The sequence below is a fragment of the Oncorhynchus mykiss genome, chromosome 12 (genome assembly GCF_013265735.2).
Source record: "Oncorhynchus mykiss isolate Arlee chromosome 12, USDA_OmykA_1.1, whole genome shotgun sequence".
NCBI lineage: Eukaryota > Metazoa > Chordata > Actinopteri > Salmoniformes > Salmonidae > Oncorhynchus > Oncorhynchus mykiss.
Window position 1 is genome coordinate 84688937 of NC_048576.1, and position 72089 is coordinate 84761025.

General features: G+C 41.0%; 3 gene segments (V, D, J or C); 2 read left to right on the forward strand and 1 right to left on the reverse strand.

Annotated features, from left to right (window-relative positions):
- Window positions 1-13571: 13571 nt before the first annotated feature.
- Window positions 13572-14355, forward strand: LOC110538710. The segment is given in 2 exon segments: window positions 13572-13734; window positions 13847-14355. Coding segments are annotated over 2 exon segments (372 nt in total).
- A 19815-nt stretch (window positions 14356-34170) lies between these two features.
- Window positions 34171-34704, forward strand: LOC118937763. The segment is given in 2 exon segments: window positions 34171-34286; window positions 34400-34704. Coding segments are annotated over 2 exon segments (345 nt in total).
- A 26845-nt stretch (window positions 34705-61549) lies between these two features.
- LOC118937828 lies at window positions 61550-62112 on the reverse strand. The segment is given in 2 exon segments: window positions 61550-61905; window positions 62010-62112. Coding segments are annotated over 2 exon segments (399 nt in total).
- Between the last annotated feature and the right edge of the window lie 9977 nt (window positions 62113-72089).

The window sequence follows — 72089 nt, forward strand, 5'->3', positions numbered from 1 at the left end:
GCAGGATGGTACTGTCTGCACACTGACTACACTCTGGACCCATATGGGAGATCATTTCACTGCTATGAATTTGGATGGTCATATTCTCATCTTCGTTTTCTCCATCCCAGTATTGGTTGCTATTCTACTATTGTGTCCTATGTTTCTGATTTCATACTGATTCCTACTGTGCTGTTTTTATCCATATTGATGAATGACAGCCATGTTTGTTTTTCTGACACGCCTGTCCATATAAATATACAATGTAGCACCCTTTAAAGGACGTCTATCCTTACATTAAAGATGTAACAATCATGGTTATCACGTTGTCCAGACATATAGCTTTGTTTACAGGAGGTATTGACTACCAAGTATTATATATACTCATATCAAATACTGCCTCATTCCACTCACTGTAGCAGAATTGAGAAACATTCTATATCGCCACCTACTGATATATAGCAATGTCAAGTGCTCCATTTGAGGTTATTTGATAGGCTACATGAAGGATTGATGAGACGTTTTATGTTTCCTCCATAAAGACGTTAAGACCATATTGTTCATAATCAATTGTTGGGAAACAATGAGTGTACAGAACACAACAGATGCTTCTTTTTGATATTAAGAGAAAAGGCATCAATGTCAAAGGTTTCACACAGCTGCCCTCACTACATTGTAAATTCCTGTCTAGACACAAGGGGGATGTATTTGTACGGGGATGTATCACAGTGCAGTATAACAGCCACAGTGATACACTTCCCCCTCTCTAACATAGATGCTGGGCTTAGAGTGCGTATTAGGGCAGAAACTAGGTGAAGAGCATAGTGTGTATTCCTCATACGTTTGGTTCACCATGCATGGTATATTCATAGGTAGTTATTTGTAATTCTGTTTTATCAACATATTTATTGTTTGTTAATTAAGGAGAAACGTTTGTCGATGAGAATTGGCAATACAGTTGGAATGAAGTGGGAAAGAGGTTTAGGCTTAAACATGATCTAGAATTGTATTTATTTATTTATTTTTTCCGCCTTCATTTAACCAGGTAGGCTAGTTGAGAACAAGTTCTCATTTGCAACTGCAACCTGGCCAAGATAAAGCAAAGCAGTTTGACACATACAAACAACACAGAGTTCCACATGGAATAAACAAACATACAATCAATAATATAGTAGGATAATCTATATACAGCATGTGCAAATTAGGTAGGATAAGAGAGGTAGGCAATAAATAGGCCATGGTGGCAAAGTAATTACAATATAGCAATTAAACACTGGAATGGTAGGATCTGCAGGGGATGAATGTGCAAGTTGAGATACTGCGGTGCAAAGGACCAAGATAAATAAATAAATAAATACAGTATAGGGATGAGGTAGATTGGATGGGCTATTTACAGATCAGGTGCGGGCAGCAATCAGTTGAAGAGCATGCATTTAGTTTTACTTGCATTTAAGAGCAGTTGGAGGCCACGGAAGGAGAGTTGTATGGCATTGAAGCTCATCTAGAGGTTAGTTAACACACACAGTGTCCAACGAATGGCCGGAGGTATACAGAATGGTGTCGTCTGCATAGAGGTGGAACAAAGAATCACCAGCAGCGAGAGCGACATCATTGATGTATACAGAGAAGAGAGTCGGCCCAAGAATGGAACCCTGTGGCACCCCCATAGAGACTGCCAGAGGTCCGGACAACAGGCCCTCCGATTTGACATACTGAACTCTATCAGAGAAGTAGCTGGTGAACCAAGCGAAGCAATCATTTGAGAAACGAAGACTGTTGAGTCTGCCATAAAGAATGTTGTGATTGACAGAGTCGAAGCCTTAGCCAGGTCGATGAACACGGCTGCACAGTAATGTCTCTTATCGATGGCGGTTATGATATCGTTTAGGACCTTGAGCGTGGCTGAGGTGCACCTATGACCAGCTCTGAAACCAGATTGTATAGCAGAGAAGGTGCGGTGAGATTCGAAATGGTCGGTAATCTGTGATCTTAGAAAGGCAAGGTAGAATAGATATAGGTCTGTAGCAGTTTGGGTCTATAGTGTCTCCCCCTCTGAAGAGGGGGACGACCGCGGCAGCTTTCCAATCTATGGGAATCTGAGATGATACGAAAGAGAGATTGAACAGGCTAGTAATAGGGGTTGCAACAATTTCAGCAGATCATTTAAGAAAGAGAGGTTCCAGATTGTCTAGCCCGGCTGATTTGTAGGGGTCCAGATTTTGCAGCTCTTTCAGAACATCAGCTATCTGGATTTGGGTGAAGGAGAAGTGGTGGAGGTTTGGGTGAGTTGCTATGGGGAGTGAAGGGCTGTTGACAGGGTAGGGGTAGCCAGGTGGAAAGCATGGCCAGCCGTAGAAAAATGCTTATCGAAATTCTCAATTATTGTGGACTTATCGGGTGTGACAGTGTTTCCTAGCCTCAGTGCAGTGGGCAGCTGGGAGGAGGTGCTCTTATTCTCCATGGACTTTACAGTGTCCCAGAACTTTTTTGAGTTTGTACTACAGGTGGGCAAATTTCTGTTTGAAAAAGCTAGCCTTAGCTTTCCTAACTGCCTGAGTATATTGGTTCATAACATCCTTGAAAAGTTGCATATCACGGGGGCTATTCGATGCTAATGCAGAACGCCACAGGATGTTTTTGTGCTGGTCAAGGGCAGACCGGTCTGGAGTGAACCAAGGGCTATATCTATTCCTGGTTCTAAATTTGAATGGAGCAAGCTTATTTAAGATGGTGAGGAAGGCACTTTTAAAGAATAACCAGGCATCAACTACTGACGGGATGAGGTCAATGAGGTCAATGTCATTCCAGGATACCCCTGCCAGGTAGATTAGAAAGGCCTGTTCGCTGAAGTGTTTTAGGGAGTGTTTGACAGTGATGAGGGGTGGTCGTTTGGTCGCAGACCCATTACGGATGCAGGCAATGAGGCAGTGATCGCTGAGATCTTGGTTGAAAACAGCAGAGGTGTATTTGGAGGGCGAGTTAGTTAGGATGATATCTATGATGTTGTCCGTGTTTAGGAATTTGGGGTTGTACCTGGTAGGTTCATAGATCATTTGTGTGAGATTGAGGGCATCAAGCTTAGATTGTAGGATGGCCTGGGTGTTAAGCATGTCCCAGTTTAGGTCACCTAGCAGCACGAGCTCAGAAGATAGATGGGGGGGCAATCAATTCACATATGGTGTCTAGGGCACAGCTGGGGGCAGAGGGTGGTCTATAGCAAGCAGCAACAGTGAGAGACTTGTTTCTGGAAAGGTGAAGTTTTAGAAGTAGAAGGTCGAATTGTTTTGGTACAGACCTGGATAGTAAGATAGAACTATGCAGGCTCTCTCTGCAGTAGATTGCAACACCGCCCCCTTTGGCAGTTCTATCTTATGATGATTATGATTTATTAAAGGTGATTGTTAATGAAAGGTCCAGACATATAGCTTTATTTACAGGAGGTCTTGACATTCTGAAACAAAACCCATGCCTGTTAAGTAGAACCAATGAATGTTGAACATGTACAGACTTAAGTAAATTTAAGGCCCAGTCTATCCTGTCTCAGGTGCCAGACACCAGACAGAGCACTCCATCTACAGTGGATTGTTGCTTTTCAAACAGTTATTATGCTGTGAAGTCATGCAACTGTACAGAAAGGATAACAATGCTAATGTTTTCAGCTACAGTTGTGGTCTGTAGCACCAGCAAGGACCAGGAGAACTTTACCTCATAAGAATCTGACTTTCTGGGCCTGAGAAATTGAAACTTCAATGTAATGTTTAAGAGGTAAAATGTAGTAACCAAATAGATTCTGACCAAATTGACTGAACATTTCATACATACTTAGAGTATGGAATAAACATATTTATAGTTACTTTTGTCATAATTATTATGCTTTAAGTCACACAGAAACATGATATTTTCCATCATTTTGGTCAGGCTAAACTATGTTTGATAATCCATTCTGTTCCACACAGGTCCTGTTCTCTAATTTTCACAGTGTTGTCTGTTTCTCTCACACACCCCACCCCTCTTTCTTCCCCTCTGTGACCCTCACAGCTGTGTGGCACCACGCTTGGTAAACTCCAGTCTCTCACCTGGGTGTTTCAGGGTCCCAGTTTAGCATCTCTGATGATTCAGATAGACAGTTAAAGTAGTTAAGTAGCCCAGGGACTGCAGTGTCCCTATTCACTTTCATGATCATTTGTTTCAGCTGAGGATAAAAAGCTTTTTTTGCATAAGCCAGCTGGTGGCTGAAATCAATAACATGTTTCAACCACATGGACACGATTAGAATTTTATTTGATTAAATGGTGAGATGGATCAAAGAATCAGACAATTTATTCACAATTTAATTTATATGAAAGACCTTGTTAACAGTTGTATTCATTATATTATTTAATATTTTCAGTCATTCACTGCTACTCACTGTCACACCCTGACCATAGTTTACTTTGTATATTTCTATGTTGTGGTTGGTCAGGGTGTGATCTGAGTGGGCATTCTATGTTACATGTCTAGTTTGTCCAGTTCTATGTTCGGCCTGATATGGTTCTCAATCAGAGGCAGGTGTTCGTCATTGTCTCTGATTGGGAACCATATTTAGGTAGCCTGGGTTTCACTGTGTGTTTGTGGGTGATTGTTCCTGTCCTTAGTGTTAGTTTGCACCAGTTTAGGCTGTTTCGGTTTTCATTACGTTTATTATTTTGCACTGTTTGTATTTAGATTCATGTTGCTATAGTCACAATAAACATGGATCGCAATCTACACGCCGCATTTTGGTCCGACTCTCCTTCTCACCAAGAAAATCGTTACAGAATCACCCACCACAAAAGGACCAAGCAGCGTGTCAACAGGCAGGAGCAGCGCGAGGAGATGCGCGATAAGGATTTCTGGACATGGGAGGAAATCCTCGACGGGAGAGGACCCTGGGCTAAACCAGGGGAGTGTAGCCGCCCAAAGGTGCAGCAGGAGAAGAGGCAACAGGAGCAGCCCAAAGAGGAGGTATGGACATGGGAGGACGAATTAGAAGGAAGAGGACCCTGGGCTCAGCCAGGAGAATATCGCCGCCCCAAAGAAGAACTGGAGGCGGCGAAAGCGGAGAGGCGCAGATATGAGGAGGCAGCACGACGTAGCGGATGGAAGCCTGAGAGGCAGCCCAAAAAATTTCTTGGGGGGGGGGGGCTAACAGGGAGTATGGCTACGCCAGGTAGGAGACCTGGGCAGACTCCCTGTGCTTACCAGGGGGCTAGAGAGACCGGACAGGCACCGTGTTATGCAGTGGTGCGCACGGTGTCTCCAGTGCGGGTGCATAGCCCGGTGCGGTATATTCCAGCTCCGCGTGTCGGCCGGGCTAGATTGAGCGTCGAGCCTAATGCCATGAAGCCGGCTCTACGCAGCTGGTCCCCAGTGCGTCTCCTTGGGCCGGCTTACATGGCACCAGCCTTGCGCTCGGTGTCTCCGGTTCGCCTGCATAGCCCAGTGCGGGCTATTCCACTTCGCCGCACTGGCAGGGCGACCGTGAGCATTCTACCAGGTAAGGTTGGGCAGGCTCGGTGCTCAAGAGCTCCAGTGCGCCTGCACGGTCCGGTTTTTCCAGTACCACCTCCACACCCCAGCCCTCCGGTAGCAGCTCCCCGCACCAGGCTTCCTGTGCGTGTCCTCGGCCCAGTACCACCAGTGCCAGTACCACGCATCAGGTCTACAGTGCGCCTCGCCTCGCCTGTCGGAGCCCTCCTCCTCTCCAGCGCTGTCGGAGTCTCCCGCCTGTTTAGCGCTGTCAGAGCTTTCCGCCTCTACAGCGCTGCCAGGTTCTCCCGCCTGTTCAGAGCTGCCAGTCTGCATAGAGCTGCCAGTCTGCATGGAGCTGCCAGTCTGCAAGGAGCTGCCAGTCTGCTTAGAGCTGCCAGTCTGCAAGGAGCTGCCAGTCTGCAAGGAGCTGCCAGTCTGCAAGGAGCCGCCAGAGCTGCCTGTCTGCAGGATGCCGCCAAAGCTGCCAGTCTGCAAGGAGCCGCCAGAGCTGCCAGTCTGCAAGGAGCCGCCAGAGCTGCCAGTTAGCATGGAGCAGCCAGGGCCGCCAGTCAGCATGGAGCAGCCAGGGCCGCCAGTCAGCATGGAGCAGCCAGGGCCGCCAGTCAGCATGGAGCAGCCAGGGCCGCCAGTCAGCATGGAGCAGCCAGTCAGCATGGAGCAGCCAGAGCAGCCAGTCAGCATGGAGCAGCCAGAGCTGCCAGTCAGCATGGAGCAGCCAGTCAGCATGGAGCAGCCAGAGCTGCCAGTCATCATGGAGCAGCCAGTCAGCATGGAGCTTCCAGATCTGCCAGTCGACCGGACTCTTCCAGATCTGCCAGTCGACCGGACTCTTCCAGATCTGCCAGTCGACCGGACTCTTCCAGATCTGCCAGTCGACCGGACTCTTCCAGATCTGCCAGTCGACCAGACTCTTCCAGATCTGCCAGTCGACCAGACTCTTCCAGATCTGCCAGTCGACCAGACTCTTCCAGATCTGCCAGTCGACCAGATCTGCCAGTCGACCAGATCTGCCAGTCGACCAGACTCTTCCAGATCTGCCAGTCGACCAGATCTGCCAGTCGACCAGATCTGCCAGTCGACCAGACTCTACCAGATCTGCCAGTCGACCAGACTCTTCCAGATCTGCCAGTCGACCAGACTCTTCCAGATCTGCCAGTCGACCAGACTCTTCCAGATCTGCCAGTCGACCAGACTCTTCCAGATCTGCCAGTCGACCAGACTCTTCCAGATCTGCCAGTCGACCAGACTCTTCCAGATCTGCCAGTCGACCAGACTCTTCCAGATCTGCCAGTCGACCAGACTCTTCCAGATCTGCCAGTCGACCAGACTCTTCCAGATCTGCCAGTCGACCAGACTCTTCCAGATCTGCCAGTCAGCCAGGATCTGCCAGATCTGCCAGTCAGCCAGGATCTGCCAGAACCGCCAGCCAGCCAGGATCTGCCGGATCCAACTACCTGCCTGAGCTTCCTCTCAGTGCTGAGCTTCCTCTCAGTGCTGAGCTACCCATCAGTCCCGAGCTACCTCTGTCCCGAGCTGTCCCTCTGTCCCGAGCGGTCATTAAGGGGGGTAACCTATCTAGGGACGCTAAGGAGGTGGACTAAAACGATTATGGAGTGGGGTCCACGTCCAGCGCCAGAGCCGCCACCGCGGACAGATGCCCACCCAGACCCTCCCCTATAGGTTCAGGTTTTGCGGCCGGAGTCCGCACCTTGGGGGGGGGGGGGGGTACTGTCACACCCTGACCATAGTTTACTTTGTATATTTCTATGTTGTGGTTGGTCAGGGTGTGATCTGAGTGGGCATTCTATGTTACATGTCTAGTTTGTCCAGTTCTATGTTCGGCCTGATATGGTTCTCAATCAGAGGCAGGTGTTCGTCATTGTCTCTGATTGGGAACCATATTTAGGTAGCCTGGGTTTCACTGTGTGTTTGTGGGTGATTGTTCCTGTCCTTAGTGTTAGTTTGCACCAGTTTAGGCTGTTTCGGTTTTCATTACGTTTATTATTTTGCACTGTTTGTATTTAGATTCATGTTGCTATAGTCACAATAAACATGGATCGCAATCTACACGCCGCATTTTGGTCCGACTCTCCTTCTCACCAAGAAAATCGTTACACTCACAAATACTTTTATTGACAGACCATATTCATGGTTTGTGTTTGTAATAAATATAACACACTTTTCAAGAATTGCATTGAAAAATGAGCCCTTATCTAAAGTAATAAATTGCTCTATATGGTTTCTCATATCTGTCCCGGGCACCTCCCCCCCTAAGTACTTTAGTATGTATTGATTCTAATTATTTGTAGGGAAGAGAGTTTAAGAATGTGTTTTTATCAGGTGTATCTATCAAAATGAGTGTTGGGCGTAGTAGTTCAAACCTACTCAAGCATGACTTCTAACCCAGGATGCACCTGCACTCTGATAAAGCCATTTCCCTGATATAGCATCTTGATTAACCCTAAAAAATGACCAACATATAATTGTAAAAATGCAGTAAATTTTTATCACTGCACCTCCATAAGAATATCATATTCATGTTGCTGTCCAAATCAATTTTGTATTTATCTCAACTCGCACATTATTTCCCCTTGATTCCAGCATAACATTTAGTTTGGTATAACAAGGGTTAATTTAAGCTGTCTACCTATCAGCCCTCGGATGACCCCACCTGCAGAGTGAATGGTTGTGTTCCCATGCTCAGACGTTGCATGCATCAACCAATGGTTGGGTGCCACGTCATTGATTGTGTCATAGAGATCCTATTAAATGACTAATTCCTAATTCTATGCAGATTGCTATAACATACAATGTGGTTAGCTGATAGGTAAAATACCTATCCAGGCGTGGTAAGATTTGGCAGGCTTCACCAAAGCACAGGCTATTGCGTCAGACCAAACAACGGCATTTATCTCCGACTGTGTTCAGGACATAACACGGCTTCTTGTGCCGTATAGCTTAATTACATAATATACACTGAGTGTACAAAACATTAAGAACACCACCCTAATTTTGAGTTGCACCCCTCCAATTGACCTCAGAACAGCCTCAATCCGTTGGGGCATGGACTCTACAAAGGTGTCTAAAGCATTCCACAGGGATGCTGGCCCATGTTGACTCCAACGCTTCCCACAGTTGTGTCAAGTTGTCTGGATGTCCTTTGGGTGGTGGAACATTCTAGATAAACATTGAAAACTGTTGAGTGTGGAAAATCCCTACAGTGTTGCAGTTCTTGACACAAACCGGTGCTCCTGGCACCTACTACCATACCCCGTTCAAAGGAACAAATATTTGTCTTGCACATTCACACGCTGAATGGCACACATACAAAATCCATGTCTCAATTTTCTCAAGGCTTAAAAATCCTTCTCTAAGGTGGCTCCTCCCCTTCATCTATACTGATTGAAGTGGATTTAACAGGTGATATCAATAAGGGATAATATTTTTTCCTGGATTCACCTGCTTAGTCTATGTCATGGAAAGAGCAGTACAGGCATAGTGAGGTGTTGAATCTCATTAAGCTGTGTTCATTCATGATGAACAAGGAGTCTCCTTGGCAAAATTATGTCCATTATCTACCATCTAATTGAACCCACAATTGAATGAAATCATGAAGGTTATCAATATTTAGAAAATCCTCATGTTCCCAACAGTTCCTCCAGTCCTTGAGTCAGTTATGTGTGTGGTGAGTAGGCCCTGGAGGTTTTTCTGACTGTGACTAGACCAGGAGAAACTCTGTTTTTTCCTGGTCAGGTCATGTGATCAAGGACAACACCTGACCCAACTGATGAGCCATAACTTGACCTCTGATCTTAGAGTCATCAGCCCCTCCTCCATGACATAATGTAAATCCAGATCCCTCAGAGTTCATATATACTTATGTTCTGCTGCTGACTTGTTGTCTTGTTGTATTGTGTGGAGCAGCTGAGTTCATATCTCCACCCTCAGTATGACTGCAAAACTCTACCTTCTGCTGCTCTCTCTCTGTCTGCCATGTGAGTTCTGCTTGGATATACTCCTTATCAACTGTTGTTAGTGGAATGACTGAAAATTGAAAATATTTTTTGTAAACTCTGTTCTGATTTCCTTAAATGTTCTGCGTTCTTCCTTTTTCTCCAACACATTTTTCCTATGTCTTTCTCTCTCTCCATCAGGTTTAAATGGTCAGAGTCTGGAGTCCATTCCCTCCAGTCCAGTCCTGAAAAAGCCTGGAGAAACTCTCAGTCTGTCCTGTAAGATATCTGGATATACCGTTTCCAGCCACCACACACACTGGATACGACAACCAGCAGGAAAATCTCTGGAGTGGATGGGTTATTCTGGATTAGGCCTAGGTTACCATGCTAAAACTTTTGAAGGACGTATGGAAACCACTAAAGATAACTCCAACAGCATGTTGACTCTGAAGCTGTCTGGTCTGAGAGCAGAGGACTCTGCAGCGTATTACTGTGCAAGAGAGACACAGTGATGTGAGTGAGTGGAGGATCTGTACAAAAACACCTCAGAGAATCTAACTGGCAGCAGAGTCAACAGAGGGCATTAGAGCATCAGTACAGCAGAGTAACATCCAATGAAAGTCTCAGCCACAACATGCCCCTGAGAGCCTTAACAACCAGCATATTGTCAACACAACTACATGTACATGAACACAATGTACACCAGAGGAGGCTGGTGGGGTGAGCTATTGGAAGACAGGCTCATTGTAATGGATGGAATGGAATCTATTTAAATGGAACGATGTCAAGCACATCAATCAAACATCAGTTTTAAGGTCTCTGTACTGGCTGCCTGTGAGTTTTAGAATTAATTGTACAATTATTCTATTGGTTTTTAAATCAATCCACAATTGTACACCACAATACATTACAGATATTATTTTAAGTTATGTACCCAATAGGTCCCTCAGGTCTTCTGGCACTGGCCTTTTAACTATCCAAAGCCTAGGACCAAGAGGCATAGAGAGGTAGCCTTTAGTTACTATGCCCAAAGCCTGGAATAGCCTGCCAGAGAACCTGAGGGGATCCGAAACTGTGGACATATTTTAAAGGGATCTTAAAACACACCTTTTTAGCATTGCTTTTCCTTAGGGTTATTTTTAGTCATTCAATTTTATTATTAGTATTTATTTTTTTCCTGTGAGGCAAATTGCATTGCATTCCATGTCTAAAATGTGCTGTATAAATAAAGCTTGATTTGATTTGATCATGTGGAAACCACATGTTTTACTCTGTTCCATTTACTCCATTCCATGAGATTTTCCTGACCTTGTGACCTTAGCAGGAAAACATTTATAGACTCAAACAAGGGGCTCAGAGTTATTTCTGCCCAGATCATGTTATCAGAGAATACTAACCCTGTATCATAGAGATGTATAGAGATTTCTACTTGAAAATAACCTGTTTTAGCATTGACATTTCCATTAAGGGATTCCACCATTTGAACTTCTTCAGGATCAGTGGGTCCCCTGTGGGACGTTTGAGCTAATGTAGGCTAATTTGATTAGCATGAGGTTGTAAGTAACAAGAAAATTCTTATTAATCTAACTGTACTGTCCAATTTACAGTAACTATTACAGTAAAATAATACCATGCTATTGTTTGAGGAGAGTGCACAATTTTGAACATGAAAAGTTATTAATAAACAAATTAGGCACATTTGGGCAATCGATACAACATTTTGAGTGGAAATGCAATGATTCATTGATCAGTCTAAAACTTTGCACATGCACTGTTGCCATCTAGTGGCCAAAATCTAAATTGCACCTTGGCTGGAACAATGCATTATGGCCTTTCTCTTGCATTTCAAAGATGATGGTACAAAAAAGTGCAAAAACACAGTTGGTTTTTTCTTTGTATTATCTTCTACCAGATCTAATGTGTTATATTCTCCTACATTCCTTTCACATTTCCACAAACTTCAAAGTGTTTCCTTTCAAATGGTACCAATTATATGCACATCTTTGCTTCAGGGCCTAAGCTACAGGCAGTTAGATGTGGGTACGTCATTTTAGGCAAACATTTTAAAAGGGGCGGATCCTTAAATGTAGTAAACTGGTTGAGGTTGGGAGCAATCAGCCAATGATCAGAGCATTGACTTCTTCTTCAAATTGGGCTGTATGGTTTGTAAATGGCTTTAAGCTATATCATTTCCATCTAGTGGCTACAGTAAATGAATGAAACATAGGACTTGATTCAAGATTTCAGCACTGCAGATGGTGCAGTTGGTAAGAAATATCCACTTAACACTTTTTTTCAAACACAAAAGAAGAAGAAAATGGACAACTTTAAAATGGAACTCTCACAAAACAAAAACACGCTACACCAGTCATAATTTTTTTAAATGAAGATACAAATGCGGTAATTACAAACAACAACTCGATTAATAAAAATAAAAGCCTTCTCAGACTCAGCAATCCTGAAGAAATTATCGGCAGACAAAAAAATATCACTAAAAACAAAGATCACCAAAAAATAAATATTAGATACTGTTAAAACATCCGTGTGAAGAAAAGCACCAGAAATTAATGGCTTTCCACTAAATTTCTACTCAACATTTTGTGACAAAGTAGCACCCATATTTGCACAAATATCAACATACATGTATGTGTACTTCCTAGTTCCATGTATAAAACAGTCATCAAAGTCTATGAAATATGCTTACATACACCGACATGAAAGGTATATATTAAAACATGTTTTCCCTGAATACATATCTTATAACTGCTGTTTCAGTACCCCTCTCCTTCATCTCTCTACGTCAATGAACACCACCCTTTGGTTCTTTCCCTACGTAAACAGGGTCTGTCTGTTTGTCATTAGAGGCCCTCTGAGTCCTGGAGAGTAGAGAAGAGCAGCTCCCACCAGTTAAACTTCAACACAAACCATGTGCCCAGCATCTCTGATGCTGCTGGCAGCTGCCTCCTGTGAGTGTGTGTGGGGGGACAGACACAATAATGAAATCTGGATCAGACTTCAATTGAATTGAAAAATCATGTCTGCAGTTGTATTATTATTCCTTATGTCCTTTCAACAGGTGTACAGAGTTATGAACTCAGCCAGTCTCTGACTGTCCAGCCAGGCAACCACTGACCATCTCCTGTAAGGTCTCATATTAAGTTACTAGCTGGTATACAACAGACTGCAGAGAAAATACTGCAGTGGATTGGACAGTAGTAGTTAGTAGTGGTGGAAGCACACAAAGACAGTCTGAAAAACAAGCCCAGCATCACCAGAGACACTTCCAGCAACACATTATTTTAACAGGACAGAGTCTGCAGACTGAAGAAACAGCTGTGTATTATTGTGTTTGATGACCACAGTGATACAAACCAGCACCAGACAGTTACTACAACTCAATCAATCTGCAATCTGAGTATATCTACAACTCAAGCCACCCATGATCTAATGACTCTGCAGTACTTATTACATGACATGTGAAAACACAGGTTAAGCACATGATATGAAACAATAAAACACAAAGCATCAATCTCCACTACATTATTGTAACCTTGTAAACCGTCACAGTGGAAAAAAGTTTATTAACTGTGATTGTCAGCATACACATAATCACTCATGTCATCAAAGTGTATTAAATAAACATATATTTAAAAATAAAAACATCTGAATACATTTCTGATTACTGGTGTTTTAGTGTTTCCCTGTCCGGTGTCCCTATTTACCCCTCTCCTCCACTCTCTATAGAATTAGGAATTAGAATACTAGAATGGACATGAACCTTCTTATGATGGGATGAAGGTCAATCATTTTGGTCAGGGAGTATGTCAACCATCGTTTGCCAGTGCTGTGATAAGATATTGTGTAAAAAAATGAATTTGAAGAATGTATCTGTACAGTATGTTAGCTAGCTAGCCAGACAGTTTTAGAGGATTCCATGATTTTTTTCTAATTAAACTATTCTCTAATTATATGCTTGCTCAATGTATAGCTCCAACCGTCACCATAATATAATATATAATAACAAGTTCCAAACTGTGGACCTTCCTATTAAGACTATATGATATGAGCTTCAGTATGCTCACCTCTACAGTACAACCCCTCCCTCCATCCATCTCTCTACGTCAATGCAAACCCACCCTCTTGTTCTTTCCCTACTTAAACAGTGTCTGTATGTCTGTCCTTAGAGGTCCTCTGATTCCTGGAGTGTAAAGAAGAGCAGCTCCCACCAGTTCAGCTTCAATGCAAACCATGTTCCCTGCATCTCTACTGCTGCTGGCAGCTGTATCCTGTGAGTCTCTCTGCTCATACAAATAGAGATGTATTACAACTCTGAAATGATCTAATCTAATTTCTGATTAAAACTGACAATGCTGTGTATTAATGTGTGTTTCTCATTACAGGTGTCTACTGTGATATTGAACTCATCCAGTCTGGTCCAGTGGTTATAGAACCAGGAGTGTCTTTCAGCATCTCCTGCAAATTCTCTGGGTTTTCTATATCTTCTTACTGTCTTCGCTGGATACGACAAGCTGAAGGCAAAGCTTTGGAGTATGTTGGTTATACATGCAGTAGTAGTACTTACACTGTAGACTCACTAAAGAGCAAGATCACTTCTAGATATGACAGTTCCAGCAGTACAGTGTTTCTACAAGGGAACAACTTCCAGACTGAAGACACAGCTGTGTATTATTGTGCCCGTGAGACACAGTGGCACAAACCATGACCAGGCTCTACAAAAACCCTTCCTTCATTGTAGCTTATAATAGACTTGTTAATTTAAACAGAACAGAGATGTTTCTCAATTTCACATTTGTAAACGATTTCATACCCAGTACTGGCGGTGCTGGAAATGTATATCTGAGTTGTTTGCCAATTATACTCCTGATATGAATTGAATGGTATTCTAATTGATGTCGATCAAACATTCAATGAACTCATTCATGATCCAGTACTTAATAGTTTTAATCATTCATTTAATAAAAGTGGCCTCAACAATACTGAACAATAGGGTCTAAGCTATGTATTATCAAAAAGAAACTAATAGAACAAATAATATGTTTGAAATACACTGCTCAAAAAAATAAAGGGAACACTTAGACAACACAATGTAACTCCAAGTCAATCACACTTCTGTGAAATCAAACTGTCCACTTAGGAAGCAACACTGATTGACAATAAATGTCACATGCTGTTGTGCAAATGGAATAGACAACAGGTGGAAATTATAGGCAATTAGCAAGACACCCCCAATAAAGGAATGGTTCTGCAGGTGGTGACCATTTGGTGACCACTTATGGTGGAACTGAGTGCTAGAAAAACAATAATTTTTCTGATCTGTTTTTGTTTAGCCCCTGCTTTTGGTTTGCTTCCTGTCTTTAATTTTGGTGTGGGTTTTTATTTTGTTTGCCTCTTCTTGGGCAAATTACTTTGGCACTCATGGTGAGTGTCTTTTAGGTTCCAGTTGTTGTTGCTAGTCAACTTTGAGTGGACACCCCCATGAGTGTCTTTTAAGAACCCCTCGTGAAACCCCACTGTTTCATTTTGGGGTTTGGACTGTTAGTTTCCCCTTCTATTTGAGTGACAATTTTGGGATTCCTGCTGGGGAATGTAACATTTTTAATATTTATAGCTTCTACAGTTAAACATATTTTTCCCACTGATATTCCCATCAATTTCAATTTCCCAATCATTTTCCTTTCTCTCCCTCTACCTCCTTATATAAAACCTCTGTGTCTGAGAGTCCTAGTATGTCCCTCTGAATCCTGGAGAGTAGAGGAGAACAGCTCACAACAGTTCAACTTCAATACAAACCATGTTCCCTGCATCTATGCTGCTGCAGCTGCTGGCAGCTGTCTCCTGTGAATCTGGGTTTGGGTGAAAAACATAACAAACTTAGAATTTCATTATTTATTTTCATAGGTGTGACCAGCACTGAACTCACACTCTTTACAAACATTTTTTAAAACCTTTATTTAACTAGGCAAGCTAGGTAAGAACACATTCTTATTTACAATGACGGCCTACACCAGCCAAACCCTCCCCTAACGACGCTGGGCCAATTGTGCACTGCGCTATGGGACTCCCGATCACGGCCGGTTGTGATACAGCCCGGGATTGAACCTAGGTCTGTAGTGACACCTTTAGCACTGTGATGCAATGCCTTAGACTGCTGTGTCATTCAGGATCCCAAATAATGGAGATTGATGGTTCAGATCTATTACTGTGTTCACCTCCACAGTTAAACAAACCAGCACCAGACCTGTACTAAGACTCACTCCTGACTAGTCTGATCAGTATAACCTGTCTTGCTGTGACCAGTCATTCTTCTCCCTCCTCAGGTGTCCACTGTCAGGTCGTGCTCACACAAGCTGAACAGTCAGTCCAGGGGAGCCCCGGGGGTTCCCTCAAACTCACATATGTACTGGATCCGACAAGCATCTGGAAAAGGACTTAATTTATTATCATTCTGACACTTACAAAAGGAATGCACAGGAAGTACAGGGTTGATTCACTGCATCGAAGGACCACACTCATTTATTTCTACACATGAGCCAGTTGAAGCCAGAGGACTCTGCAGTGTATAAACGGGGCTAGAGACTCGCTATGGTTAAACAAATGAGACTAGCTGTACAAAAACCATCTGGTAGAGAAAGGAAGGATGTGCACAAACACACAGACACACATATGGTATGACCAGTAGACCATGACAAGTGGATAAATGAGGAACAATTCTAATGATGTATCAAATAATAACACAATGATACACCTGTTAAATACATGGTGCTAGTGTTGTTGATGCACCAACAGGGGGTACTCTCTCTCCATATGATTAAAATAAATACCTGGTGAAGGCTGCAATTTAAATATATTACAAGAAAAAAAGTATAATATGGATGTTGATTGAAAATACTTTAGTTTGTCAAAACGAAAGAAGTGTCTTAAATATGTATCATCCACCACAACTATTAAATAATGCGTTAAACGTAGTGTTTCATATTTACCCCACCCTCCCATTCAAAAAGATAACATAAAGAGGGTCTCTGGGTTTACAGATTGCAAAGGTTGTGTCCAGTATTAGTGTATTGTGTAACATGATGTCCTATGAGTGTTATCTGATGAAGATCATCAAAGGTTAGGGATTAATTTTATCTATATTTCTGCTTTTTGTGAAAACTCTCTTTTGCTGGAAAATGGCTGTGTGTGTTTCTGTGACTTGACTATGACCTAACATAATCATAATCGTAAATCATTTTTGAAATCGGACACCATGGGTAGATTAACAAGACAAGATCTAACAAGATCTTTCATTTGCTGTATTGGACTTGTTAATGTGTGAAAGTTACATATTTACAAAAAATATTTTTGAATTTATATTAATAATATATAATATAGTAATATTTTGATTCCAAAACATCCGTTGATTTTCCCAGAAATACTCATAATAAACATTGATAAAATATGCAAGTGTTATTCACAGAATTAAAGATAGACTGATCCTCTATGCAACCGCTGTGCCAGATTTCAAAAAAACTTTACGGAAAAAGCATTATCTGAGAACGGCGCTCAGTACCTGCTAATAAACAATTAGTCAATTCCGCCATCTTGGAGTCAACATTAGTTAGAAAAAACACTCGAAATATTCACTTACCTTTGATAATCTTCATCAGAAGGCACTCCCAGGAATCCCAGTTCGACAATAAATTACTGATTTGTTCCATAAAGTTCCATAAAGCCCATCATTAAGCCACCTGTTGTTAGCGTGTTCAGTCCAGTAATCAATCTTCATGGAGGCGCGACCATTTCCTCCATGACAAAAACTTCCGTTACAAGTCGTAGAAACAAGTCAAAACATGTCTGCAATCAATCGTGATGTTTTTAACATATGACATCAATAAGGTTCCAACCGGAGAATTTCATTGTCAGAAAAAAAGCCCTGGAACGAGAGGATACTCTCTCGGGAGCGCGCTTCATGAGACTGAGGCGCTCTGCCAGACCCCTCACCAAAAGGGGTCTCGTGAGCCCCTCCTTTACATTATAATCTTACAACTAGGATGTGAAGACGGTGACATCTAGTGGAAGCCCTGGGAAGTGCATGCACATCCAGAACTATCAGGGATTTAAATCGGCTCTGTTTTGAAATTCGACTTCTCACTTCCTGTTTGGATTTCTTCTCGGGTTCTTGCTTGCCATATGAGTTCTGTTATACTCACAGACCTGTTTTATTTGTTTTATTTTTACTTTTATTTAACTAGGCAAGTCAGTTAAGAACAATTTCTTATTTTCAATGATGGCCTAGGAACAGTGGGTTAACTGCCTGTTCAAGGGCAGAACGACAGATTTGTACCTTGTCAGCTCGGGGGTTTGAACTTGCAACCTTCCGGTTACTAGTCCAACGCTCTAACCACTAGGCTAAAGCGTCATCATTCAAACAGTTTTATAAACTTCAGAGTGTTTTCTATCCAATACTAATAATAATATGCATATATTAGCATGTGGGACAGAGTAGGAGGCGGTTCAGTTTGGACACGCAATTCATCAAAAAGTGACATATGCTGCCACTTAACCTAACAGGTTAATAAATAAATGATTTAAGAAAATTGATGTATGGATGACTCATAGTGAAGACTGGGTTCGTGCAGATAACCAACAATTTACGACGTTTGGAATGAGACTAATGTGAGGTAAAGAAGAATTCATTAATCAGAAGACTCTTGATCAGATATGAAAATATCTGAAATGTTATATTAGGAAAATTATAACTTTGTAATCTGAATATTTTCCTTGGTCCCCCGACTTCCTAGTTAACCTTTTTGGGATAGGGGGCAGCATTTTCACCTTTGGATGAATAGCGTGCCCGGAGTGAACTGCCTCCTACTCTGTCCCAGATGCTAATATATGCATATTATTATTAGTATTGGATAGAAAACTGAAGTTTCTAAAACTGTTTGAATGATGTCTGTGAGTATAACAGAACTCATATGGCAGGCGAAAACCTGAGAAAAATCCAACCAGGAAGTGGGACATCTGAGGTTTTTAGTTTTTCAAGTCAGCCCCCATTGAAGATACAGGGTGGTATTGGTTATGTTTCACTTCCCAAGGCTTCCACTAGATGTCAACAGTCGTTAGAAACTGTTTTGAAGATTCTACTCTAAAGGAGGGGCTCATAAGGGCTCTTTGAGTGAGTGGTCTGGCACAGCCTCGATCTGGCGCGCTCACGTGAAAGTTAGCTAACGTTCCACTTCATTTGTACAGACAAAGAAATTGTCCGGTTGGAACATTAATGAAGTTTTATGTTAAAAACATCCTAAAGATTTATTCCATACTTAGTTTGGCATGTTTCTACGGGCTGTAACGGAACTTTTTAAACTTTTCTTCCAACGTCCGGCGCGACCTGAACACGCTTTTGAATTTGTTTACCAAAAGCCCTAACGAAAGTAGATATTTGGACATAACTGATGGACATTAATGAACAAATCAAAACATTTATGGTGGAACTGGGATTCCTGGGAGTGTATGGGAACTGGGTTTCCTTCGTCAAAGGTAAGTGAATATTTAAAATGCTATTTCTGAGTAATTTTGACTACCCAATATGGCGGGTATCTTTTTGGCTGCTTTGTTGTCTAACGGCTGTACTCAGATTATTGCATGGTTTGCTTTCTCCGTAAAGTGTTTTTGAAATCTGACACAGCGGTTGCATTAAGGAGAAGTTCTAGTTCCATGTAAAATAGTCGTATCTTTATCAATGTTTACTATGAGTATTTCTGTAAATTGATGTGGCTCTCTGCAATATCACCACATGTTTTAGAACTACTGAACATAACGCGCCAATGTAAACTCAGATTTTTTAAATATAAATATGAACTCTATCAAACAAAACATACATGTATTGTGTACCATGAAGACCTATGAGTGTCATCTGATGAAGATCATCAAAGGTTAGTGATTAATTTTATCTCTATTTCTGCTTTTTGTGACTTCTGTCTTTGGCTGGAAAAAATGGCTGTGTTTTTCTGTGGCTTGGTGGTGACCTAACATAATAGTTTGTGGTGCTTTTTATTGTAAATCCCTTTTGAAATCAGACACTGTGGCTGAATTAACGAGAATTGTATCGTTAAAATGGTGTAAAATACCTGTGTGCTTGAGGAATTTTAATTATGAGATTTTTGTTGTTTTGAATTTGGCGCCCTGCACTTTCACTGGCTGTTGCGGGGGGGAGCTCCATTACCCCAGTCCTAGACAGGTTAATGATAGTAAAGACATGACAAGTGTCTTCAGAAAGTATTCAGACCACTTGACTTTTTCTCACATTTTGTTACTTTACAGCCTTATTCTAAAATGTATAAAATAAAATAGAATCCTCAGCAATCTACACACAATACTACATAATGACGAAGCAAAAACAGGTTTAGACATTTTTCTAATATATTAAAACAAAATAACAGAAATAACTCATATAAATAGGCATTCAGACCCATTGCTACGAGATTCTAAATTTATGTCAGGTTATCCTATTTCCATTAATCATCCGTACAATGTTTCTAAGACTTGATTGGAGTCCATCTGTGATTCATTCAATTGATTTGAAATGATTTGGAAAGGCACAGTTGACAGTACATGTCAGAGCAAAAATCAAGTGATGAGGTCATAAGAATTGTCCGTAGAGCTCCGAGACAGGATTGTGTCGAGGCACAGATCTGGGGAAGGGTACCAAAAAATGCATGCAAAATTGAAGGTCCCCAAGAACACAGTGGCCATCAAGACTCTCCTAGAGCTGGTCGCCCGTCCAAACTGAGCAATCAGGGGAGAAGGGCCTTGATCAGGGAGGTAACCAAGATACCCAATGATCACTCTGACAGAGCTCTAGAGTTCCTCTGTAGAGATAGGAGAACCTTCCAGAAGGACAACCATCTCTGCAGCACTCCACCAATCAGGCCTTTATGATTGAGCGGCCAGACGGAAGCCACTCCTCAGTAAAAGGCACATGACAGCCTGAATGGAGTTTGCCAAAAGACACCTAAAGACCCTCAGACTATGATAAACAAGATTCTCTGGTCTGATGAAACCAAGATGGAACTCTTTGGCCTGAATGCCATGCATCAAGTCTAGAGGAAACCTGGCACCATCCTTTTGGTGAAGCATGGAGGTGGCAGCATCATGCTGTGAGGGTGTTTTTCAGCGGCAGAGACTGGGAGACCAGTCAGGATCGAGGCAAAGATGAACGGAGCAAAGTTTTGAGAGATTCTTGATGAAAACCTGCTCCAGAGTGCTCATGACCTCAGACTGGGGTGTCGGTTCAACTTCCAAAAGGACAACGACCCTAAGCACACAGCCAAGACAATGCAGGAGTGGCTTCGGGACAAGTCTCTGAATGTCCTTGGGTGGCCCAGCCAGAGCCTGGACTTGATCCCGATCGAGTCCAGCAATGCTCCCCGACCAACCTGACAGAGCTTGAGGATCAGCAGAGATTAATGTGAGAAACTCCCCAAATACAGGTGTGCCAAGCTTGTAGCATCATACCCAAGAAGACTCAAGACTGTAATTGTTGCCAAAGGTGCTTGAAACAAAGTACTGCGTAAAGGGTCTGTATACTTATGGAAATGTGATATTTGCAAACATTTCTAAAAATATGTTTTTACTTTGGCATTATGAGGTATTGTGTGTAGATTGATGAGTAAAATGAAACAAATTAATCATTTTTAGAATAAGGCTGCAACATAACAAAATGTGGAAAAAAGTAAGGGGTCTGAATACTTTCAAATCAAATCAAATCAAATCAAATCAAATTTTATTTGTCACATACACATGGTTAGCAGATGTTAATGCGAGTGTAGCGAAATGCTTGTGCTTCTAGTTCCGACAATGCAGTAATAACAAGTAATCTAACTAACAATTCCAAAACTACTGTCTTGTACACAGTGTAAGGGGATAAAGAATATGTACATAAGGATATATGAATGAGTGATGGTACAGAGCAGCATAGGCAAGATACAGTAGATGGTATCGGGTACAGTATGTACAAATGAGATGAGTATGTAAACAAAGTGGCATAGTATAGTATAAAGTGGCTAGTGATACATGTATTACATAAGGATACCGTCGATGATATAGAGTACAGTATATACGTATGCATATGAGATGAATAATGTAGGGTAAGTAACATTTATATAAGGTAGCATTGTTTAAAGTGGCTAGTGATATATTTACATCATTTCCCATCAATTCCCATTATTAAAGTGGCTGGAGTTGAGTCAGTGTCAGTGTGTTGGCAGCAGCCACTCAGTGTTAGTGGTGGCTGTTTAACAGTCTGATGGCCTTGAGATAGAAGCTGTTTTTCAGTCTCTCGGTCCCAGCTTTGATGCACCTGTACTGACCTCGCCTTCTGGATGATAGCGGGGTGAACAGGCAGTGGCTCGGGTGGTTGATGTCCTTGATGATCTTTATGGCCTTCCTGTGACATCGGGTGGTGTAGGTGTCCTGGAGGGCAGGTAGTTTGCCCCCGGTGATGCGTTGTGCAGACCTCACTACCCTCTGGAGAGCCTTACGGTTGAGGGCGGTGCAGTTGCCATACCAGGCGGTGATACAGCCCGCCAGGATGCTCTCGATTGTGCATCTGTAGAAGTTTGTGAGTGCTTTTGGTGACAAGCCGAATTTCTTCAGCCTCCTGAGGTTGAAGAGGCGCTGCTGCGCCTTCTTCACGATGCTGTCTGTGTGAGTGGACCAATTCAGTTTGTCTGTGATGTGTATGCCGAGGAACTTAAAACTTGCTACCCTCTCCACTACTGTTCCATCGATGTGGATAGGGGGGTGTTCCATCTGCTGTTTCCTGAAGTCCACAATCATCTCCTTAGTTTTGTTGACGTTGAGTGTGAGGTTGTTTTCCTGACACCACACTCCGAGGGCCCTCACCTCCTCCCTGTAGGCCGTCTCATCGTTGTTGGTAATCAAGCCTACCACTGTTGTGTCGTCCGCAAACTTGATGATTGAGTTGGAGGCGTGCGTGGCCACGCAGTCGTGGGTGAACAGGGAGTACAGGAGAGGGCTCAGAACGCAACCTTGTGGGGCCCCAGTGTTGAGGATCAGCGGGGAGGAGATGTTGTTGCCTACCCTCACCACCTGGGGGCGGCCCGTCAGGAAGTCCAGTACCCAGTTGCACAGGGCGGGGTCGAGACCCAGGGTCTCGAGCTTGATGACGAGCTTGGAGGGTACTATGGTGTTGAATGCCGAGCTGTAGTCGATGAACAGCATTCTCACATAGGTATTCTTCTTGTCCAGATGGGTTAGGGCAGTGTGCAGTGTGGTTGAGATTGCATCGTTTGTGGACCTATTTGGGCGGTAAGCAAATTGGAGTGGTTCTAGGGTGTCAGGTAGGGTGGAGGTGATATGGTCCTTGACTAGTCTCTCAAAGCACTTCATGATGACGGATGTGAGTGCTACGGGGCGGTAGTCATTTAGCTCAGTTACCTTAGCTTTCTTGGGAACAGGAACAATGGTGGCCCTCTTGAAGCATGTGGGAACAGCAGACTGGTATAGGGATTGATTGAATATGTCCGTAAACACACCGGCCAGCTGGTCTGCGCATGCTCTGAGGGCGCGGCTGGGGATGCCATCTGGGCCTGCAGCCTTGCGAGGGTTAACACGTTTAAATGTCTTACTCACCTCGGCTGCAGTGAAGGAGAGACCGCATGTTTTCGTTGCAGGCCGTGTCAGTGGCACTGTATTGTCCTCAAAGCGGGCAAAAAAGTTATTTAGTCTGCCTGGGAGCAAGACATCCTGGTCCGTGACTGGGCTGGATTTCTTCCTGTAGTCCGTGATTGACTGTAGACCCTGCCACATGCCTCTTGTGTCTGAGCCGTTGAATTGAGATTCTACTTTGTCTCTGTACTGGCGCTTAGCTTGTTTGATAGCCATGCGGAGGGAATAGCTGCACTGTTTGTATTCGGTCATGTTACCAGACACCTTGCCCTGATTAAAAGCAGTGGTTCGCGCTTTCAGTTTCACACGAATGCTGCCATCAATCCACGGTTTCTGGTTAGGGAATGTTTTAATCGTTGCTATGGGAACGACATCTTCAACGCACGTTCTAATGAACTCGCACACCGAATCAGCGTATTCGTCAATGTTGTTATCTGACGCAATACGAAACATCTCCCAGTCCACGTGATGGAAGCAGTCTTGGAGTGTGGAGTCAGCTTGGTCGGACCAGCGTTGGACAGACCTCAGCGTGGGAGCCTCTTGTTTTAGTTTCTGTCTGTAGGCAGGGATCAACAAAATGGAGTCGTGGTCAGCTTTTCCGAAAGGGGGGCGGGGCAGGGCCTTATATGCGTCGCGGAAGTTAGAGTAACAATGGTCCAATGTCTTTCCTCCCCTGGTTGCGCAATCGATATGCTGATAAAATTTGGGGAGTCTTGTTTTCAGATTAGCCTTGTTAAAATATCCAGCTACAATGAATGCAGCCTCCGGATAAATTGTTTCCAGTTTGCAGAGAGTTAAATAAAGTTCGTTCAGAGCCATCGATGTGTCTGCTTGGGGGGGGATATATACGGCTGTGATTATAATCGAAGAGAATTCTCTTGGTAGATAATGCGGTCTACATTTGATTGTGAGGAATTCTAAATCAGGTGAACAGAAGGATTTGAGTTCCTGTATGTTTCTTTCATCGCACCATGTCACGTTGGCCATGAGGCATACGCCCCCGCCCCTCTTCCTACCAGAAAGATGTTTGTTTCTGTCTGCGCGATGTGTGGAGAAACCCGTTGGCTGCACCGCTTCGGATAGCGTCTCTCCAGTGAGCCACGTTTCAGTGAAGCAAAGGACGTTACAGTCTCTGATGTCCCTCTGGAATGCTACCCTTGCTCGGATTTCATCAACCTTGTTGTCAAGAGACTGGACATTGGCAAGAAGAATGCTAGGGAGTGGTGCGCGCTGTGCCCGTCTCCGGAGTCTGACCAGAAGACCGCCTCGTTTCCCTCTCTTTCGGAGTCGTTTTTTTGGGTCGCTGCATAGGATCCACTCCATTGTCCTGTTTGTAAGGCAGAACACAGGATCCGCGTCGCGAAAAACATATTCTTGGTCGTACTGATGGTGAGTTGATGCTGATCTTATATTCAGTAGTTCTTCTCGACTGTATGTAATGAAACCTAAGATGACCTGGGGTACTAATGTAAGAAATAACACGTAAAAAAACAAAAACAAAAAACAAAAAACTGCATAGTTTCCTAGGAACGCGAAGCGAGGCGGCCATCTCTGTCGGCGCCTTTCTGAAGGTGCTGTATATGTCCTCTCCCTGTCCAAATTCCACCTAGCCCCTCTTCTACCTAGCTCCTCTTCCTTTCTCTCCCTCCTCCATATATAAAACCTCTCTGAGAGTCCTAGTATGTCCCTCTGAGTCCTGGAGAGTAGAGAAAATCAGCTCCCACCAGTTCAGCTTCAACACAAATCATGTTCCCTGCATCTCTGCTGCTGCTGGCAGCTGTCTTATGTGAGTCTCTTCCTCAACAGTATAAACTAAAATGAACATTAACAGCTTCAATATACACATCTCCATGTTCACAGTGATACTAATGAATGGTTTTCATGTTTTCTTCTCCAAACAGGTGTTCATTCTGATGTTCTAACTCAGCCAGGTTCTATGGTTGTTAAGCCAGTGTCACTCACCCTCTCCTGTAGGATTTCAATAACAAGATTTTGTCTTCACTGGACAGGCTGAAGGAAAAGCATTGGAATGGATGGGATACAAATGCAGTAGTGGGGGCACTGAAACCAAAGACTACCTAAAGAGCTGTCGTGGAAATTTCCTCTATTTACCAAATCATGAGCGCAGACCACACACAAGTCAGAGTTAGTTATCAAAGTCCAGCTTTAATTATATGAGCTCTATCACAACCCTGTGACTCTCAGATCAATTCAGTGTCTATCAATGAATTCTCTGACCCCCCTCTACATTGCAACTGAGATCCTTTAATAGCAAAGATCCACCCCCCCTAGACGACATGACAAACCACAAGTCTTAGGAACTTACACAAAGAAAATACTTTACTTCAGAGAGGAGTATCCCCTAGCCAGACAGAGTTGGCTATAAATTATCGTTCAGTTTGGTCTCCTAAACAAAGCTCTTATTTCGTCCTTGGTACAAAATGGTACCAAGACATTACCCCCACCCTATGATATATATCAAATTGTCATTTAGATACAACCAATTCTAAATACAACCAATCCTGGACAAACTCACGGAGAGGAGAGTGAGGCTATAGGTCAACAAAAGAGGGAGCATAGAATGATTCCAGACACTGCCATCCTCCTCTCCCCGATGGGAAAAGTAGGGAGTGACCGGCACACAGACACAGTGGAGCAAAATATATGTTTACACATGATGACACCTTGACCTCTCCCCTCTCTGCGGCCCAAACAACTTAGTCCTGACAGAGAACAGATAACTGCCAATGGCCACCACTATAGTACAACAAAATACATTCTTATGAGAAATAACTCATAAGCATATGATGAATATAAAACATCTTACCTATTTTACCAATCAATTCTGATTATTCCCCAACATTCCCCTCTCAAGGGACTCAGTCATTTCTGAAGAATCAGAATAGTAACATGGCACCTTACTAACAGTAGTTGCAGAGTATATAATACAATTAAAAAATCCACAATCAAAATGTAAAGATAATAAAGAATCAAATCCCTTCAATGTAATTATTCACCCTTCAGAAACTGAGTTTACAATGTTTATATCATAATACAGACTTGCACCTGTTTAAACATATAGAATAATACATTTGTTGAGTAAAAATGAAAATAACAAAACATATAAATGCTCCCAAAATTACAAGAGAACCCCTGTCTAAACACAGGCATCATTACAACCTATTGGACAGTCATCCCTCTAAATCCTCATGCTTAGAATTGGGTTCCCCACTATCAGAGATATAGTCAGGAATAGGGAATAGGTCATTGAAATCATTCATATTCCAAATCATAAGTAACAACCCAACTATTTATCAAACCAATATTTAGAATAGCATTCCTCAGTGATTCAAATTTGTCTTATCACTCAAAGTAAAAACCTCAATTTAACACACATCAATATTAGCAGATTTACTTACATTCAGTATAATTATCCCATAATTCTACTATTAACTTTTTTAATCATGATTATTATACAGATCAGTATCTCAATGCATTCTTAATCTAAATTACTACAATTTACATGGTGTAGACCTCTTCAATCAACCTGATACCACAAAAGTATAAACAATTTAATGGCACAGTTGACCAACCCCCCTCCCCCCCTCTCAGGCACTGCGATCTTCTGGCGTCTCTTTCGTTTTTCCTCAGATAGCTTTACAGTTCAAAGTGGACGGCCCATGATAATGTCCCAATTTCAATGTCTCATCTTTACCACTCATGTCTTGTCCATTCGTCAACCAATATACCAGCATCATAAGAAAATGTTAGAACAGATCTTTCTCCATGATCACTCCAAGTGGACTCTTACAGTATGAGAGCTTAGATCTGATACTGTACACCAATTTCTGGCTTCTTGGTTCTTTTCTCTCGGTAGAAGTGGTTTGGAAAGCCTCCTTCAACGCCTTTGTCACTCTTCTTCAGCCAGTTAGAGGGGGTTTTGAGGTACACACACCATTCGGTCCAATTATCTCTTCCATGCATTAAGATACCGTCTGATGTCACTTTTCATGATACCCTCGAAAGAACAGATCAGAACAACAGTTTAGTTCAGTTCATTAAACTACATGATACATTATTACTTTTACCAATTATTCTTAACACACATATCTAAACATATTTCACAGAGAATATCAAAACATTCTATTGAAACTATTCTTTCAAATTGGTTTATACTCCCCATTTCACTGTCAACTCCATCGTAGAGCCAAGGATCAAGAAGTTAGACCTATACCCCTCGGGAATAGAACAAAACAAACACAACAAATACAATACACTCAACAATACAATACACTCCTTCACATATCACTTAAGTTGTATAACTTCAATTCAAACCCTCAAAAAACGGAATCCTCCCCCATGTTTTACACACATCTCTCCATAAGAGAGTAATGTAAAACAAAACTGAAAAGAAATGTAAAACAAAATTTCAGCTAACCTAATCAAATTACAATCACTAAACTGAAAAAAACTCCAAAAAGAAAAATGATTTATTAACCCCCATGGTCATAGGAAAATAGACTTAATAAAGCAGCATATCCTTAGTTAAAAGCAATGCCCTTCACAGTGGTCCAAACTACAAATATGGCTAAGAAACATAATAACCAATTACACAAATTATTTTGAAAGCAGTATTACAAATGACCATACATTTCATTATCCAAATGGCTTTCCAATGCGGGTGATCAAGCCACAACGGAAAGTCATCAGAAGGTCATAGGTCATACAAAACCCTTCAAAGCAGTGTTTTTCACTATATAAAACAATTTGCAAACAATAATCAACTAGTTCCAACATTTTTGTATTTCCATGTTCCCAGAACATTCCTTTATCAAAAGGATTTGCGTGTGTAAATCAAAAAAAACTTCAAGGCCCCCTCCAATGTGGTAGTTTATGGCCTCAATTTCACTCACTCTCCCCAAGAGTATAGTCCCTTGAAACATTCCAGAGAGAGACAGTAAAATATCAATTTTCCCAGAGAAAACACAAAAACACTTAGTATTCATTACACTACATCGATTCAGAAACTCAAACGTGAAACTATAAACCAAACCTAATGATAATTCCACTGTATCTCAAATCATTAATCATAAGTTTTAATCACCATCAATGTATATGTATGATACAATGTTTAATTACGTTAAATCAACTCCTAAAAAAACCTTTAATCAGCAACCTAATAATTTCAACCTGTTGATATAAATTTAGTAAAAACCAATCCTGATTTTTTTTTTTAAACAAATCTAAAATCTTTCAAAAGTTGGCGCTGTCTCATCATCGTAAAAATAAAAATAAACGTATTTTTTCCCCCCACTGATATCCACAAAGCTTTCATTCCACAAAGGTCAATACTGTTCAGCACATCCATTAATGATCTTCCTTTAGTCTGTACAGGGTCTGAAGTTCCAATGTATGCAGATGATACAGTGATAAATTCATGCAAATAACAAACTACACAAGAACTCACTACTATAATGATTCAGATGACAAAATTGCTCAGAGACTCATGTTTACATCTCAATAAAATAAAACACAGTCTGCATGTTCCTCAAAAAACAACTACTGATGTAAAAAGCTCCTGGTGGTATCTGATTTTAAGTGCCAAGGCATCATACTTGATTCCAACCTTTCTTTTAAAAAGCAAATAATAAAGGAACTCAAATACCAAATTCAACCTAGCTAATTTCCCAAAACATATGAAATTGTTTTGACTATTGCAGTAACAACACTATAATTAAAATCTATGATACTCCCCCACTTAACATATTAGTTTACTAGTTTGGCCCAATCTTGCTTTTCAACATTCATACCCATTCAGTCTTCTGCCAACAGGCTCTCATACTACTCAATCCAGCAATCACCTTTAATGACCTGACATTGTTCCACATAATGGAAACATACTATAATGTTAGACTACATGAACTTTCCTGCTCAAATTAACTGGTGTTACTTAAACAATCAAACCAAGAATCAATAACCATCAGAATCTATTCTTACGATGTTTTATGATTCAGAAATCCAGTCTCCCAATTCTCATAGCCTAATACAGTAAATATAAACGCCACAAATCTATGATGCCCACCTAGCGAATCAGCTGCTAGAAATACAGACAAAAATGTACCTGAACAACGATTAAAACAATTCGAGTAAGGTTATTGTATATTCAAACTAATAACGCAAATGTACGTTATTCTACAACAATCTACCTGCCTCCAGCAACTTACCCTGACAATTAGTAGCCAACATAGCAACCAACAGAGCAAAACCAGCTTCACAGTTAACACCTCCAGCAATACAGTGTTTCTACAAGGGAAGAACTTTCAGACTGAAGACACAGCTGTTTATTAATATGCCCGAGACTCAGTGATACAAAACATTACCAGTTTTCTACTGAAAGTTGACTAGAAACAACAACTAGAACCTAAAAGACACCCACCATGAGCGCCCACTAAATTTGCCCAAGAAGAAAACCCATACCAAAATTAAAGATAGGAACCACATCTTTCAAGACAACAAGAGCACTGGCCAAGCCACTCATAAATATCACCTGGGCCAGCACAGGTTAAACACCTTCCCACCTTCCCCATGAGATGGGAAACCAGCACAGGTATAACACATACTGACTAACAAGGTGACATGAATTGGTGCACCCTACGTGCTAACGTGCTAAAACTCCTACCTCAAAACATAAATTGAGAAACCACAACCTGAAACAGGCCCTACCTATCTATCATTACATATCACAGAATAAAATCGCATACAGATAACAGAATACAGTCTCTATTATATAGCTTAATAAAATTGTTATTCCCCAAAATTAATATTGAGGGATTCAGATGGTCTCATTCTGATATACAGTGCCTTGCGAAAGTATTCGGCCCCCTTGAACTTTGCGACCTTTTGCCACATTTCAGGCTTCAAACATAAAGATATAAAACTGTATTTTTTTGTGAAGAATCAACAACAAGTGAGACACAATCATGAAGTGGAACGACATTTATTGGATATTTCAAACTTTTTTAACAAATCAAAAACTGAAAAATTGGGCGTGCAAAATTATTCAGCCCCTTTACTTTCAGTGCAGCAAACTCTCTCCAGAAGTTCAGTGAGGATCTCTGAATGATCCAATGTTGACCTAAATGACTAATGATGATAAATACAATCCACCTGTGTGTAATCAAGTCTCCGTATAAATGCACCTGCACTGTGATAGTCTCAGAGGTCCGTCAAAAGCGTAGAGAGCATCATGAAGAACAAGGAACACACCAGGCAGGTCCGAGATACTGTTGTGAAGAAGTTTAAAGCCGGATTTGGATACAAAAAGATTTCCCAAGCTTTAAACATCCCAAGGAGCACTGTGCAAGCGATAATATTGAAATGGAAGGAGTATCAGACCACTGCAAATCTACCAAGACCTGGCCGTCCCTCTAAACTTTCAGCTCATACAAGGAGAAGACTGATCAGAGATGCAGCCAAGAGGCCCATGATCACTCTGGATGAACTGCAGAGATCTACAGCTGAGGTGGGAGACTATGTCCATAGGACAACAATCAGTCGTAAATTGCACAAATCTGGCCTTTATGGAAGAGTGGCAAGAAGAAAGCCATTTCTTAAATATATCCATAAAAAGTGTTGTTTAAAGTTTGCCACAAGCCACCTGGGAGACACACCAAACATGTGGAAGAAGGTGCTCTGGTCAGATGAAACCAAAATTGAACTTTTTGGCAAAAATGCAAAATGTTATGTTTGGCGTAAAAGCAACACAGCTCATCACCCTGAACACAACATCCCCACTGTCAAACATGGTGGTGGCAGCATCATGGTTTGGGCCTGCTTTTCTTCAGCAGGGACAGGGAAGATGGTTAAAATTGATGGGAAGATGGATGGAGCCAAATACAGGACCATTCTGGAAGAAAACCTGATGGAGTCTGCAAAAGACCTGAGACTGGGACGGAGATTTGTCTTCCAACAAGACAATGATCCAAAACATAAAGCAAAATCTACAATGGAATGGTTCAAAAATAAACATATCCAGGTGTTAGAATGGCCAAGTCAAAGTCCAAACCTGAATCCAATCGAGAATCTGTGGAAAGAACTGAAAACTGCTGTTGACAAATGCTCTCCATCCAACCTCACTGAGCTCGAGCTGTTTTGCAAGGAGGAATGGGAAAAAATGTCAGTCTCTCGATGTGCAAAACTGATAGAGACATACCCCAAGCGACTTACAGCTGTAATCGCAGCAAAAGGTGGCGCTACAAAGTATTAACTTAAGGGGGCTGAATAATTTTGCACGCCCAATTTTTCAGTTTTTGATTTGTTAAAAAAGTTTGAAATATCCAATAAATGTCATTCCACTTCATGATTGTGTCCCACTTGTTGTTGATTCTTCACAAAAAAATACAGTTTTATATCTTTATGTTTGAAGCCTGAAATGTGGCAAAAGGTCGCAAAGTTCACGGGGGCCGAATACTTTCGCAAGGCATTGTACTTTGATGACACAGAAACAGGTTGTAGAAATACTCAAGTCATTATGTTATAAGTAATTTTAAGTTGTTCCTGGGTCAATGTTGTTAAATTCCATTACAGAGCATCTCAAGATGACCTCATACCAGGTAAAATGTAGGGATATATCAAAGCCTCCTGTGATTGTCCCTTCCAGTGAAGAGGAAGGAGCTCATGTAAATCTCTCCAGTCCTTTATCTTGATTAATGTCTGTGTTGGAGGCTGTTTCTGCAGAGGACTGTCTCAACTACCTTTAGAGGACTTAACAAATCACCATGTTTCCTACCACAGGAGTATTCTTACTGACAGTCCATTGTCGTGTCTTTGGCTATGCCGGATTAAGTGATATGACATGCTATTCTATAAAATCCTTTTTCTGTAATTAATATTACCTGATTGAGCTAATCATGTAAATGTAATTAACTAGAAAGTCGGGGCACCACAAAATAATATTTATAGAGCTGTTATCTTCCGAATAAACTCTTAAAGACCTAGTAATATTTTACATCAATAGCAGTCAATATTAATCGTCACCTTATTTCAGTCTCATCTGAAAGTTGTAAATTCTTCACAAACCCTGGCTAACAAGTTGAATCAGCAATATAAAATTGGGTTTAATTATTTATTTACTAAATACCTAACTAATCACACAGAATTACATATACACAGAATTAATCATACATTGATTACAAATTATGTCATAAAGGAAATGTCCCTAGCGGACGGAACAGATATGACAGCTGGTTACACAAAGAAAGGGGGTTTGGGTTGAGTGAAAGAGCGGGAAGACTTGAGGAACAAAGGGAGAAGCTGTGTCTCTATCGGGCCGTAGGCAGCTACTCTATCGTAAATACAGAATCTTACGCATTCTAAATTACTGCCCATTTGGAAAAGGAAAATGCAATAACTATTTACTCTGAGCTGCGCTTCGGTAGGTTGGTGGTAGATGGAAGGCCGTGTTGCCCAACAGAGTCCTTTGTTCTTTGAAGATTTTTCCTTGGTGGTGAACGGGAAATGTTGCAGTGTCGTTGTTGTGTGGTAGATGGGATACTCTGTCCGTCCTTTCCTAGCCCACGTTTACAGCAGCTGTTGCTAACTCAACGGCTAGGATGTCTCACTTCTTTAGTGAGTAAGAGTTCAAGGTTTAAACCATTCACAACCAAAGCTCACGCTGAGGTTGGCTTAGTTCTGTAGTTGAAATGTTAGTCCATTTCAACGTATGGACCGTCGTCCTATCGTCCTCGGAAGAGGAGGTAATATTTTCATTAAGGGCTTATATAGTGGAGGGAGAAGGGTGTGTTTCATAGTTTATAACCCATGTCTCTTCACAGGGGTGGGCCACTGATTGAGCAGAGCCCTATCCTTATGAAAACCCAAATCTCTCATTTGGAAGCTAAAATTACATTTAATCTTTTCACAAATGATTGTATATTTAATCAATTGAATTGCACAACAATTCCATGTGAATCAAATAACTATAATGTGTAGACTTTCCCAGATACAGTTTATGTCATCCTGTCATCCGTCATAATGTCTCAGATGACAACCGAACTGGCATCATATTCATTAAGTACCAACGCATATTTTCAACTGGTTCTATTACCGAAATATAGTTCCTTTCCCTCCACTTGTTTGATGTTCCCAGACTCTCTATGTTTAACAAAGGCTATTCAAGAGTCCCTCTGTAGAGTCAAGCGAGAGGGAAGGGAGAAAGGTATTTATGGGGGGGGGGGGTCATAAACCTTACCCACAGGCCAACGTCATGACACTATCTAACAGGTGAGGATAATAACAATGTTTATCAAATTAATGTCAATCAGGTTTTATTTACTTCAACATGATCTCTACTTTCTATTTCCACAGGTGTCCATGGTCAGACAATGACTGAGTCTGGACCAATGGTTAAAAAACCTGGAGAATCCCACAAACTGACCTGTACAGCCTCTGGGTTCACATTCAGTAGATACCATACGGCTTGGATGGAATTTGGACTTGTTGCCTTTATACACACTGGTGGTTCGAGTCCATTCTATTCTCAGTCAGTCCAGGGTAGATTCACCATCTCTAGAGATGACTCCAGCAGTAAGCTGTACCTACAGATGAACAGCCTGAAGAGTGAGGACACAGCAGTGTTTTACTGGGCCCAGTATATTGAGAGAGAGTGGTGAGAGAGCTGTTCAAAAAAAGACTTCCCCATTCAGCACAAGCAGCATCACTACCCTCAGATTGTTGTTTAATGACAATGTTCACAAGCACATCCATGGAAATACGTTTTAAAGGCCGGCATACTGAACAATGATTTAACAATGATCAAAATGTCAATCCATTTTTTCAACATATTAGGATTACCAACAATGCAATAAACTATCCATGTCATTTGTGTCCCATAATTGAGACCTTTTCTAACCCCCACCATTTTTCACTAACATTGGCAGTTATTTTCTCCCTGTTTCACTATCTTATGCAAATATCACTTGTCACTAGTCTTCTCTCACTCTCTCCACCTCTATATAAACAGTCTCTCATTGTGTGTTCCACGGAACATCCCTCTGAGTCCTGGAGAGTAGAGAAGTGCATCTCCCACAAGTTCAGCTTCAACACAAACCATGTTCTCTGCATCTCTGCTGCTGCTGGCAGCTGCCTCCTGTGAGTCTTTGAATCTGGGGGAAATAATACATTAATGAAAACGTAATTAGACTGATGTGATTTGACACTATTTGGAGCTTGTAATTATCTCTTCCTTACTTCTCTTCCCACAGGTGTACACTGTGAAGAACTCACTCAGCCAGCATCTATGACTGTCCAGCCAGGTCAACCACTGACCATCTCCTGTAAGGTCTCATATTCTGTTACTAGCTATTGGACAGCTTGGATCCGACAACCTGCAGGGAAAGGACTGGAGTGGATTGGGCAAATATGTACTGGAAACACAATCTACAAGGATTCACTGAAAAACAAGTTCAGCCTCACTTTAGACTCCTCTAACAAGATAGTGACTTTAACAGGACAGAACCTGCAGACTGAAGACACAGCTGTGTATTATTGTGCCCGAGACTCACAGTGATACAAACCAGGGACAGACATGCACAAACACTCACTCATTCCTTAAACAGTTGGAGTTACATGTATCAATCAGGAGGTGTGATATTTAAAAAAAACAAGTATTTATTTATTTCACCTTTATTTAACCAGGTAGAACAGTTCTCATTTACAACTGCGACTTGGCCAAGATAAAGCAAAGCAGTGTGACACAAACAACAACACAGATATTACACTTCTTAACAAGTAAAATCCCACCCATGGAATGATTAATTTAGTTTATACTACATGGTTATCTTTGAAAGAGTGTTAGAGATAATATCTATGCTCAATATACAGTATAGCTCCAACCTTCTCCATAATATAATATATAATCACAAGCTCCAACCTCACAAGTTACAAACTGTGGACCCTCTAATTAAGATGACATGATAAGAGCTCCAGTATAACGGCCTCTACAGTATAACCCCTCTCCCCTTTCCCCTCCATCAATGAAAACCAACCCTCTGGTCCAATGCTAATTTCAACTATCCCCTCTCTTCCTTTCACCTCCTCTACCTCTCCCTATAAAACAACTCTGTATTAGTATGTCCCTCTGAGTCCTGGAGAGTAGAGAAGAGCAAAACCCACCAGTTCACCTTCAACACAAACCATGTTCCCTCCATCTCTATTGCTGTAGCTAGCCTCCAATACGGACCAGCCAGGTCAACTACTGACCAGCTCATATAAGGTTTCATACGCTGTTACTAGCTCTAGTACAAATTGGATTTGCCAGCCTGTAGGGAAAACACTGGAGTGGATTGGATGTACTGTATCAATAATGAAGCATAACTTATAAATATGAACAACAGCATCACTGGTGCCACTTCCAGCAACACATTGTTTTTAAAAGGACAGACTCTGCAGACTGAGGACACAGCTGTGTATTATTGTGCTCGCCTCCACAGTGATACAAACCACCAAAATTCCCCCACCCCTTAAACAGTAGGAGTTTTATGTATCTCCCAGGAGGGGGCAATATTAACCTTCTTAACTTCTTATGGCTGGGGGGCAGTATTGAGTAGCTTGGATGAATAAGTTATCCAAAGTAAATGGCCTGTTCCTCCGTCTCAGTTGCTAATATATGCATATTATTATTAGTATTAGATAGAAAACTCAAAAGTTTCTAAAACTGTTTGAATGATGTCTGTGACTATAACATAACTCATATGTCAAGCAGAATCCTGAGGAGAAATCAAAACAGGAAGTGAGAAATCTGAGCTTTGTATGTATTCACTGCAGTCCCCAATGAAATCTACTTGAGATATTAATGATGTTGCACTGCCTAGGGGTTCCACTAGATGTCACCCATCTATAGAAATTTGAATGAGACCTCTGCTGTGTTGTGGGAGTGAATGAGAGCAGAATCATTCCTGTGTCTGGCAGTCAGACATTTTCTGATGACACGCATTTTTCATGGCATCCACTTGCGTTCCATTGCTCATGAAGACACAAAAGAATACTCTGGTTGGGACTTTATTGAAGCTATATGTTAAAAACATCCTAATGATTGATTCTGTACTTAGTTTGAAACGTTTCTTCGACCTGAAATATAACTTTTTGAAGTTTGTCCGACGTAACGCTGGCCAGAATGAGCGTTTGAATATGTATACCAAACGGGCTAACAAAAGAAGGTATTTGGACATAAATAACGGACTTTATCGAACAAAACAAACATTTATTGTGGACCTGGGATTCCTGGAGAGCTTTCTGATGTAGATCATCAAAGGTAAGGGAATATTTATCATGGTCTTTTCTTGTCAATTACTTCCGGCGCCGACAGAGATGGCCACCTCGCTTCACGTTCCTAGGAAACTATGCAGTATTTTGTTTTTTACGTGTTATTTCTTACATTGGTACCCCAGGTAATCTTAGGTTTCATTACATACAGTCGGGAAAAACTACTGAATATAATAGCAACGTCAACTCACCATCATTACGACCAGGAATATGACTTTCGCGAAGCGGATCCTGTGTTCTGCCTTCCACCCAGGACAACGGAACGGATCCCAGCCGGCGACCCAAAACAACGACGTCCTAAAAGAGGCAAAAGAAGCGGTCTTCTGGTCAAGCTCCGGAGACGGGCACATCGAGCACCACTCCCTAGCATACTACTCGCCAATGCCCAGTCTCTTGACAACAAGGTTGATGAAATCCGAGCAAGAGTAGCATTCCAGAGAGACATCAGAGACTGTAACGTTCTTTGGTTCACAGAAACATGGCTCACTCGAGAGACGCTAACGGAGTCGGTGCAGCCAGCTGGTTTCATCACGCATCGCGCCGACAGAAACAACCATCTTTCTGGTAAGAAGAGGGGCGGGGGGATATGCCTTATGATTAACGAGACGTGGTGTGATCATAACAACATACAGGAACTCAAGTCCTTCTGTTCACCTGACTTAGAATTCCTCACAATCAAATGTCGACCGCATTATCTACCAAGGGAATTCTCTTCGATTATAATTACAGCCGTATATATTCCCCCCCAAGCAGACACATCGATGGCCCTGAACGAACTTTATTTGACTCTTTGCAAACTGGAAACCACATATCCTGAGGCTGCATTCATTGTAGCTGGGGATTTTAACAAGGCTAATCTGAAAACAAGACTCCCTAAATTGTATCAGCATATCGATTGCGCAACCAGGGCTGGTAAAACCCTGGATCATTGTTATTCTAACTTCCGCGACGCATATAAGGCCCTCCCCCGCCCTCCTTTCGGAAAAGCTGACCACGACTCCATTTTGTTGCTCCCTGCCTACAGACAGAAACTAAAACAAGAAGCTACCGCGCTCAGGTCTGTTCAACGCTGGTCCGACCAATCTGATTCCACGCTTCAAGACTGCTTCGATCACGTGGATTGGGATATGTTCCACATTGCATCCAACAACAACATTGACGAATATGCTGATTCGGTGACCGAGTTCATTAGAAAGTGCATTGACGATGTCGTTCCCATAGCAGCGATTAAAACATTCCCAAACCAGAAACCGTGGATTGATAGCAGCATTCGTGTGAAACTGAAAGCGCGAACCACTGCTTTTAACCAGGGCAAGGTGACCGGAAAAATGACCGAATACAAACAGTGTAGCTATTCCCTCCGCAAGGCAATCAAACAAGCTAAGCGTCAGTATAGAGACAAAGTAGAGTCGCAATTCAACGGCTCAGACACAAGAGGTATGTGGCAGGGTCTACAGTCAATCACGGATTACAAAAAGAAAACCAGCCCCGTCACGGACCAGGATTTCTTGCTCCCAGATAGACTAAATAACTTTTTTGCCCGCTTTGAGGACAATACAGTGCCACTGACACGGCCCGCAACCAAAACCTGCGGACTCTCCTTCACTGCAGCCGACGTGAGTAAAACATTTAAACGTGTTAACCCTCGCAAGGCTGCAGGCCCAGACGGCATCCCCAGCCGTGTCCACAGAGCATGCGCAGACCAGCTGGCTGGTGTGTTTACGGACATATTCAATCAATCCTTATCCCAGTCTGCTGTTCCCACATGCTTCAAGAGGGCCACCATTGTCCCTGTTCCCAAGAAAGCTAAGGTAACTGAGCTAAATGACTACTGCCCCGTAGCACTCACTTCCGTCATCATGAAGTGCTTTGAGAGACTAGTCAAGGACCATATAACCTCCACCCTACCTGACAGCCTAGACCTACTCCAATTTGCTTACCGCCCAAATAGGTCCACAGACGACGCAATTGCAAACACACACTGCACACTGCCCTAACCCATCTGGACAAGAGAAATACCTACGTGAGAATAATGTTAATCGACTACAGCTCAGCATTTAACACCATAGTACCCTCCAAACTCGTCATCAAGCACGAGACCCTGGGTCTCGACCCCGCCCTGTGCCACTGGGTACTGGATTTCCTGACGGCCCACCCCTAGGTGGTGAGGGTAGGTAACAACATCTCCACCCCGCTGATCCTCAACACCGGGGCCCCACAAGGGTGCATTCTGAGCCCTCTCCTGTACTCCCTGTTCACCCACGACTGCGTGGCCACGCACGCCTCCAACTCAATCATCAAGTTTGCGGACGGGACTACAGTGGTAGGCTTGATTAACACCAACGACGAGACGGCCTACAGGGAGGAGGTGAGGGCCCTCGGAGTGTGGTGTCAGGAAAATAACTTCACACTCAACGTCAACAAAACAAAGGAGGTGATTGTGGACTTCATGAAACAGCAGAGGGAGCACGCCCCTATCGACATCGATGGGACAGTAGTGGAGAGGGTAGTAAGTTTTAAGTTCCTCGGTGTACACATCACGGACAAACTGAATTGGTCCACCCACACAGACAGCGTCGTGAAGAAGGCGCAGCAGCGCCTCTTCAACCTCAGGAGGCTGAAGAAATTTGGCTTGTCACCAAAAGCATAAACTTCTACAGATGCACAATCGAGAACATCCTGTCGGGCTGTATCACCGCCTGGTACGGAAACTGCTCCGCCCGCAACCGTAAGGCTCTCCAGAGGGTAGTGAGGTCTGCACAACGCATCACTGGGGCAAACTACATGCCCTCCAGGACACCTACATCACCCGATGTCACAGGAAAGATCATCAAGGACAAAAACCACCCGAGCCACTGCCTGTTCACCCAGCTATCATCCAGAAGGAGAGATCAGTACAGGTGCATCAAAGCAGGGACCGAGAGACTGAAAAACAGCTTCTATCTCAAGGCCATCAGACTGTTAAACAGCCTCCACTAACATTGAGTGGCTGCTGCCAACACACTGACTCAACTCCAGCCACTTTAATAATGGGAAATGATGGAAATATATGTAACATTTAACAATGCTACTTAATATAATGTTTACATACCCTACATTACTAATCTCATATGTATATGTATATACTGTACTTTATGTCATCTACTGCATCTTTATGTAATACATGTATCACTAGCCACTTTAACTATGCCACTTTGTTTACATACCCTACATTACTCATCTCATATGTATATGCTGTACTCGATACCATCTACTGCATCTTGCCTATACCGTTCTGTACCATCACTCATTCATATATCTTTATGTACATATTCTTTTCTTTATACTTGTATAAAGGTATAAGGTAGTAATTTTGGATTGTTAGATTAGATTACTCGTTGGCTATTACTGCATTGTCGAAACTAGAAGCACAAGCATTTCGCTACACTCGCATTAACATCTGCTAACCATGTGTATGTGACAAATACATTTGATTTGATTTGATTTATGTTGATGTCAACATGGCGGCTATTGTGACTATTTTTTCTGAGTGCCGTCTCAGATTATTGCATGGCTGGCTTATTCCGTAACGTTTTTTTGAAATCAGACACAGAGGTTGCATTTAAAGAACTTATGAACGAGAATAGTGTGTTTTTTTACTATTAAATTGTGGCATTGTAACAGCTTTCTTCTGGTGAAGGAGAGGAAGACCAAAGCACAGCGTGGTAAGTGTCCATAATGCTTTTAATAAAGACAAATGAACACCCGAACAAAAACAGTAAACGATAACGTGAAATCTACAAAAACCGAAACGACAAACACACACACGGAAACAAACACCCACAAACCAAAAGTGAAACCCAGGCTACCTAAGTATGATTCTCAATCAGAGACAACTAACGACATCTGCCTCTGATTGAGAACCATACTAGGCCGAAACAGAAACCAAACATAGAAAAACAAACACAGACTGCCCACCCCAACTCACGTCCTGACCATACTAAATAAAGACAAAACAAAGGAAATAAAGGTCAGAACGTGACAGGCATGGGTTGTTCAATGACAGACTTGTATTTGTTTAAAATCACTTGATGGTTTCATTTCAGAGAGACAAATAATCATTATTTTATGCAAAAATTCTATAAAATCCAGTGTAACCAGCTCAGTGGTAGTCCAGACCCAGCACAAGCCAGTGTAACTGACTCTCCCGGTCTGTTCACCACTGGCTCAGAGGAGGTGAGTGACTGCCCCTGGACAGCTGAAAAACAGACAGAGAGTTTAGATGTCTATCACCCACCAGCCAATTAGCACAGCTCCTCTCCTGTTTCCTACACTGGAAAGATATAACTCACCTGAGATGAGAGCCAGGAGGAACATACATTATAGAACTCTTATTGTGGGATGGATCTAAAATTCTGTAAAAGTAGAAGCACAGACTGGGAGTGGTCGTCGTGACTGAGGGAGATGGTCTGTGGAGGGCAGTTATATCAGACTATTGAAATGGGAGGAGACCTTGGATCTATGTGAATAGAAACACATTTGCGTCTCTATGGTGTTAAATGTTTCTCACCGTAGATCTAGTGGTCTAAAATACTACGTATATTGGTACTGTTGAGAAAAGTTTTGGTGAAGACTCAAGGTGTTCATGTAATAGTGACAAAGCCACTTATTGTGACGGTGTATCAATAAGAAGTTTTGGGGCCTTGAAACGCGCTATATACTGTGCATTCGGAAAGTATTCAGACCCCTTGACTTTTTCCACAATTTGTTACGTTACAGCCTTATTCTAAAATGTATTAAATTATTGTTTTCACTCAACAATCTATATACAGTACCCCATAATGACAAAGCAAAAACAGATATTTATCAAATTTAAAAACATAAATACCTTCCTTCATTATCTCCCCTCCCTGTCCTTTATTCTGCTCGATGAATTTCAGATTTTACATATAGGATGTTCAGACTAGTTGTGTTTTATAGTTTCTACAATGCTGAACAACACAAAAACAAGAACATTTCCCTATGTGGAACAATACAAGTTCTATTGAATTAGATATATCTCTTACTGCTAAACCCTCTTGTGAATCTATGGGGAGTTCCCATAAGGACCTATAATTTATCCATTACTGTTTTTAGTTTTAGTATATTTCTGTTTGCTGATCACATTAAAACTTCTTATGGCTGCAGGGGCAGTATTGAGTAGCTTGGATGAAAGGTGCCCAGAGTAAACTGCCTGCTCCTCAGTCCCAGTTGCTAATATATGCATATGATTAGATTTGGATAGGAAACACTCTGAAGTTTCTAAAACTGTTTGGATGATTTCTGTGAGTATAACAGAACTCATATGGCAGTCAAAAACCTGAGAAGAACTCCAAACAGGAAGTGGGAAATCTGAGGTTGGTCCATTTTCAACCCAGCCCCTATTGAATACACAGTGGGATATTGGTAATGTTGCACTTCCTAAGGCTTCCACTAGATGTCAACCGTCTTTAGAAACTTGTTTGAGGATTCTACTGTGAAGTGGGACCGAATGAGAAGGGAATGAGTAAGGTCTGCCATGAGCTGACCATGCTCTGACCATGCGCGTTCACATGAAAGGGATCTCTGTTCCATCGCACTTCTGAAGACAATGGAATTATCCGGTTGGAACATTATTGACGTTTTATGTTAAAAACATCCTAAAGATTGATATACATACATCGTTTGACATGTTTCTACAGACAGGAATGGAACTTTTTGACATTTTATCTGCAACTAGGGAACGCGTTTCATGACTTTTGGATTTGTTTACCAATCGTGCTAACAAAAGTAGCTCTTTGGACATAAATGATGGACATTATCGAACTAAATTAAACATTAAATGTGGAACTGGGATTCCTGGGAGTGCATTCTGATGAAGATCATCAAAGGTAAGTTAATATTTATAATGCTATTTATGACTTCTGTTGACTACCCGATATGGCGGATATCTTTTTGGCTGCTTTGTTGTTTGAAAACTGTACTCAGATTATTGCATGGTTTGCTTTTTGCGTAAAGTTATTTTGAAATCTGACACAGCGGTTGCATTAAGGAAAAGTGTATCTATATTTCCATGTCTAACAACTGTATTTTCATCGACATTTATAATGAGTATTTCTGTAAAATGATGTTGCTCTCTGCAATATCACCGGATGTTTTTGAAACAAGTGAACGTAATGCGCCAATGTATACTGAGATTTTTTTATATAAATATGCACTCGAACAAAACATGTATGTATTGTGTAACATGAAGTCCTATGAGTGTCATCTGATGAAGATCAACAAAGGTTAGTGATTAATTTTATCTCTATTTGTGCTTTTTGTGACTCCTCTCTTTGGCTGGAAAAATGGCTGAATTTTTCTGTGATTTGGTGGTGACCTAACATAATCGTTTGTGGTGCTTTCGCTGTAAAGCCTGTTTGAAAACGGACACTTTGGTGGGATTAACAACAAGATTACCTTTAAAATGGTATAAGATACATGTATGTTTGAGGAATTTTAATTATGAGATTTCTGTTGTTTGAATATGGCGCTCTGCACTTTCACTGGCTGTTGTCATATCGATCCCGGTAACGGGATTGCAGCCCTAAGAAGTTTAATTTAATTCTGTCCGATAAAAATACTCAAAATGTAATTGCTAATATGAACTAAATTCTGTAAAATTGACTTTGAGTTCATGTAATTTATGTGCTTTTCACTGTTGTAATGTATGTGGATTATTTTGTGGGGATAATACTGATATCAGTGTTTTTTCCATTACTTTTGAGTCCTTCTGCTCTCTCATAAAGGATGTGTCTGAACAACAGTGTCACGCCCTGACCTTAGAGAGCCTTTTTATTCTCTATTTGGTTAGGTCGGGGTGTGACTTGGGTGGGCAAATCTGTTTCTATTTATTTGTTGGCCTAGTATGGTTCCCAATCAGAGGCAGGGTTTTATCGTTGTCTCTGATTAGGGATCATACTTAGGCAGCCCTTTTTCCCACCTTCAGTTGTGGGATCTTGATTTTGTTAGTTGCTGTATAGCCTGCAGAACTTTGCGTTCATTTATATTTTGTTGTTTTTTTGGTGTTCATCAAAATAAAGAAAGATGTACACTTACAACGCTGCACCTTGGTCTCATTCAATGACGGACGCAACAGAAAATCCCACCACAAATGGACCAAGCAGCGTGGTCAGGAGGAGAGGACACAACGGAAACCCGAGAGGCAGCCGATGATGTGGGTGTCGGTGCTGAGGGGTTAGTCCGAGACAGAGGAGGAATTCTTGGACCGTTTGCAGGAGGAGTGGTTGGCAGTGAAGAGGGACGAAAGAGTTTGAAGAGGTTGGAGTCTGGAGCAAGACAGTTGCTTTGAGGAGCGTGTGACCCTTCAGGCACCTTGCTTTGCGGTTACACGTACTGTGTCTCCGGTACGCATCCACAGCCTGGTGCCATCTGTTCCAGCTCCACACATTTGCCGTGCTAGAGTTGGCTTTCGCCAGGACGGATTGTGTCGGCTCAGCGCTCCTGGTCTCCGGTGCGTCTCTTCGGCCCAGGATATCCTGCGCCGGCTCTGCGCACTGTGTCTCCGATGTGCCTTCACAGCCCAGTGCGTCCTGTGCCAGCTCCCCGCAGTTGCCGGGCTAGGGTGAGCATCCAGCCAGGACGGTTTGTGCCTGCTCTGCGCTCCAGACCTCAGGTGCGTCTCCACGGCCCAGTATATCCTGTGCCAGCTCCACACACCCAGTCTCCTGTGCGTCTACCAAGCCTGGTAAGCCCTGTGCCAGCTCCACACACCAGGCCTCCAGTCCGTCTCCCCAGCCCGGTGCGTCCTGTGCCAGCTCTACGCACCCGGCCTCCAGTGATGATCCATGGCCTAAGCCTCCAGTGGTGATCCATGGTACAAAGCCTCCAGTGATGATCCATGGAACAAAGCCTCCAATGATGATCCATGGCACGAAGTCTCCAGTGATGATGATTTGCCCGGAGCCTCCAGTGATGAACCATGGCCCGAAGCCTCCAGTGATGATCCATGGCACGAAGCCTCCAGTGATGATCCATGTCCCGACGCCTCCAGTGATGATCCATGGCCCGGAGCCTGCAGTGATGATCCGCGGTCCGGAGTCTCAAGCGACGGTCTGCAGTCCGGAGAGTCCAGGGGAGTTCCCAGTCCGGAGCCACCTGCGAGGGTCCCCAGTCCGGAGCCTCCAGCGACGGTCCCCAGTCCGGAGCCTCCAGTGACGGTCCCCAGTCCGGAGCCTCCAGCGACGGTCCCCAGTCGGGAGCCTCCAGCGACGATCGGTGGTTCGGTACCTCCAGCAGTGATCTACGGTCCGGAGTCTGCAACAACGATCTACGGTCTGGAGTCCCCGGCGACGATCCCCGCACCAGAGGTGGCACCGAAGTGGGGGGAGCCTCAAGCGGAGCGGGGTCTGCATCCCGCACCGGAGCGGGGTCTGCATCCCGCACTGGAGCCTCCACCGAGATGAGATGCCCACCCGGACCCTTCCCCTTATAGGTTCAAGTTTGCGGCCGGAGTCCGCACCTTTGGGGGGGGGGGGGGGGGGGGGTACTGTATACTACGTATACTGGTACTGTTGAGAAAAGTTTTGGTGTAGACTCAAGGTGTACATGTAATAGTGACATAGCCACTTATTGTGCCAGTGTATCAATAATACGTTTTATTTTATGGAGCAGTTCTTTGATTGATATTATTATATTACATTAAATCAATGAGGGCCATATGTGGCAATAGTGTTTGATTCACATGGGTATTCAGTTTTTGTAAAGGTTGGGGTGCTAAGCTGACACATGGAATTGTTTTAAGACCTTCATACTATGGATAATTTAGCTATTTGATTTGGAATTCTAGGACCCCTTTAGGTATTAAAATCAACAACTTGGAGTCCACCTGTGGTAAATTCAATTGATCGTACATGATTTGGAAAGAGTGTGCAAAGCTGTCATCAAGGCAAAGGGTGGTTATTTGAAGAATCTGAAATATAAAATATATTTAGATTTGTTTAACACTTTTCTGGTTTCTACACGATTCAATGTGTTATTTCACAGATTTGGTGCCTTCACTATTATGTAGAAAATAGTAAAAATAAAGAAAAATCCTTGAATGAGTAGGTGTTCTAAAAACTTTTGACCGGTAGTGTATGTTGCACAGGAGGTTGGTGGCACCTTAATTGGGGAGGACAGGCTCATGGTAACGGCTGGAGCGGAATTAGTGGAATGGCATCAAGTACATCAAACACATGGTTTGCATGTGTTTGATGCCATTCCATTCGATCCGTTACAGCCAATTATTATGAGCCATCCTCCCCTCAGCAGACTCCACTGGTATGTTGTAATCATTTGATCATAGGATGTTTGATATTTAGATTTATATTCAGACTCAGATCGCCCCCTACTGGTATATACTTCTAACTTCAACTGTACAAGGAAGGTTGAGTTTTAGTACAGGCCCAGTTCTGGTTTGTATTACTGTGGAAGCGATCACAATAATACACAGCTGTGTCTTCAATAATAAACTAAAGTTTAAAAAGATATTACGAGGGTAGGGGGCAGCATTGGGAATTTTCGATGAAAAGCGTGCTCACATTAACTGCCTGCTACTCAGCCATAAAAGCTAGAATATATAATTATTATATTTGGATAGAAAACACTCTGAAGTTTCTAAAACTGTTTGAATGATGTCTGTGAGTCTAACAGAACTCATATGGCAGGCAAAAACCTGAGAAAAAAATCCAACCAGGAAGTGGGAAATCTGAGGTTTGTAGTTTTTCAACTCTTGGCCTATCGAATACACAGTGTCTATAGGGTCAAATTGCACTTCCTAAGGCTTCCACTAGATGTCAACAGTCTTTAGAACCTTGTTTGATGCTTCTACTGTGAAGTGAGGGCTAATGAGAGGGGAATGAGGCAGAGGTCTGCCAGAGAGCCATGAGCTCAGTCTCGCACGTTCACGTGAGAGCGAGCTCTGTTCCATTGCAATTCTACAGACACAGGAATTCTCCGGTTGGAACATTATTGAAGATTTATGTTAAAAACATCCGAAAGATTGATTCTATACTTCGTTTGACATGTTTCTATAGACTGTGTTATAACTTTTTGGACTTCTCGTCCGCTGGACCTGCACACGCGTAGTGAGTTTCGATTGTGTACCGAACGCCGAACAACAAGGAGGAATTTGGACATAAATGATGGACATTATCGAACAAAACTAAAATTTATTGTGGAACTGGGGTTTCCTGGGAGTGCATTCTGATGAAGTTCATTAAAGGTAAGTGAATATTTATAATGCTGTTTCTGACTTCTGTTGACTCCAACATGGCGGATATCTCTTTGGGTGGATTTGGCGTCTGAGCGCCGTACTCAGATTATTGCATGGTTTGCTTTTTCCGTAAATAAATCTGACACAGCGGTTGCATTAAGGAGAAGTGCATCTAAAATTCCATGCATAACAGTTGTATCTTTTATCAAACATAACGCGCCAATGTAAACTCAGACTTTTGGATATAAATATTAACTTTACCAAACAGAAGATACATGTATTATGTAACATGAAGTCCTATAAATGTCATCTGATGAAGATCAAAGGTTAGTGATTAATTTTATCTCTTTCTGCTTTTTGTGACTCCTCTCTTTGGCTGGAAAAATGGCGGTGATTTTTTGTGACTTGGCGCTAACCTAACATAATCGTTTGGGTTGCTTTCGTCCTAAATCCTTTTTGAAATCGGACACTGGGGCTGGATTTACAACAAGATTACCTTAAAATTGTGTAAAGAACATGTATGTTTGAGGAATTTTAATTATGGGATTTCTGTTGTTTTGAATTTGGCGCCCTGCAGTTTCACTGGCTGTTGACGAGGTGGGACGCTACCGTCCCACATACCCTAGTGAGTTAAAAAAATTACAAAAGAATATTACATAATGATAACGAGGCTATATAGAGGGGGTACCGGTACCGAGTCAATGTGCAGGGTTACAGGTTAATCAAGGTAATTTGTACTTGTAAGTAGGGGTAAAGTGACTATGGATAGATAATAAGCAGTGTGTAGCAACAGTGTAAAAACAAAGGGGTAATAAGTCCGGGTGCGCATTTGATTCATCTTTCAGCAGTCTTAGGGGTAGAAGCTGTTAAGGCTGCAATCCCGTTAACGGGATCGATAACAGCCAGTTAAAGCACCAATTTCAAAACATCAAAAATCTCATAATTAAAATTCCTCAAAAAATACATGTATCTCATACCATTTTAAAGCTAAGCTTGTTGTTAATCCCACCACAGTGTCCGATTTCAAATATGCTTTACAGCAAAAGCACCACAAACGATTATTTTAGATCACCTCATAGCCATTTGTTTTTTCCAGCCGAAGAGAGGGGTTTCAAAAAGCGCAAATATAGATAAAATTAATCACTAACCTTTGATGATCTTCATCAGATGACACTAATAGGGCTTCATGTAACACAATGCATGTATGTTTTATTTGATAAAGTTAATATTTATCAAAATATGAGTTTACATTGGCGTGTTACATTCACTAGTTCAGTTTCAAAAACATCCAGTGATTTTGCATAGCCACATCATTCAACAGAAATACTCATCATAAATGTAGTTGATAATACAAGTTATGCACATGGAATTATAGATATACCTCTCCTTAAACAATTAAAGCTAATTTTCCAAAATTTCTGAAAATGGATATATAGCGTTTAGAAATTAAACTCTTCAAATATGCTTTTAGATAACAGATGAACATCATTAATGTAAACTAAAATAGTTAATGGACCAATGAGATATCCTTGAGAACCCCTAAAATTAAATTTTCATTTTCTGATTTAGAGATGTTCAGTGATGACAATAACAATGGAAGTGATAATAATAATGATAATAATAATAGTAATATACTGTAAAGAAATGAATGTTTTCTTCAAACAATCTGAAGTCAACCTGTCAGGCCTATTATAATCAGTAGTAACACAGTAGTAAATGTCATGATGAACTCTTAGCATGATGTGTCTCTGTTCCTCAGTCTAGTCAGTGTGTCTTTCATCCACTCTGCAGTAAGAGTTGACAAAATTGACTAAATGTTGCATTTCATTTTGACCCGTTCATAACGCAGGTCAACCCAGATTATAATAGTCTTATACTTTTTTTTTACCAACTCTATATGCAAAGGAGCCTAACCCACCACCCCTCTCTGTATAAAAAGTGGACTGTGTCTCAGAGTCAGTTGAAGTAGAGAAGAGCTGACAGCTGCCTCCAATCTCAAGATTTGGGAGAAGGAATGGGTTGATGCTCAATATCTTTTATTTTAAATTTTGTAATTTTTTATTTCACCTTTATTTAATACACCTTAGCCAAATACATTTAAACTCAGTTTTTCACAATTCCTGACATTTAATCCTCGTAAAAAGTCCCTGTCTTAGGTCAGTTAGGATCACCACTTTATTTTAAGAATATGAAATGTCAGAATAATAGTTGAAAGAATGATTTCTTTACTTCATCACATTTCCAGTCGGTTAGAAGTTTACATACACACAATTAGTATTTGGTAGCATTGCATTTAAATCGTTTAATTTGGGTCAAAGGTTTCAGATAGCCTTCCACAAGCTTCCCACAATAAGTTGGGTGAATTTTGGCCCATTCCTCCTGACAGAGCTGCTGTAACGGAGTTAGTTCTGATTTCTTTTGATTTTCCCATGATGTCAAGCAAATAGGCACAATATTTGAAGGTAGGCCTTGAAATACATCCACAGGTACACCTCCAAATGACTCAAATGATGTAAATTAGCCTATCAGAAGCTTTTAAAGCCATGACATCATTTGTGATACAGTGAATTATAAGTGAAATAATCTGTCTGTAAACAATTGTTGGAAAAATTACTTGTGTCATGCACAAAGTAGATGTCCTAACCGACTTGCCAAAACTATAGTTTGTTAACAATAAATTTGTGGAGTGGTTGAAAAACTAGTTTTAATGACTCCAACCTACGGTGGGGCAAAAAAGTATTTAGTCAGCCACCAATTGTGCAAGTTCTCCAACTTAAAAAGATGAGAGAGGCCTGTAATTTTCATCATAGGTACACTTCAACTATGACAGACAAAATGAGAAAAAAAAATCCAGAAAATCACATTGTAGGATTTTTAATACATTTATTTACATAAGCAGTGTGTAGCAACAGTGTAAACAACTGATCCGTGTAAATGAAATAATGAATTGGGCCATGTATCGTGAGATTTTGAGTGAAAACCTCATTCCATCAGCAAGGGCATTGAAGATGAAACGTGGCTGGGTCTTTCAGCATGACAATGATCCCAAACACACCGCCCAGGCAACGAAGGAGTGGCTTCGTAAGAAGCATTTCAAGGTCCTGGAGTGGCCTAGCCAGTCTCCAGATCTCAACCCCATAGAAAATCTTTGGAGGGAGTTGAAAGTCTGTGTTGCCCAGCAACTGCCCCAAAACATCACTGCTCTAGAGGAGATCTGCATGGAGGAATGGGCCAAAATACCAGCAACAGTGTGTGAAAACCTTGTGAAGACTTACAGAAAACGTTTGACCTCTGTCATTGCCAACAAAGGGTATATAACAAAGTATTGAGATAAACTTTTGTTATTGACCAAATACTTATTTTACAACATAATTTGCAAATAAATTCATTAAAAATCCTACAATGTGATTTTCTGGATTTTTTTTCTTGTACCTATGATGAAAATTACAGGCCTCTCATCTTTTTAAGTGGGAGTACTTGCACAATTGGTGGCTGACTAAATACTTTTTTGCCCCACTGTAAGTGTATGTAAACTTCCGACTTCAACTGTATGTAAACTTCCGACGTCTTACTCTCCTGGATGGATACGACAAGCTGAAGGCAAAGCATTGGAGCATAGATAATAAACAGCGAGTAGCAGCAGAGGGGGAGTGGAGGAGATGCAGAGTGGAAGAGATGAGTGAAGCACTGACTAGACTGAAGAACAGAGACACACCATAACTTCTGACAGTTCATTATGAAATATACTATTGCTTTACTACTGATGATTATAGGGTTGAAAGGGGAACATTTTAAGACTGGATGTACTTTTACAGATTGTTATGTGAGATTTCGAATCCAGGGATGTTACTTTGTCTCCACAGGAATTTATGGTCAGACAGCGACTCAGTCTGAATCTGTAGATAAAAAACTGACTTTTACATACACTGGGTTTAGTGGCCATGATTGGTATGCTTGGATCAGACAGGCACCTGGGAAAGGACTGGAGTGCAACGCAACTATTGGGAGTGGTAGCACTTACTACCCCCAGTCTGTTCAGGGTCGGTTCACAATCTCCAGAGACAACAGCAAGTAGTAGGTGTATCTCCAGATGAACAGCATAAAGACTGAAGACTCTCCTGTTTATTATTGTGCCAGAGACACAGGAGGCTGCAGTGCTGTACAAAACCTGGTCGACACTGATCTTGGTATAAAAGTATCTTGGGGACACAGATTATTAAACCTAGTCCTGGACTAAAAAGCATGCTCAATGGAGAACAAAAAGAGACGTGATCGTGGCTCAATGGTTAAAAATGTAAATAAGGCCTAGATGTTTTGCCCATATCGTGCAGCCCTACGTAGCAGTGTGGAAATTATCTCAGATGAGTACAGGAAATTCATAATTTGAAATTGCAGGAAATAATTTTGGGTTGAAGTTGAATTGAACAGTATAAAACAATCGGAATGGAGAAAGATGCATTAATATCAGTTAAAATGTATGTGTTGCACACCTAGGGTTACACACTATTCATAAAGCAGACCTAGAACTACTATTATTCAAAAACATAAAATACTATAAAAAAACACTGATATTTTGGCCATATCAACCAGCCCTAGTAAAACATCGAAATGTTTATCCTCTTATACCAACCCCCTCACCTCTATGCTAAGAAGGTCATCTATTTATGTAAAGAGCAGTGTCCATCTGTCCTTCACTCAGTTGGTAGACAAGTGCAGCTTGCACCAGTTTAACTACAACTCAAAACCATGTTCCCTACATCTCTGCTGCTGCTGGCAGCTGCATCCTGTGAGTCTCTCTCCATTTGGGGGGATATAAATAGACAAATAAAAAAAACAATTATTATTATTTCAAAAGCCCAACTAACTGGTTAATGCTGAGTAATTTGGACAATCGTTCATTGTTTTCTTTTTCACAGGTGTGCACTGTGGTGTTGAGCTCACCCAGCAAGGCCCAATGGCCATAGAGCATGAACAGTCTTTGGACCTGTAAGGTCTGAGTATTCTTTGATTAATGATAACTACGCAACAACTTGGATCCAACAGCCAGCAGGGAAAGCACCAGAAGGGATTGCTCATATTTGGGGTGGTTAAATTATTAGATTAAACTATTTAGTGAAAAACAAGTTCAGCATTTCCAAAGCCACTTCTAGAACCATAGTGATTTTAACAGGTCAAAGTCTGCAGACTGATGACACAGCTATGCATTACTTTGCTCTCTACCCTCCACAGTGACACAAACCAGGGTCAGCCCCTTTTGAACAATAACATAGATGTTAGTGTAACAGCTTAGACCACGTCAACAGATAATAGTATCCTCTAAAACAGGAGAAATGACATGACTGGAAATAAGTTGTCTGGTTTGTGGACAACTTCCCTTAGAATTTATTAAAAACATTCTCAAAATAGCTTTTGTAATTTTCTTTTGGTAACAAAAATAATCACTCACATATAAACCATCCATCACAAACACGTAAAAATAAATTTGGACCTTATTCCTATTTAACCAATTTACACCATCACTCATTCATTCATTACCCAGTGCAAGACCATTCACATGCACACTGGCCTATCCCCACAGCTTAAAACGTTTCATTTAACTAGCATACATGGCTAGAAACACAGTGCAATATATTCACTAACCCTCCCTGAGTAACAATGAGCAGCCATCTGTCACAACAACTTCGTAAAACCACTAACAGACCATTAGTAGTATATTTTCCTTACAAATAACAATAACGCGCATAAATGTATACATAATACCGACCTATAAAACAGGAGAAATGAGACTGGAAATAAGATGTCTGGTTTGTGCACAGTTTTGCTCAGAACAAGGAAGTAGTGCCAAGGTCAAAGTACATTACCAACCAGAGCGCCCAGATATCGCAGTCTCCCGCTTGCGGTAACTCTTGGTATGAACGACATCCAATATAACGTCTGGAGGACATATGTTCTTAAACAGAATATTTATTTAGAAAAATAAGGCATACATTTTGTGTGCGTCACATTTGCTGGCAAACATACTTATACTAATACCACAGTATTGGCACAGAATTAGTAGTGATATTCAATCATTATATTATTTAGTAGCATGCTCCCCTTTTCATTTGTTTGTTTCCATTGGTTTATTCTGAGTGCAGGATGACTAATCATCCCTGCCCCAAGGCCACTAGAGGGCAAGCTAGGTTAACTGGAGGGTCATATGGCATGAAGTACGGTATATTTGCATAATTGGTACCAGAACATGTGGTGTTTATTAGGCATCATCATTATGAATCCAGTATTTCCAGAATTGACATACTAAGGGAGAACTTGGCCAAAATACCCTATACTAATAATATCTAACCCATATGATAAACATTGAAACATATTATGAAGTTAAACGCTTATAAATCATATAGACATACAACACAGTGCCTCTTGAGTAGTGAAGTAATCCATGGACTGTATTTAAACTCTATTTGCTCTTCCCACCCAGTGAGGAGGAGTCAATGCAAAACTCTGAGCTCTTCCATCACTACTTATCTCACTGCAGAGTGGATGAAAGACAAACTGACTCGACTGAGGAACAGAGACACGTCATACAAAGAGTTCATCATGACATTTACTACTGTGTTTTTACTGATGATAATAGGACTGAGAGGTGAAGACTCATTTTGTTTGAAGAAAACCTTCAGATTGTTATTATGTGAGGTTTTGAGTCCATCTATTAGCTCTAATGTTACTTTCTTCCAACAGGTGTTCAGAGTCAAACACTGACTGAGTCTGGACCAGTGGTTAAAAAGCCTTTAGAAGCCCACAAACTGACCTGTACAGCCTCTAATTTAGACATAAATGGCTATTGGATTGCATGGATCAAACAGGCTCCTGGTAAAGGACTAGAATTTGTGGCAGCGCATTATGACATTAGAAATATTGCCTACTCTCAGTCTGTTCAGGGTCGGTTCACCATCTCCAGAGACAACAGCATGAAGCAGGTGTATCTCCAGATGAACAGCCTGAAGACTGAAGACTCTGCTGTGTATTATTGTGCCAGAGACACAGTGACACAGGAGGCTGCAGCGCTGTGCATAAACTGATCTCCGTGTAAAACTCTCTATGAGTCTATGATCTAATCTCTGTTCCCATCAACCACGTGTAAACAACACATACCATACTCTCACAGACTATTAATGAAATATTTAAAAAGATAAAAACATTTGATAAGAAAATAAATAACCCACACATAGACATTTCATGGGCTGTGTATGGATCCTTGAGGGACACCAACAGTTAGATTGCTATGATTGCTAGTCGTTTACTGGCCAACAAGCTACTCAGATCAATTAGCTGGTATTGCAACTATTGAAACTGAAACAGAGGAATTACTATCAGAACCCAAATTAAGAAATCAAAGATTCTCCCGCTTCTATAAAGAACTGTACACCGCTGATTGTAAATCTACACCAAGCCAGACTAAGTCCTTTCTAAAATAATTAAGAACTCATTTTCTCTCAGAGGAAGCCACCTCACTGGGAGCCCAAATCTCTCTCAATGAACTCAGAAGGGCATTGGATAGCATGAATAAAGGAAAATCACCTGGATGGGACGGTGATCCTCCGAAGGTCTATTTAAAATTGTTGAATCAATTAGGTCCACTATTGCTCAAAATGAATAACACAGCTGTTAATTAACAAGGGTTCATTTACTTTTTAAAAAGGTAAGGATGCCACCCAGTATTTTCACTAATGCCCCCTATCTTTGATAAAAAGAGAAACTGTTTTCCAAAATGTTGTCATCGCATCTCGAGATTTACATACCCAAATTGGTCCAGACAGACCAAAAACATTTATCCATGGGTGATACAAAATGTTATTATCAATGTTTATAATTTTCAATTATTATAATCGGTCTGCAACCCAGAGTATGTAGAGTTCTGGTTTAACTTCTTATGGCTGCAGGGGCAGTATTGAGTAGCTTGGATGAAAAGGTGCCCATAGTAAACGGCCAGCTCCTCAGTCTCGGTTGCTAATATATGCATATTATTATTGGATAGAAAACACTCTAAAGTTTCCAAAACTGTCAAAACATTGTCTGTGAGTATAACAGAACTGATATTGCAGGCGAAACCCTGACGAAAATCAAACCAGGAAGTGGCTTCTATTTTGAAAACTCCTTGTTTCATAGACTCTCTTTGCTCCATTTAAAGGGATATCAGCCAGATTCCTTTTCCTATCGCTTCCTCAAGGTGTCAGTCTTCAGACAGTTTCAGGCTTTTATTTTGAAAAATTTGCCAGAAAGATAACATCACGTCAAGTGGTCGCATGAGTTTTGCTTGCGCAACAGAGTTTGGACAGCCATTGCTTTTCCCTCTCCTACTGATAAAGACATTTGTGGTTGATATATTATCAAGTTTATATTTTAAAAACAACCTGAGGATTGATTCGAAAAAACGTTTGACATGTTTCTGTGGACATTACGGAAACTATTTGGAATTTGTCTGCTTTGTCGTGACTGCTCTTTCCTGTGGATTTCTGAACAAACAGACGGAGGTATTTTGGATATAAAAATAATCTTTATGGAACAAAAGGAACATTTATTGTGTAACTGAGAGTCTCGTGAGTGAAAACTTCCGAAGATCATCAAAGGTGAACGATTAATTTGATTGCTTTTCTGATTTTCGTGACCAAGCTACTTGATGCTAAGTGTACATAATGTTTTGTCGAGCGATCGACAAACTTACACAAACGCTTGGATTGCTTTCGCTGTAAAGCATATTTTCCAAATCTGACAACAGGTGGATTAACAAAAGGCTAAGCTGTGTTTTCCTATATTGCACTTGTGATTTCATGAATATAAATATTTGTAGTAATATTCATTGAATGTAGCGCTATGCAATTCAGCGGTTGTTGATGACAATTATCCCGCCCAATTTTTCAGTTTTTGATTTGTTAAAAAAGTTTGAAATATCCAATAAATGTCGTTCCACTTCATGATTGTGTCCCACTTGTTGTTGATTCTTCACAAAAAAATACAGTTTTATATCTTTATGTTTGAAGCCTGAAATGTGGCAAAAGGTCACAAAGTTCAAGGGGGCCGAATACTTTCGCAAGGCACTGTAAATGTATCTCCACACCAATATATCAACTATTAAGACTAATGCTCAGTCTCAAAACATGTCAAATTATAATTTAATAAGTTAACCTTACCAAACGCGTCAAAACCATACATCATTAAAAGATTTTCAGACATTTAAACTCCAAGTATAAATTGTGAACTTTTGTCCCCGTGTTGCTGATCTTCAACACACAATACTAAAGCCATTATATATAGTAAACACATCATACTAAAGCCCTTATAGTCAACACATCATACTAAAGCCATTATAGTCAACACATCATACTAAAGCCCTAATAGTCAACACATTATACTAAAGCCATTATATATAGTCAACACATCATACTAAAGCCATTATAGTCAACACATCATACTAAAGCCATTATATATAGTCAACACATCATACTAAAGCCATTATATATAGTCAACACATCATACATAAAGCCATCATATATAGTCAACACATCCTACTAAAGCCATTATAGTCAACACATCATAGTCAAGCCATCATATATAGTCAACACATCATACTAAAGCCATCATATATAGTCAACACATCATACTAAAGCCATTATAGTCAACACATCATACTAAAGCCATCATATATAGTCAACACATCATACTAAAGCCATTATAGTCAACACATACTAAAGCCATCATAGTCAACACGTCTCATAAGTAGAATCTGAACCACAGAGAGAGGAACAAAGAACAGGGAGGAGAGAGAATAAAGGAATAGAGCAGATCTCTCCCTGTCAGGATATTTATTTCTCTAGAGGGTGGTCTATGCAAAGTCTCCCTCCCGTTTATCCCTTCATAATCAGACACTCAGATTGTGCACGACAGCCACAGTGACACAGGAGGCTGCAGTGCTGTACAAAACTGATTTTAACATTGATCTTAGTATGAAAGATTCTAAAAGACTCAATGCAACACAATTTGCATCAACTACACACACTGGTCGACACATGAAATACTCTCATAGACAGATCAGATTTTCAATTAAATCTAAAATGATAATCCATGAAAACATATAAAAACACGTACCTGCCAATTTTGGATCAAAAATATGAAGAAAAAGTCATAAAAGTAATCATGTGAATCAAAATTAAATATATAATATCTGATGGCAAACTATAGTACAACCCCCCCATCCATCCCCCAGCCAGCACTTAGACTGTAATGAGTTAATAGGCTTCTTGATATGCCACACGTCACTTGTCAGGTGGTAGCCTAGTGGTTAGAGCGTTGCAAGATCGAATCCCAGAGCTGACAAGGTACAAATCTGTTGTTCTGAACTAGGCCATCATTGAAAATGAGAATTTGTTATTAACTGACTTGCATAGTAATATAAAGGTTAAAAAAATAGAGAAATGCTCACTAAAATTTGTTCACAAAAATAAGTTTTTTGTACTTATGGAACATTGATTTTATGGGATCTTTTATTTCAGCTCATGAAACATGGGACCAACACTTTACATGTTGCATTTATATATTTGTTCAGTGTAGATCCTTGGCATATTCAATTAGATACGATTAATAATTACATTTGCAGTACCAGTCAAAAGTTTGGACACACTTACTATTTCAAGGGTTTGGCTTTATTTATTTTTTTTAATTTTCTACATCAAAACTATGAAATAAAACATATGGAATAACCAAAAAATCATGTAGTAACCAAAAAAAAAAGTTAAACATATCAAAATATATTTTATTATTGAGATACTTTAAAGTAACCACCCTTTGCCATGATGACAGCTTCGTACACTTTTGGCATTCTCTCAACCAGCTTCATGAGGTAGACACCTGGAATGAATTTCAATTAACAGGTGTGCCTTGTTAAAAGCTAATTGTGGAATTTATTTTTGTCTTAATGTGTCAGATTTTAAAAAAACATTACGGAAAACCATGCAATAATGCCATGCAATAATCTGAGTAAGGCGCTCAGAGACATACACAACCCAAGAAGATATCCGCCATGTTGGAGTCAACATAAGTCAGAAATAGCATTATAAATATTCACTTACCTTTGATGATCTTCGTCAGAATGCGCTCCCAGGAATCCCAGTTCCACAATAAATGTTTGATTTGTTCCATTATGTCCATAATTTATGTCCAAATTCCTCCTTTTGTTAGGGCGTTTAGTAAACAAATCGAGACTCACAATAAATGTTTGATTTGTTCCATTATGTCCATCATTTATGTCCAAATTCCTCCTTTTGTTAGGGCGTTTAGTAAACAAATCGAGACTCATGAGGCGCGGGGCGGGGCAAGTCCAGGGGAAATGTCAGACGAAAATTCCAAAAGGTTATATTACTAGTCGTAGAAACATATCAAACGATGTATAGAATCAATCTTTGGGATGTTTTTATCATAAATGTTCAATAATGTCCCAACAGGAGAATTCATTTGTCTGTAGAAAAGCAATGGAACGAGAGGTAACTTTCTCATGACCGCGCATCGTGAGCCCGTGGCTGCTGATATACCTCTGACTCATTTCCCTCTCATTCAGCCCCCATTCACAGTAGAAGCCTGAAACAATGTTCTAAAGACTGTTGACATCTAGTGGAAGCCTTAGGAAGTGCAAGATGACCTATATCCCACTATATATTCAATACGGGCTGAGTTGAAAAACTACAAACCTCAGATTTCCCACTTCCTGGTTGGATTTTTTCTCAGGTTTTTTCCTGCCATATCAGCTCTGTTATCCTGTTACGGACATGGTTCCTGCACAGGAACCACATCAGCGGAAATTTCAGAGCGCCACCGATAGTACTCGATAAATCTCAAACTTTCATTAAAACACACACGCAAGATACTCAATTAAAGCTACACTCGTTGTGAATCTAGCCAACATGTCAGATTTGTAAAATGCTTTTCAGCGATAGCATGAGAAGCTATTATCTGATAGCATGCACCCCCCAAAATACCTGAACAAGACCTAAACAAAAGATTTTGCGGTAGCCGGCGCTACACAAAACGCAGAAATAAAATATAAAACATTCATTACCTTTGACGAGTTTCTTTGTTGGCACTCCTATATGTCCCATAAACATCACAATTGGGTATTTTTCCCGATTAAATCCGTCATTGTATCCCCAAAATGTCATTTAATGAAGGCCGGTCTGATCCAGGAAAAATCACCTTTTCAAGATTTTTTTTTAAATAAAAAAAAAAAAAAGTTGCCTATAAACTTTTACAAATCACTTCAAACTACTTTTGTAAACCAACTTTAGGTATTAATAAACGTTAATAATCGATCAAATTGATCACGGGGCGATCTGTATTCGATAGCAGCAAGTCTTGAAATCATTGTCAATTTTTTCACTTTCATAGCTTCCTCCGGTGCGCCCTAAGACAGGAAGTGCCTACACGTCATTCCACCAAGGATACATCTACAATGAAATGCCAGTACTGGCGGCATCGTGTGGAAGCTGTCGGCGTTATAATGGGAACCTCATCTATTTTCTATCGCCTTAGACAATACATTGACTGGCGGATGAATCTTTTTTTTGTGTTTTTGGTGACCAGTTTTCCCAGGGATTTTTACTCCTTAACACGTTCTGTTATAGCCACAGACACAATTTAACCAGTTTTAGAGACTTCAGAGTGTCTATTTAAATTGCAGAACAATTATTATTATTATTTTTTGTATTTAAAAAAAAAAAACTTTATTTAACCAGGCAAGTCAGTTAATAACAAATTCTTATGTTCAATGACGGCCTAGGAACAGTGGGTTAACTGCCTGTTCAGGGGCAGAACGACAGATTTGTACCTTGTCAGCACGGGGGTTTGAACTTAAAACCTTCCGGTTACTAGTCCAACGCTAATAGCATTAGTCCTGTACAAAGTTAGAGGTGCGCTATTTGATAGATTCCCCCGCTCCCCCTACCTCAGGCTTCCAGTGGGGAGACCTGAGGTCAACCTAACCCTGCCCCCCTCCCCATCTCGTACTTCTGAGTGGGAGCCCTTCCCAGGCAGTAGCCTACCTAGCTCACAAACTATCAGGGCGCCCACCCCGGCAAGGTTAATTGACCCACATGCTGACATGATATCATTGACGTGATGAGCAACTGAGTGATAGAGAACCCATCACGCAAATGTCACCATTCAAAATGTAATAAAACATTTTTTTTAGTGTGCGGGCACCCCGTGCCGCCCCCAGCAAGATGCTGCCCTGGGCGGCTGCCCATGTCGCCTATACCTAAACCCGCCACTGGCGAGCACAATAATAAACAGCAGAGTCCTCTTGGCCTACAATAACTGTGTGCTTGTGAAGACATTCTCAGTCAGAGTGAACTGGCCTTTTATTCATTCTCCCATTCCACTCCAGGGCTTTTTCGTAAGCTCCATTGTTTAGTGATAGTTAGTGCAGGGCTCACTGTAATGTCAGCCAGGCGACCTATAATGGGAAGGCCAGAGCTGACTGTCTGATTATAAAAGTATGAAAGCATTGACTTTGCATAGACCTCCCACCAGAGGTTTAAATAGAGACTGCGAGGAAGAGTTGATGATGTCAACATTGTTTCTCAGAACAGTACAGGATGACAATATATTAGGGTCACCCAAAGATCTAAATTTGTTCCATTACTGTTTAACATTAATGACCTTTGTGGTACATGTATTTAATATTGCATTAATTGTTTAATGAAATTTGAAATCTGGTTTCATTTAAATAAGATCACCAAATTGAAAAACATAACCGAATAGTAATGTAATAGTAATGTTAGTTATTTACTATTGTCAACTGACTTGAAATGGCTTTAAAGTTTTCAGTTAAAGGTTTATAATGATATTCATACAGTTATCTTGACAAGTTGTCAGGTATATTTAATTTTTTTCAAGTAATCATGTATATTATTGTTATAATTTAGAGTACGATGTGCCTACTCCCTCCTATAGTGTTGGTGGGCCGTGGGATTGATGTTGACAGAGACTAGAGCTCAGAATTGTTTCACATACTCTCACAGTAAGAGAAGTGCTGGATCAGTTTTATACAGTGCTGCAGACTCCTGTGTCACTGTGTCTCTGCAACAATAATACACAGCAAGGTCTTCAGTCTTCAGACTGTTCATCTGTAGATGGTGAACCGACCCTGAAAAGACGGGGAGTAGTAGATGTAACTGCCGGGACCAATAATGGTAGCAACCTTTCCCAGGAGCCTGTCTGATCCAAGCATTCCAATAGCTGCTTCTAAACCAAGCATATGTGCAAGTCAGTTTGTGGGATTCTTCAGACTTTTTAACCACTGATTGAGACTCAGTCATTGTCTGACCCTGAACACCTGTGGAAATGAAATGACAAAAATACATTCAAACATATAATCAACGACATCTTTGTAGCAGATGATTTCTGAAAAATCCCTGAAAATGATGGTACATTTGTTTTAGTGGACACAGAATATTGTCACTTACTTATTGGAGAGTACGAAACTTTGTTCGGTGATAGTCAGGTTAGTGCAGGGCTTGCTGTAATGTCAGTCCAAGTTGCCTAGACTGTGAAAGCCAGAGATTTTACATATGGGATGTTCAGACTAGATACGTTTGATTTTATACAATGCTGAACAGCACAGAAACAAGCGCATTTCCCTATGTGGGACAATACAAGTTGTATTGAATTATATGTATCTCTTACTGCACATCCCCTCTTGGGAATCTATTGTGGAGTTCAAGGATCTATAATAATTTCAGCAACTTTTGTGTAGTGTTAAGTGTGTGTTTTAAGAACAGACGCGCTTCATTGCCTCTCATCCTGGGATCACTGTTGATCCGTTTTTGTATGGCGCTTCAGCTTCCTGTGTCACTGTGTCTCTAGCACAATAATAAACAGCAGAGTCTTCAGTCTTCAGGCTTTTCACCTCTAAGTACAGCTGGTTTTTTGAGCCGTCTTTGGTGATGGTGAACTGGCCCTGGAGAGACTGGGCAAATACAGTGCCAGTGCCACCGTCAATGCGCCCAATCCACTCAAGTCCTTTCCCTGGTTTCTGACGGATCCAATGCAGATAGCTTAGAGAAAGGCCAGAGACAGCACAGGACAGTGTTACTGACTCTCTAGGTTTCTTCACCACTGGCTCAGAGGAAGTGAGTGACTGCCCCTGAACAGCTGAAAAACAGACAAAGAGGTTAGATTACTGTGACCCTCCAGCCAAGTAGCACAGCTCCTCTCCCCTCTCCTACACTGGACAGAAATAACTCCAGTTAACTCACCTGAGATGAAAGTCAGGAGGAACACACATTCTAAAAGTGTCATTGTGGAAAGGTTCTACGATTCTAGAAGCAAGGGAAGAGACTGGGAGTGGCCGTCGTGACTGAGGGAGATCTGTGGAGGGCAGTTATATCAGACTATTGAAATGGGAGGAGACCTTGGATCTATGTGAATCGAAACACATTTGCATCTCTATGGTGTTAAATGTTTCTCTCCATTGCTCTAGTTGTCTAAATCCTACATACTGTATCTTGGCACTGTTGAGAAATGTTTTTGTGAAGAATCAAGTGTACATGTTATAATACTTATTGTGCCAGTGTATCAACAATAAGTGTTATGTCATAGAGCAGTTTTTCGATTTATATTATTTTCTTCTATTGAATCACTGGTGAATCACTCATGGGTTTTCAATTTTAGAACAGGTCCATGTCTTGGTTAGTATCATTGTAGTCATCCAGCACAATAATACACAGTCTCTTAATGCAGTTTGTGATTATGTTACGCCTGTGCTGGTTAAAATAGTTGTTTTTTATGGGGCTTTTTGCTCAGATAATCGCATCGTATTCTTTCGCAGTAAATCCTTTTTTAAATCTGACAACGCAGTTGGATTAGCAAGATTCTAGGCTTTCGATACACGTGAGACACGTGTATTTTCATGAATGTTTAATATGACTATTTATGTAGCGATCACCATATGTTGTGGAATTTCAGCCCGCTAGTGGATTCCGTGCGCAGAGAGATTAAGTCTGCAGACTCTGTCCTGTTAGAAACAGTATGTTGCTGGAAGTGTCTCTGGTGATGCTGAACTTGTGTTTCAGTTAATCTTTATAAGTTGTGCTTCATCATGACAAATTACGCCAATCCTCTCCAGTGTTTTTCCTGTAGACAGTCCAAGCTGTACAGTAGGTGCTGGTCAAGTTGCTGTACCAGGCGGTGATACAGCCCGACAGGATGCTCTTGATTCTTCACGACGCTGTCTGTGTGGGTGGACCAATTCAGTTTGTCCGTGACGTGTACGCCGAGGAACTTATAACTTACTACCCTCTCCACTACTGTCCCGTCGATGTGGATAGGGGGGTGCTCCCTCTGCTGTTTCCTGAAGTCCACAATCATCTCCTTTATTTTGTGAGGTTATTTTCCTGACACCACACTCCAAGGGCCCTCACCTCCTCCCTGTAGGCCGTCTCGTCGTTGTTGGTAATCAAGCCTACCACTGTAGTGTCATCCGCAAACTTGATGATTGAGTTGGAGGCGTGCATGGCCACGCAGTCGTGGGTGAACAGGGAGTACAGGAGAGGGTTCAGAACGCACCCTTGTGGGGACCCAGTTTTGAGGATCAGCGGGGTGGAGATGTTGTTACCTACCCTCACCACCTGGGGGCGGCCCGTCAGGAAGTCCAGTACCCAGTTGCACAGGGCGGGGTCGAGACCCAGGGTCTCAAGCTTGATGACGAGTTTGGAGGGTACTATGGTGTTAAATGCTGAGCTGTAGTCGATGAACAGCATTCTCACATAGGTATTCCTCTTGTCCAGATGGGTTAGGGCAGTGTTCATTGTGGTTGCGATTGCGTCGTCTGTGGACCTATTTGGGCGGTAAGCAAGTGTAAGAAATACATTGGCAAAGGCTGTTCACATGCATACTGTCACACTTGCGCCCATTGGGCCTTTAGCCAAGACGGGACAGGGTGACCCGGAGTACTCGGGGTCTAGACACAATACGAGGACGACGGGAGGGTTAAACATGTTATAACTTCTTAGGGCTAGGCCCCTTTTTCCTGAATTTCCGCCTTTCTGATGTGCCCAAAGTAAACTGCCTGTTACTCAGGCCCAGAAGCCAGGATATGCATATAATAGAAAACACTTTGAAGTTTCTAAAACTGTTAAAATAATTTCTGAGACTATAACAGAACTGATATATGAAAACCAACCAGAAATACCAACCAGAAATAATTGTATTTTTTTTAGGGCACAGGCTCTTTCAATGCAAACCAATGGGACTATATATAAAAATAGCTCCCATATTGCAGTGCCTATGGTTTCCACTAGATGTCAACAGTCTTTATACAAGGTTTCAGGCTTGTTTATAAAGAAGGACATAAAGAAGGACTTTATCAAACAAAACAACCGTTCATTGTGTAGCTGGGACCCTTGGGATTGCAAACAGAGGAAGGTTTTCTAAAGTGAGTGAAATATTTTATCGCTATTTGTGATTTTGTGAAGCCTGTTTTGGTTGAAAAATATGTTGATGTGGGGCGCTGTCCTCAGACAATCGCATGGTATGCTTTTGCCGTAAAGCCTTTTGTAAATCTGTCAAATCAGTTAGATTAACAAGAATTTTAACAAGAATGTAAGTCACTTGTATTTTCATTCATGTTTAATATTACAATTATGTATTTTAATTGAGCACCCTCCAATTTCACCGGATGTTGTCGTCTTGATCCCGCTTGATCCCGAGAGATATATGATTCAAACAGAGAGACTGTTTTATAAAAGGCAGAGGGAGTGAGATGAAAGAGTTAAAACGTTAGAAAGCTATGTGTAATTTGCATAAGAAGGCAGGTACGGTATAACAGGGATGAGAATGTCAGAAAACCCTTTGTGAACCATATTGAATTTTGATGCTTCACTTATGGGATTGGACTGTATAGAATGTTTCGAAAAACAGCCATAGAACAATTTTTAGCAATCCTAATATTTTACCCTTATCAACAAACACATCTAATAGTATACTCATCAGTGTTAAAAAATCAATTGCTAAGGACCCTGTTAACTCAATTCTTACCTCATTTGCACTCACTGTATATAGACTTTTTGTTTTCTTTTGTTCTACTGTATTATTGACTATGTTTTGTTTATTCCATGTGTAACTCTGTGTTGTTGAATGTGTCAAATTGCTATGCTTTAACTTGGCCAGGTCGCAGTTGCAAATGAGAACTTGTTCTCAACTAGCCTACCTGGTTAAATAAAGGTGAAATAAATAAAATAAAATAAAAATTGCTTACGCTTGTCAACTCTTACAACGCCTGGATAGGTATTTTACCTTTCAGATAACCACATTGATGTTACAGCAATCTGCATAGAATTAGGAATGAGTCTTTTTTTACCTTTATTTAACTAGGCAAGTCAGAACAAATTCTTATTTTCAATGATGGCCTAGGAACAGTGGGTTAACTGCCTGTTCAGGGGCAGTCCAACGCTCTAACCACTAGGCTACCCTGCCGCCCCCATCCTGATCTCTATGGAAATCTGTCAGTCGATGACATAGTTGATGACGTGGCACCCAACCATTGTTTGATGCATGCAACGTCTGAAAGGGGGACGTGACCTTTCTCTCTACCAGGGAATTTAAATTTCAAAAGTGAAACAAATCTTCCAGCTAGGCTTTTTTTAACCACCGCTTTTCCAAACTAAATGCAAGGCTTGAAGCAAGGGGAAAGAAAGTGTGAGTTGAGATAAATACAAGAGATGATTCAGACAGCAACATGAACATGATATTCTTATGGAGGTGCAGTGATCATTTTCAGATGGAACTGTCAGCAGGCATTGGCATGTCTGTAACGGCCAATACAGCACGGCCTGGAATGCTGCTTGTCCAATCAGCATCCAGAATCCGAACAACCCATTCTATAACGTATTATAGCTGATACCAAATTACATACTGAACTATGTTTGCATATGATTGCCTACAGTGTCTCAGAACTCTGAGTGGTCCACAATGTGGTTCTGTATTTTGTATTGTCAATTAATGTACCAGTATGTATTGACACTTTCATCAATGTTTCTAACTATCTACTCTTGCCTATAGGACAATGCTCATGTTAACAGCAGTTCAGTTGAAGGTTTACTGGTTGATTTGGTTCTCAGTGGAATGTGTGCAGCTTGTAGTCTGCTGTACTGATGCTCTACTGCCGCCTGTTGACTCTGTTGTACTGATGCTCTACTGCCCTCTGTTGACTCTGCTGCCAGTTAGAATCTCTGAGGGATTTTTGTGCAGATCCTCCACTCACAGCACTGTGTCTCTTGCACAGTAATACACAGCAGAGTCCTCTGCTCTCAGACCAGACAGCTTCAGATACACCATGCTGTTAAAATTGTCTCTGGTGACTTCTACCCGACCTTCAACACTTTTTGCGTATGCAGTTCCACTAGCATCACTCCATATAATGCCTGTCCATTCAAGTGCTCTTCCTGCAGGTTGACATATCCAGGCCATGTTGTAGCTACTAAAGGTCCCTTACAGGAGAGGCTGAGAGGCTGAGAGGTTCTCCAGGCTTTTTCAGGACGACTGGAGGGAATGGCCTCCAGACTCTGACCATACACCTCCAATAAAGAAAAGAGAAGGAAGACAATAGATCACTAATATGTTAACTCAATGGACATTATAATTATCTCTATACGTAAAATACCTTGTTCCAATAAATTGCTAGGTTATTGAGTACATACTACAGAGGCCCAGCAAGACCAAGAGGAGGTGTAGTTTCCCTGTCATCTTATCACTATGGAAGACAATTCACCTATTGGAGGAAAAATCATATAAGTACACAAACTTGGGAGACAGAATTTGCATGACAACCATGGTTGGGTAGTAGCATGTCACATGCATATAAAAGGGGTTTCAAGGCAATAAATACATTCTAAGATAAAGCCAGACATCAGTGATCATGGTCAATCAGAAAACATTTTCTGTATTGTTTAACCTGTTGAATATATGGGGGCGCTATTTCATTATTGGATAAATAAAAGTGCCCGTTTTAAGCACAATATTTTGTCACCAAAAGATGCTCGACTATGCATATAATTAATGCATATAATTAACAGAACTCATGCTACAGGCGAAACCAAGATGAAACTTCAAACAGGAAATGAGCAGAATTTCTGAAGCTCTGTGTCTCCTTATATGGCTAGTCTGCTGTACTGATGCTCTACTGCCGCCTGTTGACTCTGTTGTACTGATGCTCTACTGCCCTCTGTTGACTCTGCTGCCAGTTAGAATCTCTGAGGGATTTTTGTGCAGATCCTCCACTCACAGCACTGTGTCTCTTGCACAGTAATACACAGCAGAGTCCTCTGCTCTCAGACCAGACAGCTTCAGATACACCATGCTGTTAAAATTGTCTCTGGTGACTTCTACCCGACCTTCAACACTTTTTGCGTATGCAGTTCCACTAGCATCACTCCATATAATGCCTGTCCATTCAAGTGCTCTTCCTGCAGGTTGACATATCCAGGCCATGTTGTAGCTACTAAAGGTCCCTTACAGGAGAGGCTGAGAGGCTGAGAGGTTCTCCAGGCTTTTTCAGGACGACTGGAGGGAATGGCCTCCAGACTCTGACCATACACCTCCAATAAAGAAAAGAGAAGGAAGACAATAGATCACTAATATGTTAACTCAATGGACATTATAATTATCTCTATACGTAAAATACCTTGTTCCAATAAATTGCTAGGTTATTGAGTACATACTACAGAGGCCCAGCAAGACCAAGAGGAGGTGTAGTTTCCCTGTCATCTTATCACTATGGAAGACAATTCACCTATTGGAGGAAAAATCATATAAGTACACAAACTTGGGAGACAGAATTTGCATGACAACCATGGTTGGGTAGTAGCATGTCACATGCATATAAAAGGGGTTTCAAGGCAATAAATACATTCTAAGATAAAGCCAGACATCAGTGATCATGGTCAATCAGAAAACATTTTCTGTATTGTTTAACCTGTTGAATATATGGGGGCGCTATTTCATTATTGGATAAATAAAAGTGCCCGTTTTAAGCACAATATTTTGTCACCAAAAGATGCTCGACTATGCATATAATTAATGCATATAATTAACAGAACTCATGCTACAGGCGAAACCAAGATGAAACTTCAAACAGGAAATGAGCAGAATTTCTGAAGCTCTGTGTCTCCTTATATGGCTGTGAATGCAGCAGGAACGAGCCTGCGCTTTCTGTCGTGTCTTCAAGATGTCTGCAGCATTGTGACGTATTTGTAGGCATATCATTGGAAGATTGGCCATAAGAGACTACATTTTCCAGGGGTCCGCCCGGTGTCCTTTGTCTAAATTGGTGCGTAATCTTCAGTTGCGGGCATTTTGTCCTGGGATTCAGGACAGAAAGCACACTTCCACGAAGGATATATCATCGAAGAGATATGTGAAAAACACCTTGAGGATTGGTTCTAAACAACGTTTGCCATGTTTCAGTCGATATTATGGAGTTAATTTGGAAAAAAGTTTGGCGTATTGATGACTGGATTTTCGGGTTTTTTTGGTAGCCAAACGTGACGCACCAAACGGAGCGATTTCTCCTAAACAAATAATCTTTCAGGAAAAACTGAACATTTGCTATCTAACAGAGTCTCCTCATTGAAAACATCTGAAGTTCTTCAAAGGTAAATTATTTTATTTTCATGCTTTTCTGGTTTTTGTGAAAATGTTGCCTGCTAAATGCTGACGCTAATGCTAACGCTAAATGCTACGCTAGCTAGCTACTGTTACACAAATTATTGTTTTCCTATGGTTGAGAAGCATATTTTGAAAATCTGAGATGACAGTGTTGTTAACAAAAGGCTAAGCTTGAGAGCTAGCATATTTATTTCATTTCATTTGCGATTTTCATGAATAGTTAACGTTGCGTTATGCTAATGAGCCGTCAGGGATAAATACACTCCTGGATCCAGTTTTTTTTGGTAGCCAAACGTGATGTACAAAACGGAGCGATTTCTAATACACAAAGAATCTTTTTGGAAAAACTGAACATTTGCTATCTAACTGAGAGTGTCCTCATTGAAAACATCTGAAGTTCTTCAAAGGTAAATGATTTTATTTGAAGGCTTTTCTTGTTTTTGTGAAAATGTTGCATGCTGAATGCCACGCTAAATGCTATGCTAAATGCTACGCTAAATGCTACGCTAGGTATCAATACTCTTACACAAATGCTTGTTTTGCTATGGTTGAAAAGCATATTTTGAAAATCTGAGATGACAGTGTTGTTAACAAAAGGCTAAGCTTGAGAGCTAGCATATTTATTTCATTTCATTTGCGATTTTCATGAATAGTTAACGTTGCATTATGGTAATGAGCTTAGGTCTATAAATAGGATCCCGGATCCGGGTTTGCTCGCCGCAACTGGTTAAAACGTCTTAGGGCTGCAATCCCGTTAAAGGGAGCGATATGACAACAGCCAGTGAAAGTGCAGGGCGCCAAATTCAAAACAACAGAGATCTCATAATTAAAATTCCTCAAACATAAATGTATTTTATATCGTTTAAAAAGTAAACTTGTAGTTAATCCCACCACAGTGTCCGATTTCAAATAGGCTTTACAGCAAAAGCACCACAAACTACTGTTAGGTGACCACCAACTCACAGAAAAACCCAGCCATTTTTCCAGCCAAAGAGAGGAGTCACAAAAAGCACAAATAGAGATAAAATTCATTACTAACCTTTGATGATCTTCATCAGATGACACTCATAGGACTTCATGTTACACAATACATGTATGTTTTGTTCGATAAAGTGAATATTTATATAAAAAAACTCTCAGTATACATTGGCGCGTTACGTTCACTAGTTTCAAAAACATCCGGTGATATTACAGAGAGTCACATCATTTTACAGAAATACTCATTATAAATGTCGATGAAAATACAATTCTTAGACATGGAAATATAGATATACCTCTCCGTAATGCAACCGCTGTGTCAGATTTCAAAAATACCTTACGGAAAAAGCAAACCATGCAATAATCTGAGATGGCACTCAGAAAATAAATACAATTATCCGCCATGTTGGAGTCAACAGAAATCAGAAATAACATTATAAATATTCCCTTACCTTTGATGATCTTCATCACAATGCACTCCCAGGAATCCAAGTTCCACAATAAATGCTTGATTTGTTCGATAATGTCCATTATTTATGTCCAAGTAGCTACTTTTGTTAGCGCGTTTAGTACACAAATTTAGTACACATTTACCAGGTGCTCGCTTGGTGTCCTCCGTTGCAATTATTGCGTAATCTCCACCTGCGTGTCTTTTTCCATTTGTTTCAGAGGAGAAACCCAACAGCCAGGAATGACTTATCATCGAATAGATATGTGAAAAACACCTTGAGGATTGATTCTAAACAACGTTTGCCATGTTTCTGTCGATATTATGGAGTTAATTTGGAAAAAAGTTTGGCATTGTAATGACTGAATTTTCAGGGTTTTTTCTTAGCCAAACATCACGTTTAATCTTGACCAATGTCAAAACGGAGTGATTTCTCCTACACAAATAATCTTTTGGGAAAAACTGAACATTTGCTATCTAACTGAGAGTCTCCTCATTGAAAACATCCGAAGTTCTTCAAAGGTAAATGATTTTATTTGAATGCTTTTCTTGTTTTTGTGAAAATGTTACCTGCTGAATGCTAGGCTTAATGCTATGATAGCTATCAATACTCTTACACAAATGCTTGTGTAGCTATGGTTGAAAACATATTTTGAAAATCTGAGATGACAGTGTTGTTAACAAAAGGCTAAGCTTGTGAGCCAATATATTTATTTCATTTCATTTGCGATTTTCATGAATAGTTAACGTTGCGTTATGGTAATGAGCTTGAGGCTATGATTACGCTCCCGGACACGGGATTGCTCGTCGCTAGAGGTTAAAGTAATTTTAAATAGGTAAAATGTACAAATAGCCAAATCATCACAGATTCTGACCAAATTGACTGAACATATCAATAATAATAAACTATTTAATTGTAAATACTTGGAGTATGGAATAAACCTATTTATGGTTACTTTTGTCATAATTATTATGCTTTAAGTTACACAGAAACAGCATATTTTCCATAATTTTGTTCAAACTGTATGAAAAGTAACTATTAATGCATCCATTCCATAGTCTAAGGGTTTATGTTTGATAATCCACTCTGTTCCACACAGGCCCTGCTCTCCTTTTCACAGTGTTGTCTGTTTCTCTCACACACCCCACCCCTCTCTCTTCCCCTCTGTGACCCTCACAGCTGTGTGGCACCACGCTTGGTGAACTCCAGTCTGTCACCTGGGTGTTTCAGGGTCCCAGTTTAGCATCTCTGATGATTCAGATAGACAGTTAATAAAGTAGTTAAGTTGCCCAGGGACTGCAGGGACTGTTCCTATACACTTTCATGATCTAATTCTCTCCACCTTGTTTCAGCTGAGGAGAAACTACCTTTTTGCATAAGCCAGCTGGTGTCTGGTAACTACACTATTTTTCAACTACGTGAACACGATTTGCATTTGGTTTGAATAAATGGGGAGATGGGTCAAAGAATGAGACAATTGAATCACTATTTCATTTATATTATAAGCCGTTGTCAACGCTTGTATTAATTTTATTATTTAATATTTTCAGTCATTCACTGCAACTCATCACACACTTTTATTGACAGACCACATGCATGGTTTGTGTTTGTAATAAATATAACATACTTTTCAAGAATTGCATTAAGCAATGAGTCTGGGCACCTCCACCTAAATACATTACTATGTCTTGATTGTAATTATTTATAGGGGGGAGAGTTAAAAATGTGTTTTTATCAGGTGTGTCTATCAAAATGAGTGTTGGGTGCAGTAGTTCAAAGCTACCCAAGCATGACTTCTACCCAGTATGCACCTGCATTAAAGAACCAGTGTATCTTTAATTATATGTAAAACATGTATCTTTCTTCAAAGTTTATGATGAGCATTTATATTATATGACGTGGGTCTCTGTAATTACTCCGGATATTTTGGAGGCATTTCTGAACATGGCGCCAATGTAAACCGAGATTTGTGGATATAAATATGCATATTATCGAACAAAACATACATGTATTGTGTAACATGATGTCATATGAGTGTCATCTGATGAAGATTATCAAAGGTTAGTGATTCATTTTATATCTAATTCTGCTTTTGTGACTCTATCCTTGGCTGGGAAAAATGGCTGTGTGTTTTTTTGGATTTGGTGGTGATCTGAGGTAAACGGCAGTATGTAATGGTTTTGGGTTGGACCACCATTCCTTGTTTGTAAATGCACGCGTAACGAACTCCATTCTCGCCTTGACTAT